Source organism: Schistocerca gregaria, chromosome 9 (assembly GCF_023897955.1).
Source record: "Schistocerca gregaria isolate iqSchGreg1 chromosome 9, iqSchGreg1.2, whole genome shotgun sequence".
NCBI classification, from domain to species: domain Eukaryota; kingdom Metazoa; phylum Arthropoda; class Insecta; order Orthoptera; family Acrididae; genus Schistocerca; species Schistocerca gregaria.
In genome coordinates this window covers 8,217,105-8,289,193 of record NC_064928.1, presented here as the reverse complement: position 1 = coordinate 8,289,193, position 72,089 = coordinate 8,217,105, and the positions used below count along the sequence as shown (strand labels likewise).

Below are 72,089 nucleotides of genomic sequence, written 5' to 3'. Positions count from 1 at the left end.
CACCTGAGGTAACAAACACATCTCGAGCCCCATTGTGCACTCCATTATTCATGCCAACTCAGTGCCTCGCTCTTTACTACTGTGTACCAATCTTGTCGTCCAACTGCAAAACACTGGGCCACAACAAGTTTCCGCGTCTCCATTGCACTGCGTATACTACGAAACGCTCCCCAAACTTGGCACTCACCCTCGCAGCCGACTTTTCCGACTTTCCACGACGCTCACGCTAGTGACAGCATTATTTATAGTTCGACGTCGCGCCAAAGCGAATGAGCACATTTCGCCTACGGCTTAGGCCGCCCTCCTAGTGTGGCTGCTCGGTGTCTGCAGGCAGCGAGGGTCGGCAAGCTTCCTGTGTTCGCACCTATGTCACCTGTGCTTGCTTGTCAGAGACAGACTATCGCAAAAACATACAACTCACTCCATGAATTGATTGCTACGGCATCTGTTATCAGCAGTCACAACTAGCAACACCAGTAGCAGCTGACTGCACGCAAAGAATAGGAATGTGCAGTGGGATTTACGTGAACTCAGCGCAAGGCAGATCTTTCCGACATAGGCTTGAGAATCTTACGGGAACACTTGTACTGTTTCTAAATTAAGTGTAGGCGTGGGAGGAAGGTGCTTCCTGCGCACTAATAACAGCACGCTTGTCAATTGTGGAAGCTAATCATTCGCTTGTATCTTCCTAGACACATCTGCTGGTTGTGAATTATTCCACTTGCATGGCAAGGTGCGCATGTAGGTGTGTTAAAGATTCTGGAGGCACTGGGTATTGATCCCAGTACCTCTCGCATACTAAACGAGCGCTCTACCATCTGAGCTACGCCCGCCCCCCCGAAGACTAATGGTGCTACATACAGCCATAGAGACGACACAGACCCTTGCACTCCCATTATTCAGCAGACAAACGCTACTCTCTATATATCCGTTAGTGTGTCTTTTAGGTTTCGTGCATTCTGTATCGAATCGTAGTTGGCCACAATGAAAGTGGCACGTATAACGTCGAAAATAGAATTCGGACACCGCTCTGAGTAAGACCAACGTGTTGTCCACCCTCTAGACTTCAATGAGGTTAAGCCGCGATACCTAAGACAGATGACACCTCGATAACAGCCGGTCCCCACACTTACATCATGCTCTCCTTACGTCAGTATAAATCATATCAGTCTGTGACGCTGGCTTTGCAACATCTTGCGTGCCTTTAGGTTCGCCGCGACCAACACTTACCATGCACTGACCACAAAAAATGGAGGCGCCGCGGCTTGAACCCTGGACCTTTCACATGCCAAGCGAACGCTCTACCAACTGAGCTACACCACATGCACGAGCGAACTGCGCTATTGACCATTCTTTGCGACTCAGATGCGCACGGACACGATGGTTGTTGGTTTGTAGCGGTGAAGGGAGCAGAGTACAAAGGCGCGGACCCGATCATATACACAAAAGTTCCAAGTAGTTTCGATGCTCTGGTATTACAAATGCAAATTCCGTCTGTTTTTAACGTCTTAAATTGAAAGAGCCGTCACAAATTGCTCCGTTTTCACTCCTTGTCGACAATCATACAGCACCTGACGTAACAAACACATCTCGAGCCCCATTGTGCACTCCATTATTCATGCCAACTCAGTGCCTCGCTCTTTACTACTGTGTACCAATCTTGTCGTCCAACTGCAAAACACTGGGCCACAACAAGTTTCCGCGTCTCCATTGCACTGCGTATACTACGAAACGCTCCCCAAACTTGGCACTCACCCTCGCAGCCGACTTTTCCGACTTTCCACGACGCTCACGCTAGTGACAGCATTATTTATAGTTCGACGTCGCGCCAAAGCGAATGAGCACATTTCGCCTACGGCTTAGGCCGCCCTCCTAGTGTTGCTGCTCGGTGTCTTCAGGCAGCGAGGGTCTGAAAGCTTACTGTGTTCGCACCTATGTCACCTGTGCTTGCTTGTCAGAGACAGACTATCGCAAAACATACAACTCACTCCATGAATTGATTGCTACAGCATCTGTTATCAGCAGTCACAACTAGCAACACCAGTAGCAGCTGACTGCACGCAAAGAATAGGAATGTGCAGTGGGATTTACGTGAACTCAGCGCTAGGCAGATCTTTCCGACATAGGCTTGAGAATCTTACGGGAACACTTGTACTGTTTCTAAATTAAGTGTAGGCGTGGGAGGAGGGTACTTCCTGCACACTAATAACAGCACGCTTGTCAATTGTGGAAGCTAATCATTCGCTTGTATCTTCCTAGACACATCTGCTGGTTGTGAATTATTCCACTTGCATGGCAAGGTGTGCATGTAGGTGTGTTAAAAATTCTGGAGGCTTTGGGTATTGATCCCAGTACCTCTCGCATACTAAGCGAGCGCTCTACCATCTGAGCTACGCCCGCCCCCCCGAAGACTAATGGTGCTACATACAGCCATAGAGACGACACAGACCCTTGCACTCCCATTATTCAGCAGACAAACGCTACTCTCTATGTATCCGTTAGGGTGTCTTTTAGGTTTCGTGCATTCTGTATCGAATCGTAGTTGGCCACAATGAAAGTGGCACGTATAACGTCGAAAATAGAATTCGGACACTGCTCTGAGTAAGACCAACGTGTTGTCCACCCTCTAGACTTCAATGAGGTTAAGCCGCGATACCTAAGACAGATGACACCTCGATAACAGCCGGTCCCCACACTTACATCTTGCTCTCCTTACGTCAGTATACATCACATCAGTCTGTGACGCTGGCTTTGCAACATCTTGCGTGCCTTTAGGTTCGCCGCGACCAACACTTACCATGCACTGACCACAAAAAATGGAGGCGCCGCGGCTTGAACCCTGGACCTTTCACATGCCAAGCGAACGCTCTACCAACTGAGCTACGCCCCATGCACGAGCGAACTGCGCTATTGACCATTCTTTGCGACTCAGATGCGCACGGACACGATGGTTGTTGGTTTGTAGCGGTGAAGGGAGCAGAGTACAAAGGCGCGGACCCGATCATATACACAAAAGTTCCAAGTAGTTTCGATGCTCTGGTATTACAAATGCAAATTCCGTCTGTTTTTAACGTCTTAAATTGAAAGAGCCGTCACAAATTGCTCCGTTTTCACTCCTTGTCGACAATCATACAGCACCTGACGTAACAAACACATCTCGAGCCCCATTGTGCACTCCATTATTCATGCCAACTCAGTGCCTCGCTCTTTACTACTGTGTACCAATCTTGTCGTCCAACTGCAAAACACTGGGCCACAACAAGTTTCCGCGTCTCCATTGCACTGCGTATACTACGAAACGCTCCCCAAACTTGGCACTCACCCTCGCAGCCGACTTTTCCGACTTTCCACGACGCTCACGCTAGTGACAGCATTATTTATAGTTCGACGTCGCGCCAAAGCGAATGAACACATTTCGCCTACGGCTTAGGCCGCCCTCCTAGTGTGGCTGCTCGGTGTCTGCAGGCAGCGAGGGTCTGCAAGCTTCCTGTGTTCGCACCTATGTCACCTGTGCTTGCTTGTCAGAGACAGACTATCGCAAAACATACAACTCACTCCATGAATTGATTGCTACGGCATCTGTTATCAGCAGTCACAACTAGCAACACCAGTAGCAGCTGACTGCACGCAAAGAATAGGAATGTGCAGTGGGATTTACGTGAACTCAGCGCAAGGCAGATCTTTCCGACATAGGCTTGAGAATCTTACGGGAACACTTGTACTGTTTCTAAATTAAGTGTAGGCGTGGGAGGAGGGTGCTTCCTGCGCACTAATAACAGCACGCTTGTCAATTGTGGATGCTAATCATTCGCTTGTATCTTCCTAGACACATCTGCTGGTTGTGAATTATTCCACTTGCATGGCAAGGTGCGCATGTAGGTGTGTTAAAAATTCTAGAAGCACTGGGTATTGATCCCATGACCTCTCGCATACTAAGCGAGCGCTCTACCATCTGAGCTACGCCCGCCCCCCCCCGAAGACAAGTGGTGCTACATACAGCCATATAGACGTCACAGACCCTTGCACTCCCATTATTCAGCAGACCAACACTACTCTCTATGTATCCGTTAGGGTGTCTTTCAGGTTTCGTGCATTCTGTATCGAATCGTAGTTGGCCACAATGAAAGTGGCACGTATAACGTCGAAAATAGAATTCGGACACAGCTCTGAGTAAGACCAACGTGTTGTCCACCCTCTAGACTTCAATGAGGTTAAGCCGCGATACCTAAGACAGATGACACCTCGATAACAGCCGGTCCCCACACTTACATCTTGCTCTCCTTACGTCAGTATACATCATATCAGTCTGTGACGCTGGCTTTGCAACATCTTGCGTGCCTTTAGGTTCGCCGCGACCAACACTTACCATGCACTGACCACAAAAAATGGAGTCGCCGCGGCTTGAACCCTGGACCTTTCACATGCCAAGCGAACGCTCTACCAACTGAGCTACGCCCCATGCACGAGCGAACTACGCTATTCCCCATTCTTTGCGACTCAGATGCGCACGGACACGATGGTTGGTTGGTTTGTAGCGGTGAAGGGAGCAGAGTACAAAGGCGCGGACCCGTTCATATACACAAAAGTTCCAAGAAGTTTCGATGCTCTGGTATTACAAATGCAAATTCCGTCTGTTTGTAACGTCTTAAATTGAAAGAGCCGTCACAAATTGCTCCGTTTTCACTCCTTGTCGACAGTCATACAGCACCTGAGGTAACAAACACATCTCGAGCCCCATTGTGCACTCCATTATTCATGCCAACTCAGTGCCTCGCTCTTTACTACTGTGTACCAATCTTGTCGTCCAACTGCAAAACACTGGGCCACAACAAGTTTCCGCGTCTCCATTGCACTGCGCATACTACGAAACGCTCCCCAAACTTGGCACTCACCCTCGCAGCCGACTTTTCCGACTTTCCACGACGCTCACGCTAGTGACAGCATTATTTATAGTTCGACGTCGCGCCAAAGCGAATGAGCACATTTCGCCTACGGCTTAGGCCGCCCTCCTAGTGTTGCTGCTCGGTGTCTTCAGGCAGCGAGGGTCTGAAAGCTTACTGTGTTCGCACCTATGTCACCTGTGCTTGCTTGTCAGAGACAGACTATCGCAAAACATACAACTCACTCCATGAATTGATTGCTACAGCATCTGTTATCAGCAGTCACAACTAGCAACACCAGTAGCAGCTGACTGCACGCAAAGAATAGGAATGTGCAGTGGGATTTACGTGAACTCAGCGCTAGGCAGATCTTTCCGACATAGGCTTGAGAATCTTACGGGAACACTTGTACTGTTTCTAAATTAAGTGTAGGCGTGGGAGGAGGGTGCTTCCTGCACACTAATAACAGCACGCTTGTCAATTGTGGAAGCTAATCATTCGCTTGTATCTTCCTAGACACATCTGCTGGTTGTGAATTATTCCACTTGCAGGGCAAGGTGCGCATGTAGGTGTGTTAAAAATTCTTGAGGCACTGGGTATTGATCCCAGTACCTCTCGCATACTAAGCGAGCGCTCTACCATCTGAGCTACGCCCGCCCCCCCGAAGACTAATGGTGCTACATACAGCCATAGAGACGACACAGACCCTTGCACTCCCATTATTCAGCAGACAAACGCTACTCTCTATGTATCCGTTAGGGTGTCTTTTAGGTTTCGTGCATTCTGTATCGAATCGTAGTTGGCCACAATGAAAGTGGCACGTATAACGTCGAAAATAGAATTCGGACACTGCTCTGAGTAAGACCAACGTGTTGTCCACCCTCTAGACTTCAATGAGGTTAAGCCGCGATACCTAAGACAGATGACACCTCGATAACAGCCGGTCCCCACACTTACATCTTGCTCTCCTTACGTCAGTATACATCACATCAGTCTGTGACGCTGGCTTTGCAACATCTTGCGTGCCTTTAGGTTCGCCGCGACCAACACTTACCATGCACTGACCACAAAAAATGGAGGCGCCGCGGCTTGAACGCTGGACCTTTCACATGCCAAACGAACGCTCTACCAACTGAGCTACGCCACATGCACGAGCGAACTGCGCTATTGACCATTCTTTGCGACTCAGATGCGCACGGACACGATGGTTGTTGGTTTGTAGCGGTGAAGGGAGCAGAGTACAAAGGCGCGGACCCGATCATATACACAAAAGTTCCAACTAGTTTCGATGCTCTGGTATTACAAATGCAAATTCCGTCTGTTTTTAACGTCTTAAATTGAAAGAGCCGTCACAAATTGCTCCGTTTTCACTCCTTGTCGACAATCATACAGCACCTGAGGTAACAAACACATCTCGAGCCCCCTTGTGCACTCCATTATTCATGCCAACTCAGTGCCTCGCTCTTTACTACTGTGTACCAATCTTGTCGTCCAACTGCAAAACACTGGGCCACAACAAGTTTCCGCGTCTCCATTGCACTGCACATACTACGAAACGCTCCCCAAACTTGGCACTCACTCTCGCAGCCGACTTTTCCGACTTTTCACGACGCTCACGCTAGTGACAGCATTATTTATAGTTCGACGTCGCGCCAAAGCGAATGAGCACATTTCGCCTACGGCTTAGGCCGCCCTCCTAGTGTGGCTGCTCGGTGTCTGCAGGCAGCGAGGGTCTGCAAGCTTCCTGTGTTCGCACCTATGTCACCATGTGCTTGCTTGTCAGAGACAGACTATCGCAAAACATACAACTCACTCCATGAATTGATTGCTACGGCATCTGTTATCAGCAGTCACAACTAGCAACACCAGTAGCAGCTGACTGCACGCAAAGAATAGGAATGTGCAGTGGGATTTATGTGAACTCAGCGCAAGGCAGATCTTTCCGACATAGGCTTGAGAATCTTACGGGAACACTTGTACTGTTTCTAAATTAAGTGTAGGCGTGGGAGGAGGGTGCTTCCTGCGCACTAATAACAGCACGCTTGTCAATTGTGGATGCTAATCATTCGCTTGTATCTTCCTAGACACATCTGCTGGTTGTGAATTATTCCACTTGCATGGCAAGGTGCGCATGTAGGTGTGTTAAAAATTCTAGAAGCACTGGGTATTGATCCCATGACCTCTCGCATACTAAGCGAGCGCTCTACCATCTGAGCTACGCCCGCCTCCCCGAAGACTAGTGGTGCTACATACAGCCATATAGACGACACAGACCCTTGCACTCCCCTTATTCAGCAGACAAACACTACTCTCTATGTATCCGTTAGGGTGTCTTTTAGGTTTCGTGCATTCTGTATCGAATCGTAGTTGGCCACAATGAAAGTGGCACGTATAACGTCGAAAATAGAATTCGGACACCGCTCTGAGTAAGACCAACGTGTTGTCCACCCTCTAGACTTCAATGAGGTTAAGCCGCGATACCTAAGACAGATGACACCTCGATAACAGCCGGTCCCCACACTTACATCTTGCTCTCCTTACGTCAGTATACATCACATCAGTCTGTGACGCTGGCTTTGCAACATCTTGCGTGCCTTTAGGTTCGCCGCGACCAACACTTACCATGCACTGACCACAAAAAATGGAGGCGCCGCGGCTTGAACCCTGGACCTTTCACATGCCAAGCGAACGCTCTACCAACTGAGCTACGCCCCATGAGGAGCGAACTGCGCTATTGACCATTCTTTGCGACTCAGATGCGCACGGACACGATGGTTGTTGGTTTGTAGCGGTGAAGGGAGCAGAGTACAAAGGCGCGGACCCGATCATATACACAAAAGTTCCAAGTAGTTTCGATGCTCTGGTATTACAAATGCAAATTCCGTCTGTTTTTAACGTCTTAAATTGAAAGGGCCGTCACAAATTGCTCCGTTTTCACTCCTTGTCGACAATCATACAGCACCTGAGGTAACAAACACATCTCGAGCCCCCTTGTGCACTCCATTATTAATGCCAACTCAGTGCCTCGCTCTTTACTACTGTGTATCAATCTTGTCGTCCAACTGCAAAACACTGGGCCACAACAAGTTTCCGCGTCTCCATTGCACTGCGTATACTACGAAACGCTCCCCAAACTAGGCACTCACCCTCGCAGCCGACTTTTCCGACTTTCCACGACGCTCACGCTAGTGACAGCATTATTTATAGTTCGACGTCGCGCCAAAGCGAATGAACACATTTCGCCTACGGCTTAGGCCGCCCTCCTAGTGTGGCTGCTCGGTGTCTGCAGGCAGCGAGGGTCTGCAAGCTTCCTGTGTTCGCACCTATGTCACCTGTGCTTGCTTGTCAGAGACAGACTATCGCAAAACATACAACTCACTCCATGAATTGATTGCTACAGCATCTGTTATCAGCAGTCACAACTAGCAACACCAGTAGCAGCTGACTGCACGCAAAGAATAGGAATGTGCAGTGGGATTTACGTGAACTCAGCGCAAGGCAGATCTTTCCGACATAGGCTTGAGAATCTTACGGGAACACTTGTACTGTTTCTAAATTAAGTGTAGGCGTGGGAGGAGGGTGCTTCGTGCGCACTAATAACAGCACGCTTGTCAATTGTGGATGCTAATCATTCGCTTGTATCTTCCTAGACACATCTGCTGGTTGTGAATTATTCCACTTGCATGGCAAGGTGCGCATGTAGCTGTGTCAAAAATTCTAGAGGCACTGGGTATTGATCCCAGGACCTCTCCCATACTAAGCGAGCGCTCTACCATATGAGCTACGCCCGCCCCCCCAAAGACTAATGGTGCTACATACAGCCATATAGACGACACAGACCCTTGCACTCCCATTATTCAGCAGACCAACACTACTCTCTATGTATCCGTTAGTGTGTCTTTTAGGTTTCGTGCATTCTGTATCGAATCGTAGTTGGCCACAATGAAAGTGGCACGAATAACGTCGAAAATAGAATTCGGACACCGCTCTGAGTAAGACCCACGTGTTGTCCACCCTCTAGACTTCAATGAGGTTAAGCCGCGATACCTAAGACAGATGACACCTCGATAACAGCCGGTCCCCACACTTACATCTTGCTCTCCTTACGTCAGTATACATCATATCAGTCTGTGACGCTGGCTTTGCAACATCTTGCGTGCCTTTAGGTTCGCCGCGACCAACACTTACCATGCACTGACCACAAAAAATGGAGGCGCCGCGGCTTGAACCCTGGACCTTTCACATGCCAAGCGAACGCTCTACCAACTGAGCTACGCCCCATGCACGCGCAAACTGCGCTATTCCCCATTCTTTGCGACTCAGATGCGCACGGACACGATGGTTGTTGGTTTGTAGCGGTGAAGGGAGCAGAGTACAAAGGCGCGGACCCGTTCATATACACAAAAGTTCCAAGTAGTTTCGATGCTCTGGTATTACAAATGCAAATTCCGTCTGTTTTTAACGTCTTAAATTGAAAGAGCCGTCACAAATTGCTCTGTTTTCACTCCTTGTCGACAATCATACAGCACCTGAGGTAACAAACACATCTCGAGCCCCATTGTGCACTCCATTATTCATGCCAACTCAGTGCCTCGCTCTTTACTACTGTGTACCAATCTTTTCGTCCAACTGCAAAACACTGGGCCACAACAAGTTTCCGCGTCTCCATTGCACTGCGTATACTACGAAACGCTCCCCAAACTTGGCACTCACCCTCGCAGCCGACTTTTCCGACTTTCCACGACGCTCACGCTAGTGACAGCATTATTTATAGTTCGACGTCGCGCCAAAGCGAATGAACACATTTCGCCTACGGCTTAGGCCGCCCTCCTAGTGTGGCTGCTCGGTGTCTGCAGGCAGCGAGGGTCTGCAAGCTTCCTGTGTTCGAACCTATGTCACCTGTGCTTGCTTGTCAGAGACAGACTATCGCAAAACATACAACTCACTCCATGAATTGATTGCTACGGCATCTGTTATCAGCAGTCACAACTAGCAACACCAGTAGCAGCTGACTGCACGCAAAGAATAGGAATGTGCAGTGGGATTTACGTGAACTCAGCGCAAGGCAGATCTTTCCGACATAGGCTTGAGAATCTTACGGGAACACTTGTACTGTTTCTAAATTAAGTGTAGGCGTGGGAGGAGGGTGCTTCCTGCACACTAATAACAACACGCTTGTCAATTGTGGATGCTAATCATTCGCATGTATCTTCCTAGACACATCTGCTGGTTGTGAATTATTCCACTTGCATGGCAAGGTGCGCATGTAGGTGTGTTAAAAGTTCTGGAGGCACTGGGTATTGATCCCAGGACCTCTCGCATACTAAGCGAGCGCTCTACCATCTGAGGTACGCAGGCCCCCCCGAAGACTAATGGTGCTACATACAGCCATATAGACGACACAGACCCTTGAACTCCCATTATTCAGCAGGCAAACACTACTCTCTATGTATCCGTTAGGGTGTCTTTTAGGTTTCGTGCATTCTGTATCGAATCGTAGTTGGCCACAATGAAAGTGGCACGTATAACGTCAAAAATAAAATTCGGACACCGCTCTGAGTAAGACCAACGTGTTGTCCACCCTCTAGACTTCAATGAGGTTAAGCCGCGATACCTAAGACAGATGACACCTCGATAACAGCCGGTCCCCACACTTACATCTTGCTCTCCTTACGTCAGTATACATCATATCAGTCTGTGACGCTGGCTTTGCAACATCTTGCGTGCCTTTAGGTTGGCCGTGACCAACACTTACCATGCACTGACCACAAAAAATGGAGGCGCCGCGGCTTGAACCCTGGACCTTTCACATGCCAAGCGAACGCTCTACCAACTGAGCTACGCCCCATGCACGAGCAAACTGCGCTATTCCCCATTCTTTGCGACTCAGATGCGCACGGACACGATGGTTGGTTGGTTTGTAGCGGTGAAGGGAGCAGAGTACAAGGGCGCGGACCCGTTCATATACACAAAAGTTCCAAGTAGTTTCGATGCTCTGGTATTACAAATGCAAATTCCGTCTGTTTTTAACGTCTTAAATTGAAAGAGCCGTCACAAATTGCTCCGTTTTCACTCCTTGTCGACCATCATACAGCACCTGAGGTAACAAACACATCTCGAGCCCCATTGTGCACTCCATTATTCATGCCAACTCAGTGCCTCGCTCTTTACTACTGTGTACCAATCTTGTCGTCCAACTGCAAAACACTGGGCCACAACAAGTTTCCGCGTCTCCATTGCACTGCGCATACTACGAAACGCTCCCCAAACTTGGCACTCACCCTCGCAGCCGACTTTTCCGACTTTCCACGACGCTCACGCTAGTGACAGCATTATTTATAGTTCGACGTCGCGCCAAAGCGAATGAGCACATTTCGCCTACGGCTTAGGCCGCCCTCCTAGTGTTGCTGCTCGGTGTCTGCAGGCAGCTAGGGTCTGCAAGCTTCCTGTGTTCGCACCTATGTCACCTGTGCTTGCTTGTCAGAGACAGACTATCGCAAAACATACAACTCACTCCATGAATTGATTGCAACGGCATCTGTTATCAGCAGTCACAACTAACAACACCAGTAGCAGCTGACTGCACGCAAAGAATAGGAATGTGCAGTGGGATTTACGTGAACTCAGCGCAAGGCAGATCTTTCCGACATAGGCTTGAGAATCTTACGGGAACACTTGTACTGTTTCTAAATTAAGTGTAGGCGTGGGAGGAGGTTGCTTCCTGCGCACTAATAACAGCACGCTTGTCAATTGTGGATGCTAATCATTCGCTTGTATCTTCCTAGACACATCTGCTGGTTGTGAATTATCCCACTTGCATGGCAAGGTGCGCATGTAGGTGTGTTAAAAATTCTGGAGGCACTGGGTATTGATCCCAGTACCTCTCGCATACTAAGCGAGCGCTCTACCATCTGAGCTACGCCCGCCCCCCCGAAGATTAATGGTGCTACATACAGCCATATAGACGACACAGACCCTTGCACTCCCATTATTCAGCAGACAAACACTACTCTCTATGTATCCGTTAGGGTGTCTTTCAGGTTTCGTGCATTCTGTATCGAATCGTAGTTGGCCACAATGAAAGTGGCACGTATAACGTCGAAAATAGAATTCGGACACCGCTCTGAGTAAGACCAACGTGTTGTCCACCCTCTAGACTTCAATGAGGTTAAGCCGCGATACCTAAGACAGATCTGCACTCGATGACACCTCGATAACAGCCGGTCCCCACACTTACATCTTGCTCTCCTTACGTCAGTATACATCATATCAGTCTGTGACGCTGGCTTTGCAACATCTTGCGTGCCTTTCGGTTCGCCGCGACCAACACTTACCATGCACTGCCAAAAAAAATTGAGGCGACCCGGCTTGAACCCTGGACCTTTCACATGCCAAGCGAACGCTCTACCAACTGAGCTACGCCCCATGCACGAGCTAATTGCGCTATTCCCCATTCTTTGCGACTCAGATGCGCACGGACACGATGGTTGGTTGGTTTGTAGCGGTGAAGGGAGCAGAGTACAAAGGGGCGGACCCGTTCATTTACACAAAAGTTCTAAGTAGTTTCGATGCTCTGGTATTACAAATGCAAATTCCGTCTGTTTTTAACGTCTTAAATTGAAAGAGCCGTCACAAATTGCTCCGTTTTCACTCCTTGTCGACAATCATACAGCACCTGAGGTAACAAACACATCTCGAGCCCCATTGTGCACTCCATTATTCATGCCAACTCAGTGCCTCGCTCTTTACTACTGTGTACCAATCTTGTCGTCCAACTGCAAAACACTGGGCCACAACAAGTTTCCGCGTCTCCATTGCGCTGTGCATACTACGAAACGTTCCCCAAACTTGGCACTCACCCTCGCAGCCGACTTTTCCGACTTTCCACGACGCTCACGCTAGTGACAGCATTATTTATAGTTCGACGTCGCGCCAAAGCGAATGAGCACTTTTCGCCTACGGCTTAGGCCGCCCTCCTAGTGTGGCTGCTAGGTGTCTGCAGGCAGCGAGGGTCTGCAAGCTTCCTGTGTTCGCACCTATGTCACCTGTGCTTGCTTGTCAGAGACAGACTATCGCAAAACATACAACTCACTCCATGAATTGATTGCTACGGCATCTGTTATCAGCAGTCACAACTAGCAACACCAGTAGCAGCTGACTGCACGCAAAGAATAGGAATGTGCAGTGGGATTTACGTGAACTCAGCGCAAGGCAGATCTTTCCGACATAGGCTTGAGAATCTTACGGGAACACTTGTACTGTTTCTAAATTAAGTGTAGGCGTGGGAGGAGGGTGCTTCCTGCGCACTAATAAGAGCACGCTTGTCAATTGTGGATGCTAATCATTCGCTTGTATCTTCCTAGACACATCTGCTGGTTGTGAATTATTCCACTTGCATGGCAAGGTGCGCATGTAGGTGTGTTAAAAATTCTGGAGGCACTGGGTATTGATCCCAGTACCTCTCGCATACTAAACGAGCGCTCTACCATCTGAGCTACGCCCGCCCTCCCAGAGACTAATGGTGCTACATACAGCCATATAGACGACACAGACCCTTGCACTCCCATTATTCAGCAGACAAACACTACTCTCTATGTATCCGTTAGGGTGTCTTTCAGGTTTCGTGCATTCTGTATCGAATCGCAGTTGGCCACAATGAAAGAGGCACGTATAACGTCGAAAATAAAATTCGGACACCGCTCTGAGTAAGACCAACGTGTTGTCCACCCTCTAGACTTCAATGAGGTTTAGCCGCGATACCTAAGACAGATGACACCTCGATAACAGCCGGTCCCCACACTTACAACTTGCTCTCCTTACGTCAGTATACATCATATCAGTCTGTGACGCTGGCTTTGCAACATCTTGCGTGCCTTTAGGTTCGCCGTGACCAACACTTACCATGCACTGACCACAAAAATGGAGGCGCCACGGCTTGAACGCTGGACCTTTCACATGCCAAGCGAACGCTCTACCAACTGATCTACGCCCTATGCACGAGCAAACTGTGCTATTCCCCATTCTTTGCGACTCAGATGCGCACGGACACGATGGTTGGTTGGTTTGTAGCGGTGAAGGGAGCAGAGTACAAAGGGGCGGACCCGTTCATATACACAAAAGTTCCAAGTAGTTTCGATGCTCTGGTATTACAAATGCAAATTCCGTCTGTTTTTAACGTCTTAAATTGAAAGAGCCGTCACAAATTGCTCCGTTTTCACTCCTTGTCGACCATCATACAGCACCTGAGGTAACAAACACATCTCGAGCCCCATTGTGCACTCCATTATTCATGCCAACTCAGTGCCTCGCTCTTTACTACTGTGTACCAATCTTTTCGTCCAACTGCAAAACACTGGGCCACAACAAGTTTCCGCGTCTCCATTGCACTGCGCATACTACGAAACGCTCCCCAAACTTGGCACTCACCCTCGCAGCCGACTTTTCCGACTTTCCACGACGCTCACGCTAGTGACAGCATTATTTATAGTTCGACGTCGCGCCAAAGCGAATGAGCACATTTCGCCTACGGCTTAGGCCGCCCTCCTAGTGTGGCTGCTAGGTGTCTGCAGGCAGCGAGGGTCTGCAAGCTTCCTGTGTTCGCACCTATGTCACCTGTGCTTGCTTGTCAGAGACAGACTATCGCAAAACATACAACTCACTCCATGAATTGATTGCTACGGCATCTGTTATCAGCAGTCACAACTAGCAACACCAGTAGCAGCTGACTGCACGCAAAGAATAGGAATGTGCAGTGGGATTTACATGAACTCAGCGCAAGGCAGATCTTTCCGACATAGGCTTGAGAATCTTACGGAACACTTGTACTGTTTCTAAATTAAGTGTAGGCGTGGGAGGAGGGTGCTTCCTGCGCACTAATAACATTACGCTTGTCAATTGTGGATGCTAATCATTCGCTTGTATCTTCCTAGACACATCTGCTGGTTGTGAATTATTCCACTTGCATGGCAAGGTGCGCATGTAGGTGTGTTAAAAATTCTGGAGGCACTGGGTATTGATCCAAGTACCTCTCTCATACTAAGCGAGCGCTCTACCAAATTGTTATTTGGATAACCCATAGCCAAAATTCTTATTATTAAACCAAGTTGTCTTAAAGTAGAAAGAGCAATAATCTTCTTCAAATCAAATTCAAAATTAGCGCCCAGTCCAGCCATAAATATAGTTATACAACCAATTAAAAGTAAAAATCAACCACAATTATAAGTATCTAATATTGGTCTAGAACGAATTAATAAATAAACACCAGCAGTAACAAGAGTAGAAGAATGAACTAAAGCAGAAACAGGAGTAGGAGCTGCTATAGCAGCAGGAAGTCATGAAGAGAAAGGAATCTGAGCTCTCTTAGTTATAGCTGCTAAAACAATTAATATAGTAATGAGCTTTATTTCAAAAGAATTAGAAATAAAATCATAATAATAAATATAATTTCAACCACCAAAATTTAACATTCATGCAATAGAAATTAAAATAGCAACATCACCAATACGATTAGAAAGTGCAGTTAATATACCAGCACTATAAGATTTTACATTTTGATAATAAATAACTAAACAATAAGAAACTAAACCTAAACCATCTCAACCTAATAAAATTCTAATTAAATTAGGACTAATAATTAAAAAACCTATAGAAAGAATAAATATTAAAACAATAATAATAAAACGATTTATATTCTTTTCACCAGATATATAATCCTCTCTATAATAAATAACCAAAGAAGAAATATATATAACAAAAGATATAAAAATAAGAGATATTCAATCCAAAATTAAATTTATAACAACTATAGAACCATTTAAATTGAAAAGCTCTCACTCAACAAAAACTCTATAATCAATTATTAAATAATAAATACCTAAAATAAAAATTATAGTTCTCGAAAAAAAACTCAAAGAACAAATAGAAAATAAATCACGGCCTAAGATGAAAAACTTCTTATCATTGATTCCACAAAACAATATTTTTAATTAAAATTCTTAAGCAAACTAAACAAAGAAATATTCACCCTTTAAACAGAGAATATTTAAAGGCAATAAATGTAAAAGTAAAAGATGATATTCACGAAAATAACCAAGAGAACAAGTATAAACACCAGAATAATAATTTCCATGCTTAGAATAAGAATATATATACAAAGTATAAACAGCTCTAAAAAAAGATAAAAAAAATCAAAGCAAAGAATATAAAAGAAGATCAAGATATAATTCTATTTAATAATCTAATTTCACCTACCAAATTTAAAGGAGGAGGAGCAGCCATATTTGATGATCTTAAAAGAAATCATCATAAAGCCATTCTTGGCATCAAATTAATTATACCCTTGTTAATTAATAATCTTCGTCTACCTAAACGTTCATAAATAATATTAGATAAACAAAATAAACCAGAAGAACATAAACCATGACCAACCATTAGAGAAAGAGAACCTACACAACCTCATCAATTCATAGTCATCAATCCACCAATAACCATTCTTATAGAGCAACAGAAGAATATGCAATTAAAGACTTTAAATCCACCTAACGAAAACAAATAAATCTTACAATAACACCCCCAGATAAACCCAAAGATAATCAAAAATAATTAAACTTTAAACCCAAATAAGAAATAACTTTTATAACACGAAAAATACCATAACCACCTAACTTTAATAAAACACCAGCAAGAATCATTCTACCTGAAATAGGGGCCTCTACATGAGCCTTAGGAAGTCATAAATGAACCAAAAACATAGGTATCTTAACTAAAAAAGCCAAAATTATAAATACATAAAACATAAAATAATAAGAACCAAAATCAACTAATAAAGGAAAATATAAAGTATTAGAAAAATCATAAACCTTACATAAAACTAATAATAAAGGTAATCTAGCAACCAAAGTATAAAAAATTAAATAAACACCAGCCTGCAAACGCTCAGGTTGATAACCCCAACCCAAAATTAAAAGTAAAGTAGGAACTAATCTAGCCTCAAAAAAAGTATAAAAAGAAAGAAGACTTAATCTAGCAAATGAACAGTAAAGCATAATTATTAAAATCAAAACCATAAAAACAAAAAAATTAGAATGATATGGACTTAAATAAACTGAACCTCTAGCAGTGATTATTAAAGAACAAATCCAAAAACTAAGCAAAATTAAACTAAAAGAAAAATAATCAATACCAAATTAATATCTAATTATATTCAAATCAGCATTTGAATAAACACAAATTATAAACACAAAAATCGACAGAAACATTAAAGAATGAACCAACCATCAACAATTATTTAATAAACAAAGAGGGATCAAAAAATAGTTATAAATAAATACTTTAACATAAAGATAAACCAAAAGAATTTAAAAAATCATTACCATGAGAACGAATTATTGAAACTAAAATAGAAAGACCTAAAGCACCCTCACAAACAGAAAAAACTAAAAAAATTACAGGAAAAAAATAATCATAATCAAACTCAATAAGAAAAACAATAACTAATATAAATAAAGAAAGAACAATATATTCTAATCTCTAAAGAACCATTAATAAATGTTTACGTTTAGAAGAAAAAACATAAACACCAGCAAAATAAATCAATAAAGAAGTAAAAATAGAGGATATAAACATTAGTTTTAATAGTTTAAAAAAAACGCCGGTCTTGTAAACCGGAAATAAGAAACTAGATATCTTGGGAAACGATTAACATCTCATTTCTATAAATAATTTAACAATAATTATGATACATTAACTATAAATTATTTATAAATCAACCCAAATCGAGACAAGTAAAATAAATACTAACATTTTGATAAACCCTGATACAAAAGGTACAATAAATAAAATCTACTTAAAAAAATTTAAAATAATATTTCATTAAACACTTACATTACCAATACACTATAATTTAAAAAATCAATTCTATAAAATATACAAAGACAAAAATACAATAAAATTATTTATATTAAATAATTAAATAAACAAAAAATAAATATAATAAAATAAATAATCAAGATATCCTGATTTGCACAGAAAAATTTTCAGTGTAAATGAAACACTTTACTAATAAGTTATATCTTGAAACTCTTCCTAGATACACTTTCCAGTACATCTACTATGTTACAACTTATCTCATCTAAATTGAAGCTACTTTAAAATAGAATAGAATAATCAATAATGAGAGCGACGGGCGATGTGTACACATCTCAGAGCCAATATCAGTTAAATTAAATAAATTAATTTACTATCAAATCCACCTTCATTAACAGTATTTCACTATCAAATCCGTTATAAACAAAAATCTATTGTAACCCACCTCCTCTTAACTATAAGCTGCACCTTGACCTCAAATATTTTACAATTCTAAATCTTGAGAATTATAACTCTAAAAAGATTCTCTGATAACGGAGATATACAAACTAATAAATTAAGTAGAGTAAATCGTGTATTATCAATCATGGGGTAGGTTCCTCTGAATGGAATGAGATACCGCCAAATTCTTTGGGTTTAAAGACCTTAACTAATAGTACCCTGGTAAATATAATTAACATTTAAAATAATAGGGTATCTAATCCTAGTTTATTATTTAAATTTCACAGATTCATAAAAAGGGCCACAAATAAATTTTAACATTTCACCTTACAAATTTATATTTCAACCCTAATAGTATAAACAACTGTTTTAACCAATAATATTCACTTGTATCAATCGTATAACCGCGGCTGCTAGCACGAATTATGCCGATACTAAATCAATTGCTAAATCCAAAATCACTTGATAATTAAATCAAATAACTGCAAAAAGAACATTTAGTCTAACAAAACTTACATATAATACAAAGAAAAAGTGAATAAACAAGCAAGAATAAAACTTTTAAAAATAAAAAATAAGAAATTTTTAAAGTTATTAAATCAGGAAAAAATAAAAGATTCAAATATTTAAAGAAAAAAAAGAAAAAAACCACAAACATTAACAAAAAAAAAGAAACGCTCCCCTGTATGACCACAACAACTTCTCTATTATATATAATTAAAGATTAATATGGAACATGTATAGCAATAAATGTATTATATTCTTTCTTATTTAATCTTTCTTTTCACTAATAAATAAAGAAAGATTAAATAATATAATAAATATATTTTATACAATTTTGTAATATAATACAATATGTTATTAATATGAATTCTTTTTTTATATTAAGTTAACTTATATATATATTAGTTAAAAAATCTAATTATAGATAATTTATGTTAATTATATCATTATAATTAATATAATTATTTATATTATTATAATATTTTATATTTAAAATTAATAATTTTATTTATTATTTCCAATTATAATAATATTAAATATTAAATTACATATTATTATATATATTATATTATAATAACCTATTTTAAGCTAAAAACATAAGTAGCTATAATCCTATGTAAATGAATGTATTATAATAATCAATTAATAATAATAAGATGAACTTATAATCTTTTAATTTTAATTAAATGTAATATATTAATATAAATTATTTATTATATATATATATATATATATATATAAAAATAAAAGGAGCAGGATAAATTAATTCTAATTAAACAAAATAATACATAAAAGAATTTCAAAAAAAACTTTCGATTTATATATTAAATAAATGAAGTGCCTGATTAAAGGGTAACCTTGATAGGGTAATAAAGTAAATAAAATTACCTTCATTAAAATTACATAAGATAGAATTAAACTACCTCCTTTAGTATCAAAAACTAACGTGCATCATACACCTTAATGTAAAAAGGTAAGCTAAACAAGCTAATGGGTTCATACCCCATTTATAGAGGTATCAATCCTCTCCTTTTTAATGACCAACAACTCTACAAAACTTCTCTTCCTATCAACATTAATGATAGCAACGATCCTGTCCATTTCATCAAATTCCTGATTTGGGGTTTGAATAGGACTTGAGATCAACTTACTTTCATTTATTCCGCTCCTAACAAGAAATAAATATATCATAATAAACGAATCATCAATTAAATATTTTTTTGTCCAAGCAATAGCATCGACAATATTATTATTTTCAATTTTGCTGATTCAAATAAAATATCCCATGGGATGGGAAACAGAATTTATCCCATCAATAATAATTAGATCTAGACTATTATTAAAGATTGGAGCTGCACCTTTCCATTTCTGATTTCCAGAAGTTATAGGAGCATCAAGATGAAATAATTGTTTAACATTAATAACATGACAAAAAATCGCCCCAATAATGGTCTTATCCTATTGTATTCAATTAAGAACTTTTATTTGAACAATTATTATCTTAAGAATTATTATTGGGGCAATAGGAGGTTTAAATCAAACATCCTTACGACAACTTTTAGCATATTCATCAATCAGACATCTAGGTTGAATAATTAGATCATTAACAGTCAGAGAAAACATCTGAGAACTATACTTCATTATTTACTCATTATTAAGATTAATTATAGTTTTATTATTTAAGCAAATAAATTTATTTTTCATAAATCAAATTTATTCAGCCAGAAATATAAAAACCGAAATTAAATTCATAATATTCTTATCTTTATTATCTTTTGTGGACTACCACCATTCCTTGGATTCTTACCAAAATGAATTGTAATACAATCGTTAATAGAAAACAATATAACAACTATTAATACTATTATAGTTGTATTAACTACAATTACACTCTACTACTATATACGCATTAGATTCTCAGCTCTAATTATATCATACACAGAAAATTCGTGATCTATAAAGATAAAGTCCCAAAAATCAAGAATCATTCTTCCTATAACAGTAATAAATTCAACAATAGGATTGATTTCAACATCAACCTTAATTTCATTATACTAAGGAGTTAAGTTAATCAAACAAATAACCTTCAAAGTTATAATTAAAAGAATAATCTTTTAGGCCTTAGTAAAATTTTACACCTCTAGAATTGCAGTCTAGAATCATAATTGAATATAAGACCTAAATATGATAAGAGAGAAAACATCTCATAAGTAGATTTACAGTCTACCACCTAAAATTCAGCCATCTTACTGCAAAAATGATTATTCTCAACAAACCATAAGGACATTGGTACTTTATATTTTCTATTTGGAGCATGAGCAGGAATAGTAGGAACATCAATAAGAATACTTATTCGTGCTGAACTTGGTCAACCCGGATCTCTAATTGGGGATGACCAGATTTATAATGTTATTATTACAGCTCACACATTCGTAATAATTTTCTTTATAGTAATACCTATTATAATTGGTGGATTTGGTAATTGACTTGTTCCACTAATAATTGGTGCACCAGATATAGCATTTCCACGAATAAATAATATAAGTTTTTGAATACTACCACCTTCACTAACCCTTCTTCTTACATCTTCTATAGTAGATAATGGTGCTGGTACAGGATGAACAGTTTACCCTCCTCTAGCAGGAGCTATTGCACACGGGGGTGCATCTGTAGATCTAGCTATTTTTTCACTACACTTAGCAGGTGTATCATCTATTCTTGGTGCAGTAAATTTCATTACAACAGCAATTAATATACGATCAGAAAGTATAACTTTAGATCAAACACCTTTATTTGTATGATCAGTAGCTATTACAGCATTACTTCTCCTTCTTTCACTTCCAGTTTTAGCAGGAGCTATTACTATATTATTAAGAGATCGAAATTTAAATACATCATTCTTTGACCCTGCAGGAGGGGGTGACCCAATTCAATATCAACATCTATTTTGATTCTTTGGACACCCAGAAGTTTATATTTTAATTCTACCGGGGTTCGGAATTATTTCACATATTGTATGTCAAGAAAGAGGAAACATTGAATCATTTGGAACATTAGGTATAATTTATGCTATACTATCAATTGGACTAATAGGATTTATTGTATGAGCACATTATATATTTACAGTAGGAATGGATGTTGACACACGAGCATATTTTAAATCAGCCACAATAATTATTGCTGTACCTACAGGAATTAAGGTATTTAGATGATTAGCTACATTATATGGAACTAAATTCAAGTTCAATCCACCATTATTATGAGCTCTAGGATTTATTTTCCTATTTACAATTGGTGGATTAACAGGATTAGTATTAGCAAATTCATCACTTGATATTGTAATACATGATACATATTATGTAGTAGCCCACTTTCATTATGTATTATCTATAGGAGCAGTATTTGCAATTATAGGAGGTGTCATTCAATGATATCCACTATTTACAGGATTAACTATAAATAATACATGATTAAAAATCCAATTTACAATTATATTCATTGGAGTTAACTTAACATTCTTTCCTCAACACTTCCTAGGATTAGCAGGAATACCTCGACGATACTCAGACTACCCAGACGCATATACATCATGAAACGTAGTATCAAGAATTGGGTCTACAATTTCTATTGTAGGAATCATTATATTCATTGTAATTATATGAGAAAGAATGGTTACAAACCGAGCAATTATATTTAGAGCTAACATAAGAAGATCAACAGAATGACTACAAAATAACCCTCCTGCAGAACATAGTTACTCAGAATTACCATTAATCTCTGGATTCTAATATGGCAGATTAGTGCAGTAGATTTAAGCTCTACAAATAAAGGTTTGACCTTTTATTAGAAAATATTTATTAATGGCAACATGATCAAATTTATCTCTTCAAGATGGAGCTTCACCATTAATGGAACAATTATCATTCTTTCATGATCATACTATGGTCGTATTATTATTAATTACAGTAATTGTAGGTTATGCCTTAAGTTGTATATTATTTATTGCCTATACTAACCGTAATATACTTCATGGACATTTAATTGAAACAATCTGAACAGCTTTACCAGCAATTACATTAATTTTTATTGCCCTTCCATCATTACAACTATTATATTTACTTGATGATTCAGTAGATGCAATAATCACAATTAAAACCATTGGACGACGATGATATTGAAGATATGAATATTCAGACTTCATAGACGTAGTATTTAACACTTATATAACACCAGAACAAGACCTAGAAAATGATGGATTTCGACTGCTAGATGTAGATAACCGAACAATCCTACCAATAAATACAGAAGTACGAGTATTAACAAGAGCATCAGATGTTCTACACTCATGAGCAGTTCCTGCATTAGGGGTTAAAATTGATGCAACGCCAGGTCGGTTAAATCAAGGAACATTCACAATAAATCGACCAGGATTATTGTTTGAACAATGCTCAGAAATCTTTGGAGCAAACCACAGATTTATACCAATTGTAATTGAAAGAACTTCAGTAAATTTATTTATTAATTGATTATCTAAGACAATTTAAGGAGTTAGTTAAAATAAATAACATTAGAGTGTCAATCTAAAGTAACTAAAAAAATTAGTACACCTTGAAATTCATCAGATGACTGAAAGTAAGTAATGGTCTCTTAAACCAAATAATAGTAAATTAACGACTACTTCTGATGGGGAAATTATATCCAAATCCCTCAAATATCCCCTCTTATATGATTCTCACTATTCATTATATTTTCAGCTACATTAATCTTGTTTAATCAAATAAACTTCTTCTCATTTAAACCTAACCTTATTAAAAGAGCAGAAAAAGGAACAATTGAAATAAAAAACTTAAATTGAAAATGATAACTAATCTATTCTCAACATTTGACCCATCAACTAACATCTTTAATTTATCATTAAATTGAACTAGAACATTTCTAGGACTATTATTAATCCCATCACTATTTTGACTTACACCATCACGAATTAACATTATCTGAAATAAACTAAATTTAACCTTACATAATGAATTTAAAACACTACTTGGACCAAAATCATTTAATGGAACCACATTCATTTTCATCTCAAGTCTTATTATAATATTATTTAACAATTTCATAGGATTATTCCCTTATATTTTTACTAGAACAAGACATTTAGCATTAACATTTGCAATTGCCCTACCTATATGACTGAGATTTATATTATTTTGATGAATTAACCATACTAATCATATATTTACACACCTTGTACCACAAGGTACACCGCCCGCATTAATATCATTTATAGTACTAATTGAAACAATTAGTAATGTTATTCGACCAGGTACATTAGCAGTACGGTTAGCAGCAAATATAATTGCAGGACACTTATTATTAACCTTATTAGGAAACACAGCACCATCTATAGCAATAAACTTAATCTCATTACTAATTATTGGACAAATACTTCTATTAATTCTAGAATCAGCAGTAGCAATAATTCAAGCCTATGTTTTCTCAATTCTAAGAACTCTATATTCTAGAGAAGTATATTAAACCTATGTTAACAACTCACTCAAACCACCCATTCCACTTAGTAGACTATAGACCTTGACCATTAACAGGAGCAATTGGAGCAATAGTCCTAGTATCAGGACTAGCAAAATGATTCCACCTATTTATTATTAACTTATTTATAATTGGATTTGGAATTACCCTACTAACAATAATTCAATGATGACGAGATGTAGTACGAGAAGGAACATATCAAGGATTACATACAGGATTTGTATCAATTGGATTACGATGAGGAATAATTTTATTTATTGCATCAGAGGTATTATTTTTCGTTTCTTTTTTTTGAGCATTCTTTAGAAGAAGATTAGCACCAACAATTGAACTAGGATTACATACAGGATTTGTATCAATTGGATTACGATGAGGAATAATTTTATTTATTGCATCAGAGGTATTATTTTTCGTTTCTTTTTTTTGAGCATTCTTTAGAAGAAGATTAGCACCAACAATTGAACTAGGAGTACTATGACCTCCAATAGGAATTCAACCCTTTAACCCTATACAAATTCCATTACTTAATACAGCTATTCTTTTAGCATCAGGAGTAACAGTAACATGAGCACATCATAGTTTAATGGAATCTAATCATACTCAAGCACTACAAGGATTATTCTTCACAGTGTTATTAGGACTATACTTTACAATACTCCAAGCATATGAATATTGAGAAGCACCTTTTACCATTGCAGATGCAGTTTATGGGTCAACATTCTTTGTTGCAACAGGATTCCATGGTTTACACGTAATTATTGGAACATCTTTTTATCAACATGTCTACTTCGACACTCAATAAATCAATTCTCACCAAGACACCACTTTGGATTTGAAGCAGCAGCATGATACTGACACTTCGTAGATGTAGTATGATTATTCTTAGATATCTCTATTTATTGATAAGGTAGATAATTGTTTTTCTAGTATAAATAGTACATTTGACTTCCAATCAGAAAGCTTGATATAAATCAAGAAAAACAATTCTAATTCTATCCACAAGATTTTTCATTAGATTTATTATTCCAATAATTGTTATAATCCTGGCAACAACACTATCAAAAAAATTAATTAATGATCAAGAAAAAAGATCACCATTTGAATGTGGGTTTGATCCAAAAAGTTCAGCACGAATACCATTCTCACTACGATTCTTCCTAATCGCAGTAATCTTTTTAATTTTTGATATAGAAATTGCACTAATTCTACCAATTGTAATTATTTTTAAAACATCAGACATTATAATCTGAACAGTATCAACAATATTTTTTATTCTAGTTCTACTAGGTGGACTATACCATGAATGAAACCAAGGAGCATTACAATGAGCAGAATAAAGGGTTGTAGTTAAACATAACATTTGGGTTGCATTCAAAAAGTATTGATAATATCAATCAACCTTAAATAGAATAAGAAGCGAAATATTGCAGTCAGTTTCGACCTGGAAGATTGGTATATACTACCCTTATTCTTATTAATTGAAGCCAAAAAGAGGCGTATTACTGTTAATAATATAATTGAACTATAATAGTTCCAATTAAGGAAATGTAAAGCCAATATGAAAGCTGCTAACTTTTTATATTAGCGGTTAAACTCCGTTAACATTTCTAAAATTTATATAGTTTAAATAAAACATTACATTTTCACTGTAAAAATAATATATCTATATTTATAAATACCTAAAAGTAAAAATACTTCCTTAACATCTTCAGTGTCACGCTCTAATTATAAGCTATTTAAGTAAACGAAAAATAATATTACCAAAATAAATATTCAAAAAATAAAAGTTAAAAGATAAATCTTGAAATTAGAATCATATCAACCTTGAATATAACCCAATAAATAAATAAATAATCTATATAAACCTTGACCACCAAGTAATTCACCCCAACCATAATCAAATGACTTAGATAAATAATAACCTATTTTTAAAGGAATATATCTAATAAACTTAGTTGAAAGAAAAGGTATAAATCATATAGAACCAGCAAATCTGACAAAAGAAAGTATACTTAAAGAAAATAAATTATGAGAAAAATCAAAATTAGAAATAAGATAACCTAAATAAGCACCTAAAATAACAACTGTAATAGTTAAAAACTTTAAATAATAAGGTAAAGCAATCACATGAGGAATAGGAAAAATTAATCAAGATAAAAGAATACCACGAAAAACAGCAACAAACAATAGACCAATTATTCCAAATGAAATATAATAACCCTTATCATCAAAAGAAAATCTAGAATAAAAATTATTATCACCAGATATTGAATAATAAAACAAAGTAAAAGAATAAGAAGCAGTTAAACCAGTAGAAAAAAAATAAAGAAAAAAAATTAAACAATTAATTCATCTTAAACAAACCATCTCAAGAATTAAATCCTTTGAATAAAATCCCGCTAAAAAAGGTATTCCACACAAAGATAAACTAGAAACATTAAAACAAACTCAAGTTAAAGTTATGAAATTAACAGTTGATCCTAAAAAACGAATATCCTGAGAATCCTTCAAATTATGAATTATTGAACCTGCACATATAAATAATAATGCCTTAAATAAAGCATGAGCCAATAAATGAAAAAATGCAAGCTTTGCATAACCCATAGCCAAAATTCTTATTATTAAACCAAGTTGTCTTAAAGTAGAAAGAGCAATAATCTTCTTCAAATCAAATTCAAAATTAGCGCCCAATCCAGCCATAAATATAGTTATACAACCAATTAAAAGTAAAAATCAACCACAATTATAAGTATCTAATATTGGTCTAAAACGAATTAATAAATAAACACCAGCAGTAACAAGAGTAGAAGAATGAACTAAAGCAGGAACAGGAGTAGGAGCTGCTATAGCAGCAGGAAGTCATGAAGAGAAAGGAATCTGAGCTCTCTTAGTTATAGCTGCTAAAACAATTAATATAGTAATGAGCTTTATTTCAAAAGAATTAGAAATAAAATCATAATAATAAATATAATTTCAACCACCAAAATTTAACATTCATGCAATAGAAATTAAAATAGCAACATCACCAATACGATTAAAAAGTGCAGTTAATATACCAGCACTATAAGATTTTACATTTTGATAATAAATAACTGAACAATAAGAAACTAAACCTAAACCATCTCAACCTAATAAAATTCTAATTAAATTAGGACCAATAATTAAAAAACCTATAGAAAGAATAAATATTAAAACAATAATAATAAAACGATTTATTCTATTTAATAATCTAATTTCACCTACCAAATTTAAAGAAGGAGGAGCAGCCATATTTGATGATCTTAAAAGAAATCATCATAAAGCCATTCTTGGCATCAAATTAATTATACCCTTGTTAATTAATAATCTTTGTCTACCTAAACGTTCATAAATAATATTAGATAAACAAAATAAACCAGAACAACATAAACCATGACCAACCATTAGAGAAAGAGAACCTACACAACCTCATCAATTCATAGTCATCAATCCACCAATAACCATTCTTATATGAGCAACAGAAGAATATGCAATTAAAGACTTTAAATCAACCTGACGAAAACAAATAAATCTTACAATAACACCCCCAGATAAACCCAAAGATAATCAAAAATAATTAAACTTTAAACCCAAATAAGAAATAACCTTTATAACACGAAAAATACCATAACCACCTAACTTTAATAAAACACCAGCAAGAATCATTCTACCTGAAATAGGGGCCTCTACATGAGCCTTAGGAAGTCAGAAATGAACCAAAAACATAGGTATCTTAACTAAAAAAGCCAAAATTATAAATACATAAAACATAAAATAATAAGAACCAAAATCAACTAATAAAGGAAAATATAAAGTATTAGAAAAATCATAAACCTTAAATAAAACTAATAATAAAGGTAATCTAGCAACCAAAGTATAATAAATTAAATAAACACCAGCCTGCAAACGCTCAGGTTGATAACCCCAACCCAAAATTAAAAGTAAAGTAGGAACTAATCTAGCCTCAAAAAAAATATAAAAAGAAAGAAGACTTAATCTAGCAAATGAACAGTAAAGCATTATTATTAAAATCAAAAAAATTAGAATGATATGAACTTAAATAAACTGAACCTCTAGCAGTGATTATTAAAGAACAAATCCAAAAACTAAGCAAAATAAAACTAAAAGAAAAATTATCAATACCAAAATAATATCTAATTATATTCAAATCAGCATATGAATAAACACAAATTATAAACACAAAACTCGACAGAAACATTAAAGAATGAACCAACCATCAACAATTATTTAATAAACAAAGAGGGATCAAAAAAATAGTTATAAATAAATACTTTAACATAAAGATAAACCAAAAGAATTAATAAAATCATTACCATGAGAACGAATTATTGAAACTAAAATAGAAAGACCTAAAGCACCCTCACAAAGAGAAAAAACTAAAAAAATAACAGGAAAAAAATAATCATAATCAAACTCAATAAGAAAAACAATAACTAATATAAATAAAGAAAGAACAACAATATTCTAATCTCTAAAGAACCATTAATAAATGTTTACGTTAGAAGAAAAAACATAAACACCAGCAAAATAAATCAATAAAGAAGTAAAAATAGAGAATATAAAAATTAGTTTTAGTAGTTTAAAAAAAAACGCCGATCTTGTAAACCGGAAATAAGTCCAGCCCCCACTTTTAAAACTTCAGAGGTGGAAAAGCTTCCATCATCGGTCCCCAAAACCGATATTTTAAATAAACTAACCCCTGAAATGATCAAAATAATAATTATATCATTATCAAATGTAATAAATATTAATTTTATTAAATTAAGACACCCAATATCAATAATGCTTTTTATTATCCTACAAACCGTCCTAGTTGGATTAATAACAGGAACAATAATAGAAAGATATTGATTATCATATATTTTATTTTTAACATTTCTTGGTGGTATACTAGTATTATTTATTTACATTACAAGAATTGCGTCAAACGAAATATTTCAGCCTAAATCAATTACTATAATTATTACATTAATAATGTGAGTATTTATCATATCAATATTAATTATTCTAGATATATCTATATTTATAGACTTTTTCAAAAACACCGAAATTATAAATATTGATAATTCAATCAATTATCAAGAAATACAATATCTTTAGAAAAATTATATAACAGACCAACATTCATTATTACAATAATAATAATAATTTATTTATTTTTAGCACTACTAGCAGTTGTTAAAATCACTAATATTAATCAGGGACCTATTCGTAAAATAAGATAATTACTAATGAATAAACCCTTACGATTAAGACATCCTTTAATTAAAATTATTAATAACTCTTTAATTGACTTACCTGCCCCAACAAATATTTCATTTTGATGAAATTTTTGATCCCTATTAGGGTTATGTTTGGTAATTCAAATCGTAACTGGACTATTTTTAGCTATACATTATACATCAAATATTGAAATAGCATTCAGTAGTGTAGTACACATCTGCCGAGACGTAAATAATGGTTGAATTATCCGAACCTTACATGCAAATGGAGCATCTATATTTTTTATTTGTATTTACTTACATGTAGGACGGGGAATTTACTACGGATCTTATATATATATACATACCTGAATAATTGGTACAGTGATTTTATTTTTAGTTATAGCAACTGCATTTATAGGATATGTCCTACCCTGAGGCCAAATATCTTTTTGAGGTGCAACAGTAATTACTAATTTATTATCAGCAATCACATACTTAGGAACAGATTTAGTCCAATGAGTATGAGGAGGATTCGCTGTTGATAATGCAACATTAAATCGATTCTTCACATTCCATTTTGTATTACCATTTATTATTGCTGCTATAGCAGCAATTCATTTATTTTTTCTTCACCAAATAGGATCTAATAATCCTCTTGGACTAAATGGAGATATTGAAAAAATTCCATTCCATCCATACTTTACCTTTAAGGATTCTATTACATTTGTAATAATAACATCATTATTAATTATACTATGTTTAATCAATCCTTACCTATTAGGAGATCCAGATAACTTTGCACCTGCCAACCCATTAGTAACACCAGTTCACATTCAACCAGAGTGATATTTCCTATTTGCATATGCAATTCTACGATCTATCCCTAATAAATTAGGAGGTGTTATTGCATTATTTTTATCAATTAGAATCTTAATAATTTACCAGTTTGTAATAAAACACCATTCCGAGGCATTCAATTTTACCCTATTAATCAAATTTTATTCTGAATTATAGTAGTTGTTGTATGCTTACTAACGTGAATTGGTAAACGACCTGTTGAAGAACCTTATATTATAACAGGTCAAATCTTAACAACTATCTACTTTACATATTTCTTAATTAATGTCCATGTCGCAAATGCATGAGATAAATTAATTAAGGAATAAAGTTAATTAGCTTAGGAAAAGCATATGTTTTGAAAACATAAAATTAGAAGTTTAACTCTTCTATTAACTTTTCTCAAAAAATTTCACTAAACAAATGATATAAATAAAATCTTTAAACCAACAAAGAAAATAAAAAAATTCAAAGATAAAGGTAAAAAACTTTTTCAAGCTAAGTACATTAATTTATCATAACGAAACCGTGGTAATGTTCCACGAACCCAAATAAAACCAAAAGATATAATAGCAAGCTTAATAAAAAATATAAAAGAATAAAAATCCCCACCTAAAAAAATTAAAGCCAATAATATTCTTATGAAGACAATTCTAGTATATTCAGCTAAAAACATTAAAGTAAAACCACCCGCACCATACTCAATATTAAATCCTGAAACTAACTCAGATTCCCCTTCAGCAAAATCAAAAGGAGTACGATTAGTTTCAGCTAAACAAGAAGCAAAACAAGCTAAAGCTAAAGGAAAAGAAATAATAATAAATCAACAATAAAGCTGATAGTTTATAAAATCAAACATATTAAAACTACCAATTAAAATAATTAAAGACAATAAAATTAAAGCTAAACTAACTTCATAAGAAATTGTTTGAGCAACAGAGCGAAGAGAACCTAATATGAATAATTTGAATTAGAAGATCAACCAGCAATTATAACAGTATAAACACCTAATGTAGTACAACATAAAAAAAATAAAAATCCATAAGAAAAAGAACACATATAAGTTAAATAAGGAAAAATTACTCAAACGGCTAAAGAAATCATTAAATTAAAAACAGGGGAAAATAATAAAGTAGGTAATTAGATATAATAGGAATTGGCTGCTCCTTACAAATTAACTTAATAGCATCTCTAAATGGCTGAGGAATTCCCACAAAACCTACCTTATTTGGACCCTTTCGAATCTGAATATAACCTAAAACCTTAAAAAGGCAACACTAATTAAAACACAAATAACCAATAAAAGAAAATTCAAAATAAATATAAATAAATCATAAAGTATCAATACTATTTGTAGAAAAAAATCTACATAAATGAATTCTAAATTCAACACATTAATCTGTCAAAATAGTAAATAAATTAATATTAATCAATATAACAAAAAATATTTTAACCATATGGTCCTTTCGTACTAATATGGATTAATAATCTTAGGATAGAAACCGACCTGGCTCACGCCGGTCTGAACTCAGATCATGTAAGAATTTAAAGGTCGAACAGACCTAATAATTGGGCTCCTGCACCCAAAATTTTTCTTAATCCAACATCGAGGTCGCAATCTGCTTTGTCGATATGAGCTCTCAAAAACAATTACGCTGTTATCCCTAAGGTAACTTAATCTTATGATCATAAATTATGGATCAAAATAACAAACATAAATAAATGATATAATAATGAAGAGTTTATCTATTCTTCATGTCACCCCAACAAAACATCATCATTAAATATAGAAAGACAAACAAAAAACTATATAAAAGTAAAATGTCAAGCTCTATAGGGTCTTCTCGTCCTAAAGAAGAATTTAAGCCTTTTGACTCAAAAGTTAAATTCAAAAATTTATTAAGAGACAGTTGATTTCTCGTCAAGCCATTCATTCCAGCCACTAATTAAGAGACTAATGATTATGCTACCTTTGCACGGTCAAAATACCGCGGCTCTTTAAAAATACGCTCAGTGAGCAGGCCAGACCTCAAAGTATAAACAAGAGGACATGTTTTTGATAAACAGGTGGAAATCAATTTTGCCTAGTTCCTTATAATAAGTTCACAAGGTAAAAATTTCATACAAATAAATATACTAATTCTACCATTATTACAAAAATTTTAAAATTAAATTAATAATCTTAATAAAAAACCTAAAATATTAATAAAATCAAAATAAAAAATAATGAACTAAAACGTAGTCTTAAAGATAGCTGGTTTAAAGCTTACTAATATATTTCTATAAAATAAATTATAGGTTATTAACTTCAAAGCTTATCCCTTAAAGAATAAATAAGTTAATATTTTTACTTAAAAAAATCAATAATTAAATTTTTTCTTAAGAAACTAGATATCTTGGGAAACGATTAACATCTCATTTCTATAAATAATTTAATAATAATTATGATACATTAACTATAAATTATTTATAAATCAACCCAAATCGAGACAAGTAAAATAAATACTAAAATTTTGATAAACCCTGATACAAAAGGTACAATAAATAAAATCTACTTAAAAAAATTTAAAATAATATTTCATAAAACACTTACATTACCAATACACTATAATCTAAAAAACCAATTCTATAAGATATACTAAGACAAAAATACAATAAAATTATTTATATTAAATAATTAAATAAACAAAAAATAAATATAATAAAATAAATAATCAAGATATCCTGATTTGCACAGAAAAATTTTCAGTGTAAATGAAACACTTTACTAATAAGTTATATCGTGAAACTCTTCCTAGATACAATTTCCAGTACATCTACTATGTTACGACTTATCTCATCTAAATTGAAGCTACTTTAAAATAGAATAGAATAATCAATAATGAGAGCGACGGGCGATGTGTACACATCTCAGAGCCAATATCAGTTAAATTAAATAAATTAATTTACTATCAAATCCACCTTCATTAACAGTATTTCACTATCAAATCCGTTATAAACAAAAATCTATTGTAACCCACCTCCTCTTAACTATAAGCTGCACCTTGACCTGAAATATTTTATAATTATAAATCTTGAGAATTATAACTCTAAAAAGATTCTCTGATAATGGAGATATACAAACAAATAAATTAAGTAGAGTAAATCGTGTATTATCAATCATGGAGTAGGTTCCTCTGAATGGAATGAGATACCGCCAAATTCTTTGGGTTTAAAGACCTTAACTAATAGTACCCTGGTAAATATAATTAACATTTAAAATAATAGGGTATCTAATCCTAGTTTATTATTTAAATTTCACAGATTCATAAAAAGGGCCACAAATAAATTTTAACATTTCACCTTACAAATCTATATTTCAACCCTAATAGTATAAACAACTGTTTTAAACAATAATATTCACTTGTATCAATCGTATAACCGCGGCTGCTGGCACGAATTATGCCGATACAAAATCAATTGCTAAATCCAAAATCACTTGATAATTAAATCAAATTACTGCAAAAAGAACATTTAGTCTAACAAAACTTACATATACTACAAAGAAAAAGTGAATAAACAAGCAAGAATAAAACTTTTAATAATAAAAAATAAGAAATTTTTAAATTTATTAAATCAGGAAAAAATAAAAGAACCAAATATTTAAAGGAAAAAAAGAAAAAAACCACAAACATTAACAAAAAAAAGAAACGCTCCCCTGTATGACCACAACAACTTCTCTATTATATATAATTAAAGATTAATATGGAACATGTATAGCAATAAATGTATTATATTCTTTCTTATTTAATCTTTCTTTTCACTAATAAATAAAGAAAGATTAAATAATATAATAAATATATTTTATACAATTATGTAATTAAATATAATATGTTATTAAATGAATTCTTTTTTTTATATTAAGTTAACTTATATATATTAGTTAAATAATCTAATTATAGATAATTATGGTAATTATATTATTATAATTAATATAATTATTTATATTATTATTATATTTTATATTTAAAATTAATAATTTTATGTATTATATCCAATTATCATAATATTAAATATTAAATTACATATTATTATATATATTATATTATAAAAACCTATTTTAAGCTAAAAACATAAGTAGCTATAATCCTAGGTAAATGAATGTATTATAATCATCATTTAATAATAATAAGAAGAACTTATAATCTTTTAATTTTAATTAAATGTAATATAATAATATAAATTATTTATTTTATATATATATATATATATATATATATATATATATATATATATATATATATATATATATATATATATATATATATAAAAGGAGCAGGATAATTAATTCAAATTAAACAAAATAATACATAAAAGAATTTCAAGAAAAAGACTTTCGATTTATATATTAAATAAATGAAGTGCCTGATTAAAGGGATAGGGTAAATAAAGTAAATAAAATTACCTTCATTAAAATTACATAAGATAGAATTAAACTACCTCCTTTAGTATCAAAAACTAACGTGCATCATACACCTTAATGTAAAACGGTAAGCTAAACAAGCTAATGGGTTCATACCCCATTTATAGAGGTATCAATCCTCTCCTTTTTAATGACCAACAACTCTACAAAACTTCTCTTCCTATCAACATTAATGATAGGAACGATCCTGTCCATTTCATCAAATTCCTGATTTGGGGTTTGAATAGGACTTGAGATCAACTTACTTTCATTTATTCCACTCCTAACAAGAAATAAAAATATCATAATAAACGAATCATCAATTAAATATTTTATTGTCCAAGCAATAGCATCGACAATATTATTATTTTCAATTTTAATGATTCAAATAAAATATCCCATGGGATTGGAAACAGAATTTATCCCATCAATAATAATTACATCTAGACTATTATTAAAGATTGGAGCTGCACCTTTCCATTTCTGATTTCCAGAAGTTATAGGAGCATCAAGATGAAATAATTGTTTAACATTAATAACATGACAAAAAATCGCCCCAATAATGGTCTTATCCTATTGTATTCAATTAAGAACTTTTATTTGAACAATTATTATCTTAAGAATTATTATTGGGGCAATAGGAGGTTTAAATCAAACATCCTTACGACAACTTTTAGCATATTCATCAATCAGACATCTAGGTTGAATAATTAGATCATTAACAGTCAGAGAAAACATCTGAGAACTATACTTCATTATTTACTCACTATTAAGATTAATTATAGTTTTATTATTTAAGCAAATAAATTTATTTTTCATAAATCAAATTTATTCAGCCAGAAATATAAAAACCGAAATTAAATTCATAATATTCTTATCTTTATTATCTTTAGGTGGACTACCACCATTCCTTGGATTCTTACCAAAATGAATTGTAATACAATCGTTAATAGAAAACAATATAACAACTATTAATACTATTATAGTTGTATTAACTACAATTACACTCTACTACTATATACGTATTAGATTCTCAGCTCTAATTATATCATACACAGAAAATTCGTGATCTATAAAGATAAAGTCCCAAAAATCAAGAATCATTCTTCCTATTACAGTAATAAATTCAACAATAGGATTGATACAACATCAACCTTAATTTCATTATACTAAGGACTTAAGTTAATCAAACTAATAACCTTCAAAGTTATAATTAAAAGAATAATCTTTTAGGCCTTAGTAAAATTTTACACCTCTAGAATTGCAGTCTAGAATCATAATTGAATATAAGACCTAAATATGATAAGAGAGAAAACATCTCATAAGTAGATTTACAGTCTACCACCTTACCGCAAAAATGATTATTCTCAACAAACCATAAGGACATTGGTACTTTATATTTTCTATTTGGAGCATGAGCAGGAATAGTAGGAACATCAATAAGAATACTTATTCGTGCTGAACTTGGTCAACCCGGATCTCTAATTGGGGATGACCAGATTTATAATGTTATTATTACAGCTCACGCATTTGTAATAATTTTCTGTATAGTAATACCTATTATAATTGGTGGATTTGGTAATTGACTTGTTCCACTAATAATTGGTGCACCAGATATAGCATTTCCACGAATAAATAATATAAGTTTTTGATTACTACCACCTTCACTAACCCTTCTTCTTACATCTTCTATAGTAGATAATGGTGCTGGTACAGGATGAACAGTTTACCCTCCTCTAGCAGGAGCTATTGCACACGGGGGTGCATCTGTAGATCTAGCTATTTTTTCACTACACTTAGCAGGTGTATCATCTATTCTTGGTGCAGTAAATTTCATTACAACAGCAATTAATATACGATCAGAAAGTATAACTTTAGATCAAACACCTTTATTTGTATGATCAGTAGCTATTACAGCATTACTTCTCCTTCTTTCACTTCCAGTTTTAGCAGGAGCTATTACTATATTATTAACAGATCGAAATTTAAATACATCATTCTTTGACCCTGCAGGACGGGGTGACCCAATTCTATATCAACATCTATTTTGATTCTTTGGACACCCAGAAGTTTATATTTTAATTCTACTGGGGTTCGGAATTATTTCACATATTGTATGTCAAGAAAGAGGAAAAATTGAATCATTTGGAACATTAGGTATAATTTATGCTATACTATCAATTGGACTAATAGGATTTATTGTATGAGCACATCATATATTTACAGTAGGAATGGATGTTGACACACGAGCACATTTTACATCAGCAACGATAATTATTGCTGTACCTACAGGAATTAAGGTATTTAGATGATTAGCTACATTATATGGAACTAAATTCAAGTTCAATCCACCATTATTATGAGCTCTAGGATTTATTTTCCTATTTACAATTGGTGGATTAATAGGATTAGTATTAGCAAATTCATCACTTGATATTGTATTACATGATACATATTATGTAGTAGCCCACTTTCATTATGTATTATCTATAGGAGCAGTATTTGCAATGATATCCACTATTTACAGGATTAACTATAAATAATACATGATTAAAACTCCAATTTACAATTATATTCATTGGAGTAAACTTAACATTCTTTCCTCAACACTTCCTAGGATTAGCAGGAATACCTCGATGATACTCAGACTACCCAGACGCATATACATCATGAAACGTAGTATCAAGAATTGGGTCTACAATTTCTATTGTAGGAATCATTATATTCATTGTAATTATATGAGAAAGAATGGTTACAAACCGAGCAATTATATTTAGAGCTAACATAAGAAGATCAACAGAATGACTACAAAATAACCCTCCTGCAGAACATAGTTACTCAGAATTACCATTAATCTCTAGATTCTAATATGGCAGATTAGTGCAGTAGATTTAAGCTCTACAAATAAAGGTTTGACCTTTTATTAGAAAATATTAATTAATGGCAACATGATCAAATTTATCTCTTCAAGATGGAGCTTCACCATTAATGGAACAATTATCATTCTTTCATGATCATACTATGGTCGTATTATTATTAATTACAGTAATTGTAGGTTATGCCTTAAGTTATATATTATTTATTGCCTATACTAACCGTAATATACTTCATGGACATTTAATTGAAACAATCTGAACAGCTTTACCAGCAATTACATTAAATTTTATTGCCCTTCCATCATTATGACTATTATATTTACTTGATGATTCAGTAGATGCAATAATCACAATTAAAACCATTGGACGACAATGATATTGAAGATATGAATATTCAGACTTCATAGACGTAGAATTTGACACTTATATAACACCAGAACAAGACCTAGAAAATGATGGATTTCGACTGCTAGATGTAGATAACCGAACAATCCTACCAATAAATACAGAAGTACGAGTATTAACAAGAGCATCAGATGTTCTACACTCATGAGCAGTTCCTGCATTAGGGGTTAAAATTGATGCAACGCCAGGTCGGTTAAATCAAGGAACATTCACAATAAATCGACCTGGATTATTCTTTGGACAATGCTCAGAAATCTGTGGAGCAAACCACAGATTTATACCAATTTTAATTGAAAGAACTTCAGTAAATTTATTTATTAAGTGATTATCTAAGATAATTTAAGGAGTTAGTTAAAATAAATAACATTAGAGTGTCAATCTAAAGTAACTAAAAAAATTAGTACACCTTGAAATTCATCAGATGACTGAAAGTAAGTAATGGTCTCTTAAACCAAATAATAGTAAATTAACGACTACTTCTGATGGGGAAATTATATCCAAATCCCTCAAATATCCCCTCTTATATGATTCTCACTATTCATTATATTTTCAGCTACATTAATCTTGTTTAATCAAATAAACTTCTTCTCATTTAAACCTAACCTTATTAAAAGAGCAGAAAAAGGAACAATTGAAATAAAAAACTTAAATTGAAAATGATAACAAATCTATTCTCAACATTTGACCCATCAACTAACATCTTTAATTTATCATTAAATTGAACTAGAACATTTCTAGGACTATTATTAATCCCATCACTATTTTTACTTACACCATCACGAAATAACATTATCTGAAATAAAATAAATTTAACCTTACATAATGAATTTAAAACACTACTTGGACCAAAATCATTTAATGGAACCACATTCATTTTCATCTCAATTCTTATTATAATATTATTTAACAATTTCATAGGATTATTCCCTTATATTTTTACTAGAACAAGACATTTAGCATTAACATTTGCAATTGCCCTACCTATATGACTAAGATTTATATTATTTGGATGAATTAACCATACTAATCATATCTTTCTATTATTGTTCCTGTTATTAATCCAACTAGGAAGGTTTGAAGGATAATAAAAAGCATTATTGATATTGGGTGTCTTAATTTAATAAAATTAATATTTATTACATTTGATAATGATATAATTATTATTTTGATCATTTCAGGGGTTAGTTTATTTAAAATATCGGTTTTGGGGACCAATGATGGAAGCTTTTCCACCTCTGAAGTTTTAAAAGTGGGGGCTTTACTTATTTCCGGTTTAGAAGACCGGCGTTTTTTTAAACTATTAAAAGTAATGTTTATATTCTCTATTTTTACTTCTTTATTGATTTATTTTGCTGGTGTTTAAGTTTTTTCTTCTAAACGTAAACATTTATTAATGGTTCTTTTGAGATTAGAATATATTGTTCTTTCTTTATTTATATTAGTTATTGTTTTTCTTATTGAGTTTGATTATGATTATTTTTTTCCTGTTATTTTTTTAGTATTTTCTGTTTGTGAGGGTGCTTTAGGTCTTTCTATTTTAGTTTCAATAATTCGTTCTCATGGTAATTATTTTTTTAATTCTTTTGCTTTATCTTTATGTTAAAGTATTTATTTATAATTATTTTTTTGATCCCTCTTTGTTTATTAAATAATTGTTGATGGTTGGTTCATTCTTTAATGTTTCTGTCGAGTTTTGTGTTTATAATTTGTGTTTATTCATATGCTGATTTGGATATAATTAGATATTATTTTGGTATTGATTATTTTTCTTTTAGTTTAATTTTGCTTAGTTTTTTATTTGTTCTTTAATAATCACTGCTAGAGGTTCAGTTTATTTAAGTTCATATCATTCTAATTTTTTTGTTTTTATGGTTTTGATTTTAATAATTATGCTTTACTGTTCATTTGCTAGATTATGTCTTCTTTCTTTTTATATTTTTTTTGAGGCTAGATTAGTTCCTACTTTACTTTTAATTTTGGGTTGGGGTTATCAACGTGAGCGTTTGCAGGCTGGTGTTTATTTAATTTTTTATACTTTGGTTGCTAGATTACCTTTATTATTAGTTTTATTTAAGGTTTATGATTTTTCTAATACTTTATATTTTCCTTTATTAGTTGATTTTGGTTCTTATTATTTTATGTTTTATGTATTTATAATTTTGGCTTTTTTAGTTAAGATACCTATGTTTTTGGTTCATTTCTGACTTCCTAAGGCTCATGTAGAGGCCCCTATTTCAGGTAGAATGATTCTTGCTGGTGTTTTATTAAAGTTAGGTGGTTATGGTATTTTTCGTGTTATAAAGGTTATTTCTTATTTGGGTTTAAAGTTTAATTATTTTTGATTATCTTTGGGTTTATCTGGGGGTGTTATTGTAAGATTTATTTGTTTTCGTCAGGTTGATTTAAAGTCTTTAATTGCATATTCTTCTGTTGCTCATATAAGAATGGTTATTGGTGGATTGATGACTAGGAATTGATGAGGTTGTGTAGGTTCTCTTTCTCTAATGGTTGGTCATGGTTTATGTTCTTCTGGTTTATTTTGTTTATCTAATATTATTTATGAACGTTTAGGTAGACGAAGATTATTAATTAACAAGGGTATAATTAATTTGATGCGAGGATTGCCTTAATGATGATTTCTTTTAAGATCATCAAATATGGCTGCTCCTCCTTCTTTAAATTTGGTAGGTGAAATTAGATTATTAAATAGAATTATATCTTGATCTTCTTTTAGATTCTTTGCTTTGATTTTTTTATCTTTTTTTAGAGCTGTTTATACTTTGTATATATATTCTTATTCTCAGCATGGAAATTATTATTCTGGTGTTTATACTTGTTCTCTTGGTTATTTTCGTGAATATCATCTTTTACTTTTACATTGATTGCCTTTAAATATTCTCTGTTTAAAGGGTAAATCTTTCTTTGTTTAGTTTGCTTCAGTATTTTAATTAAAAATATTGTTTTGTGGAATCAATGATATGAAGTTTTTCATCTTAGGCCGTGAATTTATTTTCTATTTGTTCTTTGAGTTTTTTTCTTTTGTTTTTTTCGAGAACTATAATTTTTATTTTAGGTATTTATTATTTAATAATTGATTATAGAGTTTTTGTTGGTGAGAGCTTTTCAATTTAAATGGTTCTATAGTTGTTATAACTTTAATTTTGGATTGAATATCTCTTATTTTTATATCTTTTGTTATATATATTTCTTCTTTGGTTATTTATTATAGAGAGGATTATATATCTGGTGAAAAGAATATAAATCCTTTTATTATTATTGTTTTAATATTTACTCTTTCTATAGGTTTTTTAATTATTAGTCCTAATTTAATTAGAATTTTATTAGGTTGAGATGGTTTAGGTTTAGTTTCTTATTATTTAGTTATTTATTATCAAAATGTAAAATCTTATAGTGCTGGTATATTAACTGTACTTTCTAATCGTATTGGTGATGTTGCTATTTTAATTTCTATTGCATGAATGTTAAATTTTGGTGGTTGAAATTATATTTATTATTATGATTTTATTTCTAATCCTTTTGAAATAAAGCTCATTACTATATTAATTGTTTTAGCAGCTATATCTAAGAGAGCTCAGATTCCTTTCTCTTCATGACTTCCTGCTGCTATAGCAGCTCCTACTCCTTTTTCTTCTTTAGTTCATTCTTCTACTCTTGTTACTGCTGGTGTTTATTTATTAATTCGTTTTAGACCAATATTAGATACTTATAATTGTGGTTGATTTTTACTTTTAATTGGTTGTATAACCATATTTATGGCTGGATTGGGCGCTAATTTTGAATTTGATTTGAAGAAGATTATTGCTCTTCCTACTTTAAGACAACTTGGTTTAATAATAAGAATTTTGGCTATGGGTTATCCAAAGCTTGCATTTTTTCATTTATTGGCTCATGCTTTATTTAAGGCATTAATATTTATATGTGCAGGTTCAATAATTCATAATTTGAAGGATTCTCAGGATATTCGTATTATAGGATCAATTGTTAATTTCATACCTTTAACTTGAGTTTGTTTTAATGTTTCTAGTTTATCTTTGTGTGGAATACCTTTTTTAGCGGGATTTTATTCAAAGGATTTAATTCTTGAGATGATTTGTTTAAGATGAATTAATTGTTTAATTTTTTTTCTTTATTTTTTTTCTACTGGTTTAACTGCCTCTAATTCTTTTCGTTTCTTTTATTATTCAATATCTGGTGATAATAATTTTTATTCTAGATTTTCTTTTGATGATAAGGGTTATTATATTTCATTTGGAATAATTGGACTATTGTTTGTTGCTGTTTTTGGTGGTAGTCTTTTATCTTGATTAATTTTTCCTATTCCTCATGTGATTGCTTTACCTTATTATTTAAAGTTTTTAACTATTACAGTTGTTATTTTAGGTGCTTATTTAGGTTATCTTATTTCTAATTTTGATTTTTCTCATAATTTATTTTCTTTAAGTATACTTTCTTTTGAAACTTCCTGGCAGATTAAAACTGTGTGCCCGAACGAGACTCGAACTCGGGACCTTTGCCTTTCGCGGGCAAGTGCTCTACCATCTGAGCTACCGAAGCTTCGGTCCCGAGTTCGAGTCTCGGTCGGGCACACAGTTTTAATCTGCCAGGAAGTTTCATATCAGCGCACACTCCGCTGCAGAGTGAAAATCTCATTCTGGATACTTTCTTTTGTCAGATTTGCTGGTTCTATATGATTTATACCTTTTCTTTCAACTAAGTTTATTAGATATATTCCTTTAAAAATAGGTTATTATTCATCTAAGTCATTTGATTATGGTTGGGGTGAATTACTTGGTGGTCAAGGTTTATATAGATTATTTATTTATTTAATTGGTTATATTCAAGGTTGATATGATTCTAATTTCAAGATTTATCTTTTAACTTTTATTTTTTGAATATTTATTTTGGTAATATTATTTTTCGTTTACTTAAATAGCTTATAATTAGAGCGTGACACTGAAGATGTTAAGGAAGTATTTTTACTTTTAGGTATTTATAAATATAGATATATTATTTTTACAGTGAAAATGAAATGTTTTATTTAAACTATATAAATTTTAGAAATGTTAACGGAGTTTAACCGCTAATATAAAAAGTTAGCAGCTTTCATATTGGCTTTACATTTCCTTAATTGGAACTATTATAGTTCAATTATATTATTAACAGTAATACGCCTCTTTTTGGCTTCAATTAATAAGAATAAGGGTAGTATATACCAATCTTCCAGGTCGAAACTGACTGCAATATTTCGCTTCTTATTCTATTTAAGGTTGATTGATATTATCAATACTTTTTGAATGCAACCCAAATGTTATGTTTAACTACAACCCTTTATTCTGCTAATTGTAATGCTCCTTGATTTCATTCATGGTATAGTCCACCTAGTAGAACTAGAATAAAAAATATTGTTGATACTGTTCAGATTATAATGTCTGATGTTTTAAAAATAATTGCAATTGGTAGAATTAGTGCAATTACTACATCAAAAATTAAAAAGATTACTGCGATTAGGAAGAATCGTAGTGAGAATGGTATTCGTGCTGATCTTTTTGGATCAAACCCACATTCAAATGGTGATCTTTTTTCTCGATCATTAATTTATTTTTTTGATAGTGTTGTTGCCAGGATTATAACAATTATTGGAATAATAAATCTAATGAAAACTCTTGTGGATAGAATTAGAATTGTTTTTCTTGATTTATATTAAGCTTTCTGATTGGATGTCAAATGTACTATTTATACTAGAAAAACAATTATCTACCTCATCAATAAATAGAGATATATAAGAATAATCATACTACGTCTACGAAGTGTCAGTATCATGCTGCTGCTTCAAATCCAAAGTGGTGTCTTGGTGAGAATTGATTTATTGAGTGTCGAAGTAGACATGTTGATAAAAAGATTGTTCCAATAATTACGTGTAAACCATGGAATCCTGTTGCAACAAAGAATGTTGACCCATAAACTGCATCTGCAATGGTAAAAGGTGCTTCTCAATATTCATATGCTTGGAGTATTGTAAAGTATAGTCCTAATAACACTGTGAAGAATAATCCTTGTAGTGCTTGAGTATGATTAGATTCCATTAAACTATGATGTGCTCGTGTTACTGTTACTCCTGATGCTAAAAGAATAGCTGTATTAAGTAATGGAATTTGTATAGGGTTAAAGGGTTGAATTCCTATTGGAGGTCATAGTATTCCTAGTTCAATTGTTGGTGCTAATCTTCTTCTAAAGAATGCTCAAAAAAAAGAAACGAAAAATAATACCTCTGATGCAATAAATAAAATTATTCCTCAACATAATCCAATTGATACAAATCCTGTATGTAATCCTTGATATGTTCCTTCTCGTACTACATCTCGTCATCATTGAATTATGGTTAGTAGGGTAATTCCAAATACAATTATAAATAAGTTAATATTAAATAGGTGGAATCATTTTGCTAGTCCTGATACTAGGACTATTGCTCCAATTGCTCCTGTTAATGGTCAAGGTCTATAGTCTACTAAGTGGAATGGGTGGTTTGAGTGAGTTGTTAACATAGGTTTAATATACTTCTCTAGAATATAGAGTTCTTAGAATTGAGAAAACATAGGCTTGAATTATTGCTATTGCTGATTCTAGAATTAATAGAAGTATTTGTCCAATAATTAGTAATGAGATTAAGTTTATTGCTATAGATGGTCCTGTGTTTCCTAATAAGGTTAATAATAAGTGTCCTGCAATTATATTTGCTGCTAACCGTACTGCTAATGTACCTGGTCGAATAACATTACTAATTGTTTCAATTAGTACTATAAATGATATTAATGCGGGCGGTGTACCTTGTGGTACAAGGTGTGTAAATATATGATTAGTATGGTTAATTCATCCAAATAATATAAATCTTAGTCATATAGGTAGGGCAATTGCAAATGTTAATGCTAAATGTCTTGTTCTAGTAAAAATATAAGGGAATAATCCTATGAAATTGTTAAATAATATTATAATAAGAATTGAGATGAAAATGAATGTGGTTCCATTAAATGATTTTGGTCCAAGTAGTGTTTTAAATTCATTATGTAAGGTTAAATTTAGTTTATTTCAGATAATGTTAATTCGTGATGGTGTAAGTAAAAATAGTGATGGGATTAATAATAGTCCTAGAAATGTTCTAGTTCAATTGAATGATAAATTAAAGATGTTAGTTGATGGGTCAAATGTTGAGAATAGATTTGTTATCATTTTCAATTTAAGTTTTTTATTTCAATTGTTCCTTTTTCTGCTCTTTTAATAAGGTTAGGTTTAAATGAGAAGAAGTTTATTTGATTAAACAAGATTAATGTAGCTGAAAATATAATGAATAGTGAGAATCATATAAGAGGGGATATTTGAGGGATTTGGATATAATTTCCCCATCAGAAGTAGTCGTTAATTTACTATTATTTGGTTTAAGAGACCATTACTTACTTTCAGTCATCTGATGAATTTCAAGGTGTACTAATTTTTTTAGTTACTTTAGATTGACACTCTAATGTTATTTATTTTAACTAACTCCTTAAATTATCTTAGATAATCACTTAATAAATAAATTTACTGAAGTTCTTTCAATTACAATTGGTATAAATCTGTGGTTTGCTCCACAGATTTCTGAGCATTGTCCAAAGAATAATCCAGGTCGATTTATTGTGAATGTTCCTTGATTTAACCGACCTGGCGTTGCATCAATTATAACCCCTAATGCAGGAACTGCTCATGAGTGTAGAACATCTGATGCTCTTGTTAATACTCGTACTTCTGTATTTATTGGTAGGATTGTTCGGTTATCTACATCTAGCAGTCGAAATCCATCATTTTCTAGGTCTTGTTCTGGTGTTATATAAGTGTCAAATTCTACGTCTATGAAGTCTGAATATTCATATCTTCAATATCATTGTCGTCCAATGGTTTTAATTGTGATTATTGCATCTACTGAATCATCAAGTAAATATAATAGTTGTAATGATGGAAGGGCATTAAAAATTAATGTAATTGCTGGTAAAGCTGTTCAGATTGTTTCAATTAAATGTCCATGAAGTATATTACGGTTAGTATAGGCAATAAATAATATATAACTTAAGGCATAACCTACAATTACTGTAATTAATAATAATACGACCATAGTATGATCATGAAAGAATGATTATTGTTCCATTAATGCTGAAGCTCCATCTTGAAGAGATAAATTTGATCATGTTTGCCATTAATAAATATTTTCTAATAAAAGGTCAAACCTTTATTTGTAGAGCTTAAATCTACTGCACTAATCTGCCATATTAGAATCTAGAGATTAATGGTAATTCTGAGTAACTATGTTCTGCAGGAGGGTTATTTTGTAGTCATTCTGTTGATCTTCTTATGTTAGCTCTAAATATAATTGCTCGGTTTGTAACCATTCTTTCTCATATAATTACAATGAATATAATGATTCCTACAATAGAAATTGTAGACCCAATTCTTGATACTACGTTTCATGATGTATATGCGTCTGGGTAGCCTGAGTATCATCGAGGTATTCCTGCTAATCCTAGGAAGTGTTGAGGAAAGAATGTTAAGTTTACTCCAATGAATATAATTGTAAATTGGAGTTTTAATCATGTATTATTTATAGTTAATCCTGTAAATAGTGGATATCATTGCAAATACTGCTCCTATAGATAATACATAATGAAAGTGGGCTACTACATAATATGTATTATGTAATACAATATCAAGTGATGAATTTGCTAATACTAATCCTGTTAATCCACCAATTGTAAATAGGAAAATAAATCCTAGAGCTCATAATAATGGTGGATTGAACTTGAATTTAGTTCCATATAATGTAGCTAATCATCTAAATACCTTAATTCCTGTAGGTACAGCAATAATTATTGTTGCTGATGTAAAATATGCTCGTGTGTCAACATCCATTCCTACTGTAAATATATGATGTGCTCATACAATAAATCCTATTAGTCCAATTGATAGTATAGCATAAATTATACCTGATGTTCCAAATGATTCAATTTTTCCTCTTTCTTGACATACAATATGTGAAATAATTCCGAACCCCAGTAGAATTAAAATATAAACTTCTGGGTGTCCAAAGAATCAAAATAGATGTTGATATAGAATTGGGTCACCCCGTCCTGCAGGGTCAAAGAATGATGTATTTAAATTTCGATCTGTTAATAATATAGTAATAGCTCCTGCTAAAACTGGAAGTGAAAGAAGGAGAAGTAATGCTGTAATAGCTACTGATCATACAAATAAAGGTGTTTGATCTAAAGTTATACTTTCTGATCGTATATTAATTGCTGTTGTAATGAAATTTACTGCACCAAGAATAGATGATACACCTGCTAAGTGTAGTGAAAAAATAGCTAGATCTACAGATGCACCCCCGCGTGCAATAGCTCCTGCTAGAGGAGGGTAAACTGTTCATCCTGTACCAGCACCATTATCTACTATAGAAGATGTAAGAAGAAGGGTTAGTGAAGGTGGTAGTAATCAAAAACTTATATTATTTATTCGTGGAAATGCTATATCTGGTGCACCAATTATTAGTGGAACAAGTCAATTACCAAATCCACCAATTATAATAGGTATTACTATACAGAAAATTATTACGAATGCGTGAGCTGTAATAATAACATTATAAATCTGGTCATCCCCAATTAGAGATCCGGGTTGACCAAGTTCAGCACGAATAAGTATTCTTATTGATGTTCCTACTATTCCTGCTCATGCTCCAAATAGAAAATATAAAGTACCAATGTCCTTATGGTTTGTTGAGAATAATCATTCTTGCAGTAAGATGGCTGAATTTTAGGTGGTAGACTGTAAATCTACTTATGAGATGTTTTCTCTCTTATCATATTTAGGTCTTATATTCAATTATGATTCTAGACTGCAATTCTAGAGGTGTAAAATTTTACTAAGGCCTAAAAGATTATTCTTTTAATTATAACTTTGAAGGTTATTAGTTTGATTAACTTAAGTCCTTAGTATAATGAAATTAAGGTTGATGTTGAAATCAATCCTATTGTTGAAATTATTACTGTTATAGGAAGAATGATTCTTGATTTTTGGGACTTTATCTTTATAGATCACGAATTTTCTGTGTATGATATAATTAGAGCTGAGAATCTAATACGTATATAGTAGTAGAGTGTAATTGTAGTTAATACAAATATAATAGTTATAATAGTTGTTATATTGTTTTCTATTAACGATTGTATTACAATTCATTTTGGTAAGAATCCAAGGAATGGTGGTAGTCCACCTAAAGATAATAAAGATAAGAATATTATGAATTTAATTTCGGTTTTTATATTTCTGGCTGAATAAATTTGATTTATGAAAAATAAATTTATTTGCTTAAATAACAAAACTATAATTAATCTTAATAGTGAGTAAATAATGCAGTATACTTCTCAGATGTTTTCTCTGACTGTTAATGATCTAATTATTCAACCTAGATGTCTGATTGATGAATATGCTAAAAGTTGTCGTAAGGATGTTTAATTTAAACCTCCTATTGCCCCAATAATAATTCTTAAGATAATAATTGTTCAAATAAAAGTTCTTAATTGAATACAATAGGATAAGACCATTATTGGGGCGATTTTTTGTCATGTTATTAATGTTAAACAATTATTTCATCTTGATGCTCCTATAACTTCTGGAAACCAGAAACGGAAAGGTGCAGCTCCAATCTTTAATAATAGTCTAGATCTAATTATTATTGAAGGGATAAATTCTGTTTCCCATCCCATGAGATATTTTATTTGAATCATTAAAACTGAAAATAATAATATTGTCGATGCTATTGCTTGGACAATAAAATATTTAATTGATGATTCGTTTATTATAATATTTTTATTTCTTGTTAGGAGCGGAATTAAGGTGTATGATGCACGTTAGTTTTTGATACTAAAGGAGGTAGTTTAATTCTATCTTATGTAATTTTAATGAAGGTAATTTTATTTACTTTATTTACCCTATCAAGGTAACCCTTTAATCAGGCACTTCATTTATTTAATATAAAATCGTAAGTTTTTTTTTGAAATTCTTTTATGTATAATTTTGTTTAATTAGAATTAATTTATCCTGCTCCTTTTATTTTATATATATATATATAATAAATAATTTATATTAATATATTACATTTAATTAATATTAAAAGATTATAAGTTAATCTTATTATTATTAATTGATTATTATAATACATTCATTTACCTAGGATAATAGCTACTTATGTTTTTAGCTTAAAATAGGTTATTATAATATAATATATATAATAATATGTAATTTAATATTTAATATTATTATAATTGGATATAAAAATAAAATTATTAATTTTTAATATAAAATATTATAATAATATAAATATTTATATTAATTATAATAATATAATTAACATAAATTATCTATAATTAGATTATTTAACAAATATATATATAAGTTAACCTAATATAAAAAAAGAATTCATATTAATAACATATTATATTAAATTACATAATTGTATAAAATATATTTATTATATTATGTAATCTTTCTTTATTTATTAGTGAAAAGAAAGATTAAATAAGAAAGAATATAATACATTTATTGCTATACATGTTCCAATTAATCTTTAATTATATATAATAGAGAAGTTGTTGTGGTCATACAGGGGAGCGTTTCTTTTTTTTGTTAATGTTTGTGGTTTTTTTCTTTTTTTTCTTTAAATATTTGAATCTTTTATTTTTTCCTGATTTAATAAATTTAAAAATTTCTTATTTTTTATTTTTAAAAGTTTTATTCTTGCTTGTTTATTCACTTTTTCTTTGTATTATATGTAAGTTTTGTTAGACTAAATGTTCTTTTTGCAGTAATTTGATTTAATTATCAAGTGATTTTGGATTTAGCAATTGATTTAGTATCGGCATAATTCGTGCCAGCAGCCGCGGTTATACGATTGATACAAGTGAATATTATTGGTTAAAACAGTTGTTTATACTATTAGGGTTGAAATATAAATTTGTAAGGTGAAATGTTAAAATTTATTTGTGGCCCTTTTTATGAATCTGTGAAATTTAAATAATAAACTATTATTAGATACCCTATTATTTTAAATGTTAATTATTTTTACCAGGGTACTATTAGTTAAGGTCTTTAAACCCAAAGAATTTGGCGGTATCTCATTCCATTCAGAGGAACCTACCCCATGATTGATAATACTCGATTTACTCTACTTAATTTATTTGTTTGTATATCTCCGTTATCAGAGAATCTTTTTAGAGTTATAATTCTCAAGATTTATAATTATAAAATATTTCAGGTCAAGGTGCAGCTTATAGTTAAGAGGAGGTGGGTTACAATAGATTTTTGATTATAACGGATTTGATAGTGAAATACTGATAATGAAGGTGGATTTGATAGTAATTTAATTTATTTAATTTAACTGATATTGGCTCTGAGATGTGTACACATCGCTCGTCGCTCTCATTATTGATTATTCTATTCTATTTTAAAGTAGCTTCAATTTAGATGAGATAAGTCGTAACATAGTAGATGTGTATCTAGGAAGAGTTTCAAGATATAACTTATTAGTAAAGTGTTTCATTTACACTGAAAATTTTTCTGTGCAAATCAGGATATCTTGATTATTTATTTTATTATATTTATTTTTTGTTTATTTAATTATGTAATATAAATAATTTTATTGTATTTTTGTCTTAGTATATTTTATAGAATTGATTTTTTAAATTATAGTGTATTGGTAATGTAAGTGTTTTATGAAATATTATTTTAAATTTTTTTAAGTAGATTTTATTTATTGTACCTTTTGTATCAGGGTTTATCAAAATGTTAGTATTTATTTTACTTGTCTCGATTTGGGTTGATTTATAAATAATTTATAGTTAATGTATCATAATTATTAGTAATTATTTATAGAAATGAAATGTTAATCGTTTCCCAAGATATCTAGTTTCTTAAGAAAAAATTTAATTATTTAATTTTTTAAGTAAAAATATTAACTTATTTATTCTTTAAGGGATAAGCTTTGAGTTAATAACCTATAATTTATTTTATAGAAATATAATAGTAAGCTTCAAACCAGCTATCTTTAAGATTACGTTTAAGTTCATTATTTTTTATTTTGATTTTATAAATATTTTAGGTTTTTTATTAAGATTATTAATTTAATTTTAAAATTTTTGTAATAATGATAGAATTAGTACATTTATTTGTATGCAATTTTTACCTTGTGAACTTATTATAAGGAACTAGGCAAAATTGATTTCCGCCTGTTTATCAAAAACATGTCCTCTTGTTTATACTTTGAGGTCTGGCCTGCTCACTGAGCGTATTTTTAAAGAGCCGCGGTATTTTGACCGTGCAAAGGTAGCATAATCATTAGTCTCTTAATTAGTGGCTGGAATGAATGGCTTGACGAGAAATCAACTGTCTCTTAATAAATTTTTGAATTTAACTTTTGAGTCAAAAGGCTTAAATTCTTCTTTAGGACGAGAAGACCCTATAGAGCTTGACATTTTACTTTTATATAGTTTTTTGTTTGTCTTTCTATATTTAATGATGATGTTTTGTTGGGGTGACATGAAGAATAGATAAACTCTTCATTATTATATCAATTACTTATGTTTGTTATTTTGAACCATAATTTATGATCATAAGATTAAGTTACCTTAGGGATAACACCGTAATTGTTTTTGAGAGCTCATATCGACAAAGCAGATTGCGACCTCGATGTTGGATTAAGAAAAATTTAGGGTGCAGGAGCCCAATGATTAGGTCTGTTCGACCTTAAAATTCTTACATGATCTGAGTTCAGACCGGCGTGAGCCAGGTCGGTTTCTATCCTAAGATTATTAATCCATATTAGTACGAAAGGACCATATGGTTAAAATATTTTTTGTTATATTGATTAATATTAAGTTATTTACTACTTTGACAGATTAATGTGTTGAATTTAGAATTCATTTATGTAGATTTTTTTCTACAAATAGTATTGATACTTTATGATTTATTTATACTTATTTTGAATTTTCTTTTATTGGTTATTTGTGTTTTAATTAGTGTTGCCTTTTTAAGGTTTTAGGTTATATTCAGATTCGAAAGGGTCCAAATAAAGTAGGTTTTGTTGGAATTCCTCAGCCATTTAGAGATGCTATTAAGTTAATTTGTAAGGAGCAGCCAATTCCTATTATATGTAATTACCTACTTTATTATTTTTCCCCTGTTTTTAATTTAATGATTTCTTTAGCCGTTTGAGTAATTTTTCCTTATTTAACTTATATGTGTTCTTTTTCTTATGGATTTTTATTTTTTTTATGTTGTACTACATTAGGTGTTTATACTGTTATAATTGCTGGTTGATCTTCTAATTCAAATTATTCATTATTAGGTTCTCTTCGTTCTGTTGCTCAAACAATTTCTTATGAAGTTAGTTTAGCTTTAATTTTATTGTCTTTAATTATTTTAATTGGTAGTTTTAATATGTTTGATTTTATAAACTATCAGCTTTATTGTTGATTTATTATTATTTCTTTTCCTTTAGTTTAGCTTGTTTTGCTTCTTGTTTAGCTGAAACTAATCGTACTCCTTTTGATTTTGCTGAAGGGGAATCTGAGTTAGTTTCAGGATTTAATATTGAGTATGGTGCGGGTGGTTTTACTTTAATTTTTTTAGCTGAATATACTAGAATTGTCTTCATAAGAATATTATTGGCTTTAATTTTTTTAGGTGGTGATTTTTATTCTTTTATATTTTTTATTAAGCTTGCTATTATATCTTTTGGTTTTATTTGGGTTCGTGGAACATTACCACGGTTTCGTTATGATAAATTAATGTACTTAGCTTGAAAAAGTTTTTTACCTTTATCTTTGACTTTTTTTATTTTCTTTGTTGGTTTAAAGATTTTATTTATCTCATTTGTTTAGTGAAATTTTTTGAGAAAAGTTAATAGAAGAGTTAAACTTCTAATTTTATGTTTTCAAAACATATGCATTTCCTAAGCTGATTAACTTTATTCCTTAATTAATTTATCTCATGCGTTTGCGACATGGACATTAATTAAGAAATATGTAAAGTAGATAATTGTTAAGATTTGACCTGTTATAATATAAGGTTCTTCAACAGGTCGTTTACCAATTCACGTTAGTAAGCGTACAACAACTACAATAATTCAGAATAAAATTTGATTAATAGGGTAAAATTGAATGCCTCGGAATGGTGTTTTATTATAAAATGGTAAAATTATTAAGATTCTAATTGATAAAAATAATGCAATAACACCTCCTAATTTATTAGGGATAGATCGTAGAATTGCATATGCAAATAGGAAATATCACTCTGGTTGAATGTGAACTGGTGTTACTAATGGGTTGGCAGGTACAAAGTTATCTCGATCTCCTAATAGGTAAGGATTGATTAAACATAGTATAATTAATAATGATGTTATTATTACAAATGTAATAGAATCCTTAAAGGTAAAGTATGGATGGAATGGAATTTTTTCAATATCTCCATTTAGTCCAAGAGGATTATTAGATCCTGTTAGGTGAAGAAAAAATAAATGAATTGCTGCTATAGCAGCAATAATAAATGGTAATACAAAATGGAATGTGAAGAATCGATTTAATGTTGCATTATCAACAGCAAATCCTCCTCATACTCATTGGACTAAATCTGTTCCTAAGTATGGGATTGCTGATAATAAATTAGTAATTACTGTTGCACCTCAAAAAGATATTTGGCCTCAGGGTAAGACATATCCTATAAATGCAGTTGCTATAACTAAAAATAAAATCACTGTACCAATTATTCAGGTATGTATATATATATAAGATCCGTAGTAAATTCCCCGTCCTACATGTAAGTAAATACAAATAAAAAATATAGATGCTCCATTTGCATGTAAGGTTCGGATAATTCAACCATTATTTACGTCTCGGCAGATGTGTACTACACTACTGAATGCTATTTCAATATTTGATGTATAATGTATAGCTAAAAATAGTCCAGTTACGATTTGAATTACCAAACATAACCCTAATAGGGATCCAAAATTTAATCAAAATGAAATATTTGTTGGGGCAGGTAAGTCAATTAAAGAGTTATTAATAATTTTAATTAAAGGATGTCTTAATCGTAAGGGTTTATTCATTAGTAATTATCTTATTATACGAATAGGTCCCTGATAAATATTAGTGATTTTAACAACTGCTAGTAGTGCTAAAAATAAATAAATTATTATTATTATTGTAATAATGAATGTTGGTCTGTTATATAATTTTTCTAAAGATATTGTTATTTCTTGATAATTGATTGAATTATCAATATTTATAGTGTCGGTGTTTTTGAAAAAGTCTATAAATATAGATATATCTAGAATAATTAATATTGATATGATAAATACTCACATTATTAATGTAATAATTATAGTAATTGATTTAGGCTGAAATATTTCGTTTGATGCAATTCTTGTAATGTAAATAAATAATACTAGTATACCACCAAGAAATGTTAAAAATAAAATATATGATAATCAATATCTTTCTATTATTGTTCCTGTTATTAATCCAACTAGGAAGGTTTGAAGGATAATAAAAAGCATTATTGATATTGGGTGTCTTAATTTAATAAAATTAATATTTATTACATTTGATAATGATATAATTATTATTTTGATCATTTCAGGGGATAGTTTATTTAAAATATCGGTTTTGGGGACCGATGATGGAAGCTTTTCCACCTCTGAAGTTTTAAAAGTGGGGGCTGGACTTATTTCCGGTTTACAAGACCGGCGTTTTTTTTAAACTATTAAAACTAATGTTTATATTCTCTATTTTTACTTCTTTATTGATTTATTTTGCTGGTGTTTATGTTTTTTCATCTAAACGTAAACATTTATTAATGGTTCTTTTGAGATTAGAATATATTGTTCTTTCTTTATTTATATTAGTTATTGTTTTTCTTATTGAGTTTGATTATGATAATTTTTTTCCTGTTATTTTTTTAGTTTTTTCTGTTTGTAAGGGTGCTTTAGGTCTTTCTGTTTTAGTTTCAATAATTCGTTCTCATGGTAATGATTTTTTTAATTCTTTTGGTTTATCTTTATGTTAAAGTATTTATTTATAACTATTTTTTGATCCCTCTTTGTTTATTAAAATAATTGTTGATGGTTGGTTCATTCTTTAATGTTTCTGTCGAGTTTTGTGTTTATAATTTGTGTTTATTCATATGCTGATTTGAATATAATTAGATATTATTTTGGTATTGATTATTTTTCTTTTAGTTTCATTTTGCTTAGTTTTTGGATTTGTTCTTTAATAATCACTGCTAGAGGTTCAGTTTATTTAAGTTCATATCATTCTAATTTTTTTGATTTTAATAATTATGCTTTACTGTTCATTTGCTAGATTATGTCTTCTTTCTTTTTATATTTTTTTTGAGGCTAGATTAGTTCCTACTTTACTTTTAATTTTGGTTGGGGTTATCAACCTGAGCGTTTGCAGGCTGGCGTTTATTTAATTTTTTATACTTTGGTTGCTAGATTACCGTTATTATTAGTTTTATTTAAGGTTTATGATTTTTCTAATACTTTATATTTTCCTTTATTAGTTGATTTTGGTTCTTATTATTTTATATTTTATGTATTTATAATTTTGGCTTTTTTAGTTAAGATACCTATGTTTTTGGTTCATTTCTGACTTCCTAAGGCTCATGTAGAGGCCCCTATTTCAGGTAGAATGATTCTTGCTGGTGTTTTATTAAAGTTAGGTGGTTATGGTATTTTTCGTGTTATAAAGGTTATTTCTAATTTGGGTTTAAAGTTTAATTATTTTTGATTATCTTTGGGTTTATCTGGGGGTGTTATTGTAAGATTTATTTGTTTTCGTCAGGTTGATTTAAAGTCTTTAATTGCATATTCTTCTGTTGCTCATATAAGAATGGTTATTGGTGGATTGATGACTAGGAATTGATGAGGTTGTGTAGGTTCTCTTTCTCTAATGGTTGGTCATGGTTTATGTTCTTCTGGTTTATTTTGTTTATCTAATATTATTTATGAACGTTTAGGTAGACGAAGATTATTAATTAACAAGGGTCTAATTAATTTGATGCCAAGAATGGCTTTATGATGATTTCTTTTAAGATCATCAAATATGGCTGCTCCTTCTTCTTTAAATTTGGTAGGTGAAATTAGATTATTAAATAGAATAATATCTTGATCTTCTTTTAGATTCTTTGCTTTGATTTTTTTATCTTTTTTTAGAGCTGTTTATAATTTGTATATATATTCTTATTCTCAGCATGGAAATTATTATTCTGGTGTTTATACTTGTTCTCTTGGTTATTTTCGTGAATATCATCTTTTACTTTTACATTGATTGCCTTTAAATATTCTCTGTTTAAAGGGTGAATATTTCTTTGTTTAGTTTGCTTAAGTATTTTAATTAAAAATATTGTTTTGTGGAATCAATGATATGAAGTCTTTCATCTTAGGCCGTGAATTTATTTTCTATTTGTTCTTTGAGTTTTTTTCTCTGTTTTTTTCGAGAACTATAATTTTTATTTTAGGTATTTATTATTTAATAATTGATTATAGAGTTTTTGTTGAGTGAGAGCTTTTCAATTTAAATGGGTCTATAGTTGTTATAACTTTAATTTTGGATTGAATATCTCTTATTTTTATCTCTTTTGTTATATATATTTCTTCTTTGGTTATTTATTAAAGAGAGGATTATATATCTGGTGAAAAGAATATAAATCGTTTTATTATTATTGTTTTAATATTTATTCTTTCTATAGGTGTTTTAATTATTAGTCCTAATTTAATTAGAATTTTATTAGGTTGAGATGGTTTAGGTTTAGTTTCTTATAGTTTAGTTATTTATTATCAAAATGTAAAATCTTATAGTGCTGGTATATTAACTGCACTTTATAATCGTATTGGTGATGTTGCTATTTTAATTTCTATTGCATGAATGTTATATTTTGGTGGTTGAAATTATATTTATTATTATGATTTTATTTCTAATTCTTTTGAAATAAAGCTCATTACTATATTAATTGTTTTAGCAGCTATAACTAAGAGAGCTCAGATTCCTTTCTCTTCATGACTTCCTGCTGCTATAGCAGCTCCTACTCCTGTTTCTGCTTTAGTTCATTCTTCTACTCTTGTTACTGCTGGTGTTTATTTATTAATTCGTTTTAGACCAATATTAGATACTTATAATTGTGGTTGATTTTTACTTTTAATTGGTTGTATAACTATATTTATGGCTGGATTGGGCGCTAATTTTGAATTTGATTTGAAGAAGATTATTGCTCTTTCTACTTTAAGACAACTTGGTTTAATAATAAGAATTTTGGCTATGGGTTATCCAAAGCTTGTATTTTTTCATTTATTGGCTCATGCTTTATTTAAGGCATTATTATTTATATGTGCAGGTTCAATAATTCATAATTTGAAGGATTCTCAGGATATTCGTTTTATAGGATCAATTGTTAATTTCATACCTTTAACTTCAGTTTGTTTTAATGTTTCTAGTTTATCTTTGTGTGGAATACCTTTTTTAGCGGGATTTTATTCAAAGGATTTAATTCTTGAGATGGTTTGTTTAAGATGAATTAATTGTTTAATTTTTTTCTTTATTTTTTTTCTACTGGTTTAACTGCTTCTAATTCTTTTCGTTTCTTATATTATTCAATATCTGGTGATAATAATTTTTATTCTAGATTTTCTTTTGATGATAAGGGTTATTATATTTCATTTGGAATAATTGGTCTATTGTTTGTTGCTGTTTTTGGTGGTAGTCTTTTATCTTGATTAATTTTTCCTATTCCTCATGTGATTGCTTTACCTTATTATTTAAAGTTTTTAACTATTACAGTTGTTATTTTAGGTGCTTATTTATGTTATCTTATTTCTAATTTTGATTTTTCTCATAATTTATTTTCTTTAAGTATACTTTCTTTTGTCAGATTTGCTGGTTCTATATGATTTATACCTTTTCTTTCAACTAAGTTTATTAGATATATTCCTTAAAAATAGGTTATTATTCATCTAAGTCATTTGATTATGGTTGGGGTGAATTACTTGGTGGTCAAGGTTTATATTCATTATTTATTTATTTAATTGGTTATATTCAAGGTTGATATGATTCTAATTTCAAGATTTATCTTTTAACTTTTATTTTTTGAATATTTATTTTGGTAATATTATTTTTCGTTTACTTAAATAGCTTATAATTAGAGCGTGACACTGAAGATGTTAAGGAAGTATTTTTACTTTTAGGTATTTTTACAGTGAAAATGTAATGTTTTATTTAAACTATATAAATTTTAGAAATGTTAACAGAGTTTAACCGCTAATATAAAAAGTTAGCAGCTTTCATATTGGCTGTACATTTCCTTAATTGGAACTATTATAGTTCAATTATATTATTAACAGTAATATGCCTCTTTTTGGCTTCAATTAATAAGAATAAGGGTAGTATATACCAATCTTCCAGGTCGAAACTGACTGCAATATTTCGCTTCTTATTCTATTTAAGGTTGATTGATATTATCAATACTTTTTGAATGCAACCCAAATGTTATGTTTAACTACAACCCTTTATTCTGCTCATTGTAATGCTCCTTGATTTCATTCATGGTATAGTCCACCTAGTAGAACTAGAATAAAAAATATTGTTGATACTGTTCAGATTATAATGTCTGATGTTTTAAAAATAATTACAATTGGTAGAATTAGTGCAATTTCTACATCAAAAATTAAAAAGATAACTGCGATTAGGAAGAATCGTAGTGAGAATGGTATTGGTGCTGATCTTTTTGGATCAAACCCACATTCAAATGGTGATCTTTTTTCTCGATCATTAATTAATTTTTTTGATAGTGTTGTTGCCAGGATTATAACAATTATTGGAATAATAAATCTAATGAAAACTCTTGTGGATAGAATTAGAATTGTTTTTCTTGATTTATATCAAGCTTTCTGATTGGAAGTCAAATGTACTATTTATACTAGAAAAACAATTATCTACCTCATCAATAAATAGAGATATATAAGAATAATCATACTACGTCTACGAAGTGTCAGTATCATGCTGCTGCTTCAAATCCAAAGTGGTATCTTGGTGAGAATTGATTTATTGAGTGTCGAAGTAGACATGTTGATAAAAAGATTGTTCCAATAATTACGTGTAAACCATGGAATCCTGTTGCAACAAAGAATGTTGACCCATAAACTGCATCTGCAATGGTAAAAGGTGCTTCTCAATATTCATATGCTTGGAGTATTGTAAAGTATAGTCCTAATAACACTGTGAAGAATAATCCTTGTAGTGCTTGAGTATGATTAGATTCCATTAAACTATGATGTGCTCATGTTACTGTTACTCCTGATGCTAAAAGAATAGCTGTATTAAGTAATGGAATTTGTATAGGGTTAAAGGGTTGAATTCCTATTGGAGGTCATAGTATTCCTAGTTCAATTGTTGGTGCTAATCTTCTTCTAAAGAATGCTCAAAAAAAAAGAAACGAAAAATAATACCTCTGATGCAATAAATAAAATTATTCCTCATCGTAATCCAATTGATACAAATCCTGTATGTAATCCTTGATATGTTCCTTCTCGTACTACATCTCGTCATCATTGAATTATGGTTAGTAGGGTAATTCCAAATCCAATTATAAATAAGTTAATATTAAATAGGTGGAATCATTTTGCTAGTCCTGATACTAGGACTATTGCTCCAATTGCTCCTGTTAATGGTCAAGGTCTATAGTCTACTAAGTGGAATGGGTGGTTTGAGTGAGTTGTTAACATAGGTTTAATATACTTCTCTAGAATATAGAGTTCTTAGAATTGAGAAAACATAGGCTTGAATTATTGCTACTGCTGATTCTAGAATTAATAGTAGTATTTGTCCAATAATTAGTAATGAGATTAAGTTTATTGCTATAGATGGTCCTGTGTTTCCTAATAAGGTTAATAATAAGTGTCCTGCAATTATATTTGCTGCTAACCGTACTGCTAATGTACCTGGTCGAATAACATTACTAATTGTTGCAATTAGTACTATAAATGATATTAATGCTGGCGGTGTACCTTGTGGTACAAGGTGTGTAAATATATGATTAGTATGGTTAATTCATCCAAATAATATAAATCTTAGTCATATAGGTAGGGCAATTGCAAATGTTAATGCTAAATGTCTTGTTCTAGTAAAAATATAAGGGAATAATCCTATGAAATTGTTAAATAATATTATAATAAGAATTGAGATGAAAATGAATGTTGTTCCATTAAATGATTTTGGTCCAAGTAGTGTTTTAAATTCATTATGTAAGGTTAAATTTAGTTTATTTCAGATAATGTTAATTCGTGATGGTGTAAGTCAAAATAGTGATGGGATTAATAATAGTCCTAGAAATGTTCTAGTTCAATTTAATGATAAATTAAAGATGTTAGTTGATGGGTCAAATGTTGAGAATAGATTTGTTATCATTTTCAATTTAAGTTTTTTATTTCAATTGTTCCTTTTTCTGCTCTTTTAATAAGGTTAGGTTAAAATGAGAAGAAGTTTATTTGATTAAACAAGATTTATGTAGCTGAAAATATAATGAATAGTGAGAATCATATAAGAGGGGATATTTGAGGGATTTGGATATAATTTCCCCATCAGAAGTAGTCGTTAATTTCTATTATGTGGTTTAAGAGACCATTACTTACTTTCAGTCATCTGATGAATTTCAAGGTGTACTAATTTTTTTAGTTACTTTAGATTGACACTCTAATGTTATTTATTTTAACTAACTCCTTAAATTATCTTAGATAATCACTTAATAAATAAATTTACTGAAGTTCTTTCAATTAAAATTGGTATAAATCTGTGGTTTGCTCCACAGATTTCTGAGCATTGTCCAAAGAATAATCCAGGTCGATTTATTGTGAATGTTCCTTGATTTAACCGACCTGGCGTTGCATCAATTTTAACCCCTAATGCAGGAACTGCTCATGAGTGTAGAACATCTGATGCTCTTGTTAATACTCGTACTTCTGTATTTATTGGTAGGATTGTTCGGTTATCTACATCTAGCAGTCGAAATCCATCATTTTCTAGGTCTTGTTCTGGTGTTATATAAGTGTCAAATTCCACGTCTATGAAGTCTGAATATTCATATCTTCAATATCATTGTCGTCCAATGGTTTTAATTGTGATTATTGCATCTACTGAATCATCAAGTAAATATAATAGTCGTAATGATGGAAGGGCAATAAAAATTAATGTAATTGCTGGTAAAGCTGTTCAGATTGTTTCAATTAAATGTCCATGACGTATATTACGGTTAGTATAGGCAATAAATAATATATAACTTAAGGCATAACCTACAATTACTGTAATTAATAATAATACGACCATAGTATGATCATGAAAGAATGATAATTGTTCCATTAATGGTGAAGCTCCATCTTGAAGAGATAAATTTGATCATGTTGCCATTAATAAATATTTTCTAATAAAAGGTCAAACCTTTATTTGTAGAGCTTAAATCTACTGCACTAATCTGCCATATTAGAATCTAGAGATTAATGGTAATTCTGAGTAACTATGTTCTGCAGGAGGGTTATTTTGTAGTCATTCTGTTGATCTTCTTATGTTAGCTCTAAATATAATTGCTCGGTTTGTAACCATTCTTTCTCATATAATTACAATGAATATAATGATTCCTACAATAGAAATTGTAGACCCAATTCTTGATACTACGTTTCATGATGTATATGCGTCTGGGTAGTCTGAGTATCGTCGAGGTATTCCTGCTAATCCTAGGAAGTGTTGAGGAAAGAATGTTAAGTTTACTCCAATGAATATAATTGTTAATTGGATTTTTAATCATGTATTATTTATAGTTAATCCTGTAAATAGTGGATATCATTGAATGACACCTCCTATAATTGCAAATACTGCTCCTATAGATAATACATAATGAAAGTGGGCTACTACATAATATGTATCATGTAATACAATATCAAGTGATGAATTTGCTAATACTAATCCTGTTAATCCACCAATTGTAAATAGGAAAATAAATCCTAGAGCTCATAATAATGGTGGATTGAACTTGAATTTAGTTCCATATAATGTAGCTAATCCTGCTAAAACTGGAAGTGAAAGAAGGAGAAGTAATGCTGTAATAGCTACTGATCATACAAATAAAGGTGTTTGATCTAAAGTTATACTTTCTGATCGTATATTAATTGCTGTTGTAATGAAATTTACTGCACCAAGAATAGATGATACACCTGCTAAGTGTAGTGAAAAAATAGCTAGATCTACAGATGCACCCCCGTGTGCAATAGCTCCCGCTAGAGGAGGGTAAACTGTTCATCCTGTACCAGCACCATTATCTACTATAGAAGATGTAAGAAGAAGGGTTAGTGAAGGTGGTAGTAATCAAAAACTTATATTATTTATTCGTGGAAATGCTATATCTGGTGCACCAATTATTAGTGGAACAAGTCAATTACCATATCCACCTATTATAATAGGTATTACAATAAAGAAAATTATTACGAATGCGTGAGCTGTAATAATAACATTATAAATCTGGTCTTCCCCAATTAGAGATCCTGGTTGACCAAGTTCAGCACGAATAAGTATTCTTATTGATGTTCCTACTATTCCTGCCCATGCTCCAAATAGAAAATATAAAGTGCCAATGTCCTTATGGTTTGTTGAGAATAATCATTTTTGCGGTAAGATGGCTGAATTTTAGGTGGTAGACTGTAAATCTACTTATGAGATGTTTTCTCTCTTATCATATTTAGGTCTTATATTCAATTATGATTCTAGACTGCAATTCTAGAGGTGTAAAATTTTACTAAGGCCTAAAAGATTATTCTTTTAATTAGAACTTTGAAGGTTATTAGTTTGATTAACTTAAGTCCTTAGTATAATGAAATTAAGGTTGATGTTGAAATCAATCCTATTGTTGAAATTATTACTGTTATAGGAAGAATGATTCTTGATTTTTGGGACTTTATCTTTATAGATCACGAATTTTCTGTGTATGATATAATTAGAGCTGAGAATCTAATACGTATATAGTAGTAGAGTGTAATTGTAGTTAATACAACTATAATAGTTATAATAGTTGTTATATTGTTTTCTATTAACGATTGTATTACAATTCATTTTGGTAAGAATCCAAGGAATGGTGGTAGTCCACCTAAAGATAATAAAGATAAGAATATTATGAATTTAATTTCGGTTTTTATATTTCTGGCTGAATAAATTTGATTTATGAAAAATAAATTTATTTGCTTAAATAATAAAATTATAATTAATCTTAATAGTGAGTAAATAATGAAGTATAGTTCTCAGATGTTTTCTCTGACTGTTAATGATCTTATTATTCAACGTAGATGTTTGATTGATGAATATGCTAAAAGTTGTCGTAAGGATGTTTGATTTAAACCTCCTATTGCCCCAATAATAATTCTTAAGATAATAATTGTTCAAATAAAAGTTCTTAATTGAATACAATAGGATAAGACCATTATTGGGGCGATTTTTTGTCATGTTATTAATGTTAAACAATTATTTCATCTTGATACTCCTATAACTTCTGGAAACCAGAAATGGAAAGGTGCAGCTCCAATCTTTAATAATAGTCTAGATCTAATTATTATTGATGGGATAAATTCTGTTTCCCATCCCATGGGATATTTTATTTGAATCATTAAAATTGAAAATAATAATATTGTCGATGCTATTGCTTGGACAAAAAAATATTTAATTGATGATTCGTTTATTATGATATTTTTATTTCTTGTTAGGAGCGGAATAAATGAAAGTAAGTTGATCTCAAGTCCTATTCAAACCCCAAATCAGGAATTTGATGAAATGGACAGGAACATTCCTATCATTAATGTTGATAGGAAGAAAAGTTTTGTAGAGTTGTTGGTCATTAAAAAGGAGAGGATTGATACCTCTATAAATGGGGTATGAACCCATTAGCTTGTATAGCTTACCTTTTTACATTAAGGTGTATGATGCATGTTAGTTTTTGATACTAAAGGAGGTAGTTTAATTCTATCTTATGTAATTTTAATGAAGGTAATATTATTTACTTTATTTACCCTATCAAGGTAACCCTTTAATCAGGCACTTCATTTATTTAATATATAAATCGTAAGTTTTTTTTTGAAATTCTTTTATGTATTATTTTGTTTAATTAGAATTAATTTATCCTGCTCCTTTTATTTTATATATATATATATATATATATATATATATATATATATATATATATATATATATATATATATATATATATATATATATATATATATATATATATAATAAATAAATTATATTAATATATTACATTTAATTAAAATTAAAAGATTATATGTTCATCTTATTATTATTAATTGATTATTATAATACATTCATTTACCTAGGATAATAGCTACTTATGTTTTTAGCTTAAAATAGGTTATTATAGTATAATATATATAATAATATGTAATTTAATATTTAATATTATTATAATTGGATATAAAAATAAAATTATTAATTTTAAATATATAATATTATAATAATATAAATATTTATATTAATTATAATAATATAATTAACATAAATTATCTATAATTAGATTATTTAACAAATATATATAAAAGTTAACTTAATATAAAAAAAAGAATTCATATTAATAACATATTATATTAAATTACATAATTGTATAAAATATATTTATTATATTATTTAATCTTTCTTTATTTATTAGTGAAAAGAAAGATTAAATAAGAAAGAATATAATACATTTATTGCTATACATGTTCCATATTAATCTTTAATTATATATAATAGAGAAGTTGTTGTGGTCATACAGGAGAGCGTTTCTTTTTTTTTTGTTAATGTTTGTGGTTTTTTTCTTTTTTTCTTTAAATATTTGAATCTTTTATTTTTTCCTGATTTAATAAATTTAAAAATTTCTTATTTTTTATTTTTAAAAGTTTTATTCTTGCTTGTTTATTCACTTTTTCTTTGTATTATATGTAAGTTTTGTTAGACTAAATGTTCTTTTTGCAGTAATTTGATTTAATTATCAAGTGATTTTGGATTTAGCAATTGATTTAGTATCGGCATAATTCGTGCCAGCAGCCGCGGTTATACGATTGATACAAGTGAATATTATTGGTTAAAACAGTTGTTTATACTATTAGGGTTGAAATATAAATTTGTAAGGTGAAATGTTAAAATTTATTTGTGGCCCTTTTTATGAATCTGTGAAATTTAAATAATAAACTATTATTAGATACCCTATTATTTTAAATGTTAATTATATTTACCAGGGTACTATTAGTTAAGGTCTTTAAACCCAAAGAATTTGGCGGTATCTCATTCCATTCAGAGAAACCTACCCCATGATTGATAATACACGATTTACTCTACTTAATTTATTTGTTTGTATATCTCCGTTATCAGAGAATCTTTTTAGAGTTATAATTCTCAAGATTTATAATTATAAAATATTTCAGGTCAAGGTGCATGTATAGTTAAGAGGAGGTGGGTTACAATAGATTTTTGTTTATAACGGATTTGATAGTGAAATACTGATAATGAAGGTGGATTTGATAGTAATTTAATTTATTTAATTTAACTGATATTGGCTCTGAGATGTGTACACATCGCCCGTCGCTCTCATTATTGATTATTCTATTCTATTTTAAAGTAGCTTCAATTTAGATGAGATAAGTCGTAACATAGTACATATATTGGAAAGTGTATCTAGGAAGAGTTTCAAGATATAACTTATTAGTAAAGTGTTTCATTTACACTGAAAATTTTTCTGTGCAAATCAGGATATCTTGATTATCTATTTTATTATATTTATTTTTTGTTTATTTAATTATTTAATATAAATAATTTTATTGTATTTTTGTCTTAGTATATTATATAGATTTGATTTTTTAAATTATAGTGTATTGGTAATGTAAGTGTTTTATGAAATATTATTTTAAATTTTTTTAAGTAGATTTTATTTATTGTACCTTTTGTATCAGGGGTTATCAAAATTTTGGTATGTATTTTACTTGTCTCGATTTGGGTTGATTTATAAATAATTTATAGTTAATGTATCATAATTATTAGTAATTATTTATAGAAATGAGATGTTAATCGTTTCCCAAGATATCTAGTTTCTTAAGAAAAAATTTAATTATTTAATTTTTAAGTAAAAATATTAACTTATTTATTCTTTAAGGGATAAGCTTTGAAGTTAATAACCTATAATTTATTTTATAGAAATAATAGTAAGCTTCAAACCAGCTATCTTTAAGATTACGTTTTAGTTCATTATTTTTTATTTTGATTTAAAAATATTTTAGGTTTTTTATTAAGATTATTAATTTAATTTTAAAATTTTTGTAATAATGATAGAATTTGTATATTTATTTGTATGAAATTTTTACCTTGTGAACTTATTATAAGGAACTAGGCAAAATTGATTTCCGCCTGTTTATCAAAAACATGTCCTCTTGTTTATACTTTGAGGTCTGGCCTGCTCACTGAGCGTATTTTTAAAGAGCCGCGGTATTTTGACCGTGCAAAGGTAGCATAATCATTAGTCTCTTAATTAGTGGTTGGAATGAATGGCTTGACGAGAAATCAACTGTCTCTTAATAAATTTTTGAATTTAACTTTTGAGTCAAAAGGCTTAAATTCTTCTTTAGGACGAGAAGACCCTATAGAGCTTGACATTTTACTTTTATATAGTTTTTTGTTTGTCTTTCTATATTTAATGATGATGTTTTGTTGGGGTGACATGAAGAATAGATAAACTCTTCATTATTATATCATTTACTTATGTTTGTTATTTTGATCCATAATTTATGATCATAAGATTAAGTTACCTTAGGGATAACAGCGTAATTGTTTTTGAGAGCTCATATCGACAAAGCAGATTGCGACCTCGATGTTGGATTAAGAAAAATTTTGGGTGCAGGAGCCCAATGATTAGGTCTGTTCGACCTTAAAATTCTTACATGATCTGAGTTCAGACCGGCGTGAGCCAGGTCGGTTTCTATCCTAAGATTATTAATCCATATTAGTACGAAAGGACCATATGGTTAAAATATTTTTTGTTATATAGTATTGATACTTTATGATTTATTAATATTTATTTTGAATTTTCTTTTATTGGTTATTTGTGTTTTAATTAGTGTTGCCTTTTTAAGGTTTTAGGTTATATTCAGATTCGAAAGGGTCCAAATAAGGTAGGTTTTGTTGGAATTCCTCAGCCATTTAGAGATGCTATTAAGTTAATTTGTAAGGAGCAGCCAATTCCTATTATATCTAATTACCTACTTTATTATTTTTCCCCTGTTTTTAATTTAATGATTTGTTTAGCCGTTTGAGTAATTTTTCCTTATTTAACTTATATATGTTCTTTTTCTTATGGATTTTTATTTTTTTTATGTTGTACTACATTAGGTGTTTATACTGTTATAATTGCTGGTTGATCTTCTAATTCAAATTATTCATTATTAGGTTCTCTTCGTTCTGTTGCTCAAACAATTTCTTATGAAGTTAGTTTAGCTTTAATTTTATTGTCTTTAATTATTTTAATTGGTAGTTTTAATATGTTTGATTTTATAAACTATCAGCTTTATTGTTGATTTATTATTATTTCTTTTCCTTTAGTTTAGCTTGTTTTGCTTCTTGTTTAGCTGAAACTAATCGTACTCCTTTTGATTTTGCTGTAGGGGAATCTGAGTTAGTTTCAGGATTTAATATTGAGTATGGTGCGGGTGGTTTTACTTTAATTTTTTTAGCTGAATATACTAGAATTGTCTTCATAAGAATATTATTGGCTTTAATTTTTTTAGGTGGTGATTTTTATTCTTTTATATTTTTTATTAAGCTTGCTATTATATCTTTTGGTTTTATTTGGGTTCGTGGAACATTACCACGGTTTCGTTATGATAAATTAATGTACTTTGCTTGAAAAAGTTTTTTACCTTTATCTTTCAATTTTTTTATTTTCTTCGTTGGTTTAAAGATTTTATTTATCTCATTTGTTTAGTGAAATTTTTTGAGAAAAGTTAATAGAAGAGTTAAACTTCTAATTTTATGTTTTCAAAACATATGCTTTTCCTAAGCTAATTAACTTTATTCCTTAATTAATTTATCTCATGCGTTTGCGACATGGACATTAATTAAGAAATATGTAAAGTAGATAATTGTTAAGATTTGACCTGTTATAATATAAGGTTCTTCAACAGGTCGTTTACCAATTCACGTTAGTAAGCGTGCAACAACTACTATAATTCAGAATAAAATTTGATTAATAGGGTAAAATTGAATGCCTCGGAATGGTGTTTTATTATAAAATGGTAAAATTATTAAGATTCTAATTGATAAAAATAATGCAATAACACCTCCTAATTTATTAGGGATAGATCGTAGAATTGCATATGCAAATAGGAAATATCACTCTGGTTGAATGTGAACTGGTGTTACTAATGGGTTGGCAGGTACAAAGTTATCTGGATCTCCTAATAGGTAAGGATTGATTAAACATAGTATAATTAATAATGATGTTATTATTACAAATGTAATAGAATCCTTAAAGGTAAAGTATGGATGGAATGGAATTTTTTCAATATCTCCATTTAGTCCAAGAGGATTATTAGATCCTGTTAGGTGAAGAAAAAATAAATGAATTGCTGCTATAGCAGCAATAATAAATGGTAATACAAAATGGAATGTGAAGAATCGATTTAATGTTGCATTATCAACAGCAAATCCTCCTCATACTCATTGGACTAAATCTGTTCCTAAGTATGGGATTGCTGATAATAAATTAGTAATTACTGTTGCACCTCAAAAAGATATTTGGCCTCAGGGTAAGACATATCCTATAAATGCAGTTGCTATAACTAAAAATAAAATCACTGTACCAATTATTCAGGTATGTATATATATATAAGATCCGTAGTAAATTCCCCGTCCTACATGTAAGTAAATACAAAGAAAAAATATAGATGCTCCATTTGCATGTAAGGTTCGGATAATTCAACCATTATTTACGTCTCGGCAGATGTGTACTACACTACTGAATGCTATTTCAATATTTGATGTATAATGTATAGCTAAAAATAGTCCAGTTACGATTTGAATTACCAAACATAACCCTAATAGGGATCCAAAATTTAATCAAAATGAAATATTTGTTGGGGCAGGTAAGTCAATTAAAGAGTTATTAATAATCTTAATTAAAGGATGTCTTAATCGTAAGGGTTTATTCATTAGTAATTATCTTATTTTACGAATAGGTCCCTGATTAATATTAGTGTTTTTAACAACTGCTAGTAGTGCTAAAAATAAATAAATTATTATTATTATTGTAATAATGAATGTTGGTCTGTTATATAATTTTTCTAAAGATATTGTTATATCTTGATAATTGATTGAGTTATCAATATTTATAGTTTCGGTGTTTTTGAAAAAGTCTATAAATATAGATATATCTAGAATAATTAATATTGATATGATAAATACTCACATTATTAATGTAATAATTATAGTAATTGATTTAAGCTGAAATATTTCGTTTGATGCAATTCTTGTAATGTAAATAAATAATACTAGTATACCACCAAGAAATGTTAAAAATAAAATATATGATAATCAATATCTTTCTATTATTGTTCCTGTTATTAATCCAACTAGGAAGGTTTGAAGGATAATAAAAAGCATTATTGATATTGGGTGTCTTAATTTAATAAAATTAATATTTATTACATTTGATAATGATATAATTATTATTTTGATCATTTCAGGGGTTAGTTTATTTAAAATATCGGTTTTGGGGACCGATGATGGAAGCTTTTCCACCTCTGAAGTTTTAAAAGTGGGGGCTGGACTTATTTCCGGTTTACAAGACCGGCGTTTTTTTTTAACTATTGAAACTAATGTTTATATTCTCTATTTTTACTTCTTTATTGATTTATTTTGCTGGTGTTTATGTTTTTTCATCTAAACGTAAACATTTATTAATGGTTCTTTTGAGATTAGAATATATTGTTCTTTCTTTATTTATATTAGTTATTGTTTTTCTTATTGAGTTTGATTATGATTATTTTTTTCCTGTTATTTTTTTAGTTTTTTCTGTTTGTGAGGGTGCTTTAGGTCTTTCTATTTTAGTTTCAATAATTCGTTCTCATGGTAATGATTTTTTTAATTCTTTTGGTTTATCTTTATGTTAAAGTATTTATTTATAACTATTTTTGATCCCTCTTTATTTATTATATAATTGTTGATGGTTGGTTCATTCTTTAATGTTTCTGTCGAGTTTTGTGTTTATAATTTGTGTTTATTCATATGCTGATTTGAATATAATTAGATATTATTTTGGTATTGATTATTTTTCTTTTAGTTTTATTTTGCTTAGTTTTTGGATTGGTTCTTTAATAATCACTGCTAGAGGTTCAGTTTATTTAAGTTCATATCATTCTAATTTTTTTGTTTTTATGGTTTTGATTTTAATAATTATGCTTTACTGTTCATTTGCTAGATTATGTCTTCTTTCTTTTTATATTTTTTTTGAGGCTAGATTAGTTCCTACTTTACTTTTAATTTTGGGTTGGGGTTATCAACCTGAGCGTTTGCAGGCTGGTGTTTATTTAATTTTTTATACTTTGGTTGCTAGATTACCTTTATTATTAGTTTTATTTAAGGTTTATGATTTTTCTAATACTTTATATTTTCCTTTATTAGTTGATTTTGGTTCTTATTCTTTTATGTTTTATGTATTTATAATTTTGGCTTTTTTAGTTAAGATACCTGTGTTTTTGGTTCATTTATGACTTCCTAAGGCTCATGTAGAGGCCCCTATTTCAGGTAGAATGATTCTTGCTGGTGTTTTATTAAAGTTAGGTGGTTATGGAATTTTTCGTGTTATAAAGGTTATTTCTTATTTGGGTTTAAAGTTTAATTATTTTTGATTATCTTTGGGTTTATCTGGGGGTGTTATTGTAAGATTTATTTGTTTTCGTCAGGTTGATTTAAAGTCTTTAATTGCATATTCTTCTGTTGCTCATATAAGAATGGTTATTGGTGGATTGATGACTATGAATTGATGAGGTTGTGTAGGTTCTCTTTCTCTAATGGTTGGTCATGGTTTATGTTCTTCTGGTTTATTTTGTTTATCTAATATTATTTATGAACGTTTAGGTAGACGAAGATTATTAATTAACAAGGGTATAATTAATTTGATGCCAAGAATGGCTTTATGATGATTTCTTTTAAGATCATCAAATATGGCTGCTCCTCCATCTTTAAATTTGGTAGGTGAAATTAGATTATTAAATAGAATTATAACTTGATCTTCTTTTAGATTCTTTGCTTTGATTTTTTTATCTTTTTTTAGAGCTGTTTATACTTTGTATATATATTCTTATTCTCAGCATGGAAATTATTATTCTGGTGTTTATACTTGTTCTCTTGGTTATTTTCGTGAATATCATCTTTTACTTTTACATTGATTGCCTTTAAATATTCTCTGTTAAAAGGGTGAATATTTCTTTGTTTAGTTTGCTTAAGTATTTTAATTAAAAATATTGTTTTGTGGAATCAATGATATGAAGTTTTTCATCTTAGGCCGTGAATTTATTTTCTATTTGTTCTTTGAGTTTTTTTCTTTGTTTTTTTCGAGAACTATAATTTTTATTTTAGGTATCTATTATTTAATAATTGATTATAGAGTTTTTGTTGAGTGAGAGCTTTTCAATTTCAATGGTTCTATAGTTGTTATAACTTTAATTTTGGATTGAATATCTCTTATTTTTATATCTTTTGTTATATATATTTCTTCTTTGGTTATTTATTATAGAGAGGATTATATATCTGGTGAAGAGAATATAAATCGTTTTATTATTATTGTTTTAATATTTATTGTTTCTATAGGTTTTTTATTTATTAGTCCTAATTTAATTAGA

At 31.3% G+C, this 72,089-nt stretch overlaps 1 long non-coding RNA gene across 1 annotated transcript; it reads right to left on the bottom strand.

The window, feature by feature from the left end:
* Nucleotides 1-51,399: 51,399 nt before the first annotated feature.
* LOC126292171 (uncharacterized) lies at nt 51,400-67,233 on the bottom strand. Its single transcript, XR_007552025.1, has 2 exons — nt 67,002-67,233; nt 51,400-51,752 (listed from the first exon to the last, which is right to left on the bottom strand). It is a non-coding gene; the product is annotated as an uncharacterized LOC126292171 (long non-coding RNA).
* Between the last annotated feature and the right edge of the window lie 4,856 nt (nt 67,234-72,089).